Source organism: Canis lupus, chromosome 27 (assembly GCF_011100685.1).
Source record: "Canis lupus familiaris isolate Mischka breed German Shepherd chromosome 27, alternate assembly UU_Cfam_GSD_1.0, whole genome shotgun sequence".
Taxonomy (NCBI): Eukaryota; Metazoa; Chordata; class Mammalia; order Carnivora; family Canidae; genus Canis; species Canis lupus.
In genome coordinates, this window is record NC_049248.1 from 12,841,902 (window position 1) to 12,907,874 (window position 65,973).

The 65,973-nt window shown below is 43.3% G+C and overlaps 2 protein-coding genes and 1 long non-coding RNA gene across 5 annotated transcripts; 1 reads left to right on the plus strand and 2 right to left on the minus strand.

Moving 5' to 3' along the window:
• Window positions 1-308: 308 nt before the first annotated feature.
• Window positions 309-35,122, plus strand: FAM234B (family with sequence similarity 234 member B). Of its 2 annotated transcripts, none has more exons than XR_005379883.1 (13): window positions 309-436; window positions 10,481-10,879; window positions 13,942-14,040; window positions 16,586-16,774; window positions 17,802-17,932; window positions 21,878-22,025; window positions 22,390-22,531; window positions 24,276-24,419; window positions 24,594-24,675; window positions 27,587-27,742; window positions 30,050-30,167; window positions 31,751-31,928; window positions 32,702-35,122. XR_005379883.1 is itself a non-coding variant. In XM_038576853.1 (13 exons), exons 1-13 carry the CDS (start codon window positions 400-402, stop codon window positions 32,705-32,707), a joined length of 1,872 nt encoding a protein of 623 aa, XP_038432781.1. In that variant the 5' UTR covers window positions 309-399; the 3' UTR covers window positions 32,708-35,122. The 2 variants fall into 2 exon arrangements, 1 of the variants encoding a protein (XP_038432781.1); XM_038576853.1 differs by having other exon boundaries at window positions 31,708-31,928.
• Window positions 35,123-35,857: 735 nt separating this feature from the next.
• GSG1 (germ cell associated 1) lies at window positions 35,858-51,436 on the minus strand. 2 transcript variants are annotated; one of them, XM_038576855.1, is made up of 6 exons: window positions 51,196-51,436; window positions 41,367-41,685; window positions 40,143-40,190; window positions 38,979-39,131; window positions 38,227-38,338; window positions 35,858-36,278 (listed from the first exon to the last, which is right to left on the minus strand). In XM_038576855.1, exons 1-6 carry the CDS (start codon window positions 51,241-51,243, stop codon window positions 35,933-35,935), a joined length of 1,026 nt encoding a protein of 341 aa, XP_038432783.1. In that variant the 5' UTR covers window positions 51,244-51,436; the 3' UTR covers window positions 35,858-35,932. The 2 variants fall into 2 exon arrangements, with proteins under 2 accessions (XP_038432783.1, XP_038432782.1); XM_038576854.1 differs by having other exon boundaries at window positions 40,020-40,190; window positions 51,196-51,434.
• A 143-nt stretch (window positions 51,437-51,579) lies between these two features.
• Window positions 51,580-60,710, minus strand: LOC119866321. The gene is made up of 3 exons (XR_005379635.1): window positions 60,414-60,710; window positions 57,079-57,276; window positions 51,580-51,739 (listed from the first exon to the last, which is right to left on the minus strand). It is a non-coding gene; the product is annotated as an uncharacterized LOC119866321 (long non-coding RNA).
• Window positions 60,711-65,973: the final 5,263 nt, after the last annotated feature.

Consider the following 65,973-nt stretch of genomic DNA (forward strand, 5'->3'; position numbering starts at 1 on the left):
ATGCGGCTGAAGCTTAGTCATACCAAGGGACTCGCCCAGGACGGCCCAGCTAGGAAGGGATGCGGGCAGCATTCAAGTCCCGTCTGCCTGACTCCAAAGCCCACGCTCATTTCACAACCGGCGCCTCCTTTAATACCTGCGATCTCATTCCTTTCAAACGGCAAGCCTCCGGGGTAGTTCTTATTTCCCCATTTCGCTGAGCAGGAGCGTGAGAGTCAGAGCGGCGGGTCGGCCCCGAGGGGAGCGCGCACGTGGGCGCGGACGGCGCAGCGGGGGCCGCCCCCGGGCCGCTCCTGCCCGCAGCTCCCACCCGCCAGGTCGCAGCCCCGCGCACCGCCCGCGGCGAACTACACTTCCCGGCAGGACGCGCGCGCGCGCACGCGCACCGGGGCCTCCGCCATGGCGACTGTGCTGTCCAGGGCGCTCAAGCTCCCGGGTAAGGAGCCGCAGCCTCGCGACCCCCCCGCCCCCCGCGCGGGCCGGGGGAGCCTGCGAGGCCGGGCTCCGGGGCGCCGCGGGTCGGGGCCTGGCCGCGGCCTAGCGCAGCCTGCAGGCGCACGGAGGCGAGCCGGGGCAGCCCCGCGGGCTGGGGGTCCGTCGCCAGCAGGGGGCGAGAGGGGCGCGCGGCCGGTCGGGGGTCGCGGGCGCGGGGCGAGACTCCAGGGAGGGACCGCTGGAGGCGCGCGGGCCGGTGGCCGCGGGCGGGGGCGACCGTCGGAGCGCGCGTGGCCGCCATCCCCAGGGGAGGGCCGGTGAGCCGAGCATCCTTCGCTGAGGAGCGGCGGCCCGCGGGGGCCCGGGGCGGCAGGACAGCGGGCCACCCCCCGCGGAGCAGCCTCTCCGCTTAGAGACCTCACGTGAGGTAGGTGAGGCAGGTGCTTGCCCCTTCTGGTTTACAGAAGAGGAGAACGAGAGTTACTCGGCCGACTGCCCAGTCCAAGGTCGCGCAGACGGTATTGGAAAAGCCTGGACCAGAACGTCGCGGGGGGGTGGGGGGGGAGGGTGTCTTTTGAGTCTAGATCTTGGACTTTTAATTCCTCTTGGCCAGCCTCTGGCTATCGAGGCCGAGCATTTAGGAGGGAGATGATTTGGCACCTGCAAACTGCAGATAAATTGTGGAATATTCTTCTAGGAGGCACTGGTGGTGATGACGACTTCAGAGCTAATTCAGTACTTTGGGCGGCAGCTCCAAGTTTAAAAAAAAAATTTTTTTTTTTTTTTCCTCTTAAACCTCCGGAGTGAGACTGTGCTGCTACAAACTTGTTATTTTAATAAAAGTATATTTATTCTGCCCAAATAAAATTTAAAAGTAAAGGCTTTAAAAATGTTATGGTTCTTGGGGCACCTGGGTAGCCCAGTCTGTTAAAGGTCTGCCTTGGGCTCAGGTCGTGGTCCCAGCCTCCTGGGATCAAGCCACATGTCAGGCTCCCCCTGCTCAGCCGAGAGAGCCTGCTGCTTCCTCTCCCTTTCCTGCTCCCCTGCTTGTGTGCACGCGGGCTCTCCTCTCTCTGTCAAATAAATAAATAAGTCTTAAAAAAATAAAAATATTATGGTTCTACCTAAATAAATTTTAAACATTAAGCTATAAACATTTATTTGCTGATAGCTCCAGGTGATAGTGGGAAAAGCAGGTGTTAGTAGGAAAAGCAGTTGCTTTCACTGGCATCATTAGAAAGGGCTAGTTAGGTGTCTGGTGGATATGTAGCATGAGGCTGCAAGGGGATCATAGGGACCTTATTTGCAAGGAGCATCCAGTATGCTACATTGTGCCATGGATGACACTGGGTTGGATATGAATTTGCATTTCTGTCCCCAGACTTCATGACCTCAGACTTTTTTTCCCTCCCCACTAGGCTCATTAGAACTTTGGAAGAAACATTGATGATATCTATCTTGGAATACGTATGTAACATTGGGATGAAGTAGGGGATGTGTCCCTTTATCAGCAGGGTAAAGAGAGGACCTTTTATGTCCTTAGTGTAGGATGATGTTCTTCCCAAGGGGGTAATGAGATATCAGACAGATTTAGCTTTATTTATTTTTTCTTTTAGATTCATTTTTTTTTCTTGGCATAGATAATTGTTCTTCTCTAAGGATAGGAATGCAAGAAAACCACATTAGAAACTCTTGAGCTCTTTTTCGTTTTCACATCCTAAGGCTGTGGCATTATACCTCCCTGGAGTATTCAGTTGCAGTAACTTGGTCAGCTGACAGGGTAGGGAAAGTACAGTCTGGTCCTTGGGCCTGTGTTTGGACAGCATCTTGGGCCTGAACAGAGAGGTATGTTTGATACTTTTTAATGGCCATGTGTTCTTTTCTGTGATGTGGGTTGTATTTTTTTTATTTGTTTTTGTTTTACTTTTGTCTGCCTCCCCTTTGCCCTTTCTCCCCACTGCCCAAAATGCAATTTTTCACTTTTATATTGGGTAGAAGTTGCTTTCTTACAGCACTTTTTGGATACCCTGTAATTGAGACTGTGAGGCTGCTATCCTGTGTGGGCTACTGTGTTATGTTACTTCAGTTAACATCCTTTCTCTCTCTCTTTTTTTAATTGAAGGCTAGTTGATATATCCTATTAATTTTAGGTGTACAGTGTAATGATTCGATATTTGTATATATTGCAAAGTGCTCACCACTGTCATCATCACTATTTCTCTGTATGAGGAAGCAGACTAGAATGGAGTGGCTAAGAGCACGAGACAGCTTTGGGTTCAAGTCTAATCTTTACCAGATTAGTTACTTAATCTCTTTAAGTGTTAGTTTCTTCATGTGTAACAGTACTGTTATTATGGAACTTTCACTATATTCCACATGCTCTACTACATATTTACCTTATAGGCTTATTTGGCTCAGTGGAAGAAATGGATGTACTGAAGATATTTGTTTCCCTTTGACGCATGTTAATTATTCAGTGTTAGCAGTTATTATCATCTTCATTAGCACAATGCCCGTTTATGAACCTTGTACCCAAAGGAAGGCCTGATGTGATCATGAGCTGATGACAGATGTCATCAACCTTGTGAAGAAAGAGCAGTTTCTTGGAGTCTGTTTCGTGGTCTCATATGCTTCCACTAAGCTCAAGATGGAAAAATATTTGGTTCACATGCATACAATGAAGTTAATTAGTAACAGAAGGACAATGTGACATTCATAAAGCAGCCCTTGGAACAACTTATCTTAAGTATATATATATTTTTAGTCCATTTTAAAGTTTGAAGGTCAATCACTGAAGGGAACATCCGAGCACAATATTACTGTAATGATTTGTTTTATTATGTGTAATTTGGAAACATTATATGCTCTTGGATAATCTAATCCATGAGGTGAATTATTTATCTTTAGTTGCAGTAGAGAGTATGGTATAGTGTATGTATAGTGTGTATTATATAATAGTATATACTATAGCATATTTTCCTAAACATTGCATCTCTTTCCTGTTTTCCTCTGTACCATTGTGGGAATGTTATTTAGCAGGCATCCTCAGTCTTCCCAAGAGGAAAAGTGATAGCTATGGAAAGTTCCTTTATATTGATATGTTATGAAAGTGGTATCCTCTCCTTTATTTTTTGAAAACCTTTCACTGAGGGTCACCTGGGTGGCTCAGTTGGTTAGGCATCTGCTTTCAGCTCAGGTCTTGGTCCCAGAGTCCTGGGATCAAGCTCCTCATCGGGCTCCCTGCTCATCGCAGAGCCTGCTTCTCCCTCTCTCTCTGGCCCTCCCCCTGCTTGTGCTCTTGCTATCTCTCTTTCTCTCTCTCAGATAAATAAATACAGTCTTAAAAACAAAACAAAACAAAACCTTTCATTGATTAAAAATGTGGGTGGTGGCTGAAATCATTAAAGAGTGCTAAAGTGCCCAGGGCTTTGAAGTGTGGATTTGATGTCCAGCTCCTTAGCATGATCAAAGTTTTAGGCAAATTAGTATGCTTTGTACTTCACAATCACTTCTCTTTCTGTGAATAGATAGCAAAAATATTTGCTTAAGAGTTGTCTGATCAGATTTTGCAGTCTGAAATAATTAAGCTGACGTTTGTTTCTGTAATGTCTGGGAAAATATACTAATTTTTAATAATATATGTTACTGCAGGGAAGCTAGCCTGAGTTTTGTTCCCATCCTTAGTGACTTGACTTGATTTCTTTTTCCTTGGCTTGGGTGCTCATATGGTTCTTTTTTTTTTTTTTTGTCCTTGAAGTTCATTCAGTACCCTTACTGCAATGTGTTTCAATATTGATTGTTCTGTAGGAGTTGTTCTTGGGATTCCTTTGTACCCTTTATTTTACAATTTTAGGTCTTGCTATGTTATGGGAACTTTTTTGGTATAGCTTTTTTCTGTTCTCTTCTTCAGTTCTGCACATACTGGATCACCTTTGCTCTCTCTGTCCATGCCTCCCTAGTCTTTTTAAAAGCTTTGATCTTTTCAGTGGGTGACACACAGCACAGACTTCCCTCAAAGCCAGACTGCCTGGATTTGAATCCTTGCACTATGGCTTACTTGCTCTTAAGTAATTACTTAAACTGGGCCAGTTACTTAAACTTCCAAACCTCGTCTTGAAAATGGAGATAATAGTGTATCTAGAGTTGTTATGCAGATTTGTGGAGATAAGACAGTAAAAGGATTTGGAAGAGTGCATGCAGAGGAAGTGCTTGGAACTGTCAGCCCATGTCAGTTCCATTTTATTTTGCTTGATTTTTCACCAGCCTGTCCTTTCTGTCTCTGACTCTTTTTAGCCACATCTGCTCTCTGCTCATCCCGCTAAGAATATCTTTTCTAAAATTGTTTTATTATTTTCTTCCTTTGTTTTTCTGGGCCCTGCTTGTTTACTTCTGATCATCCCTACTGAGTTGTCATTTCTTCTTGGAAATATTGTATTTTTTCCGTGAGCTCTTATTTCAGAGAAAAACTGTTCTTTAATTTCTTGGATTCCATAGGGAAGCATCTGGTCATTATTTCTTCCATTTCATGGCATCATTTGCCCAGCATTGGTTCCTTGGCAGATTTTGTTTGCAATGTTTTGTTGTGACTTCCTTCTTGAATATTTGTAGAACTTTGTAGTATCTTATAGAATGAGTACTCATGGTGGCTTCTTTCTGATTATAAGTCATATTTAATGGTCAGTTGTTTTACAGCTAGCTCTTGGCTGACATATAGACAGAGGTTAGGGCCAGGAGAGTGAGTGAGGGCAGTTAGAAGCTAGAATTTAATCTAATGGGACCCAGCCTGTCAGAGAGAGAGAGAGATCCCTCTCTTCAGGACTGATTGTGCTACAGCTACTTTTTGTAAGTGCCATGCTGACAGCCTGCTTTTTATAAAGCCTTTCTCATTTAATCTTACCTCCCCTTTGACTCTGTGGTGTTGAGTTGGGCTCATTGATGCCTCTGGGATGCCAGACTTCTATTTCTAAGCAAGAGATAGTGGTTTGGCTATATATCCATGGAAGAAGGGATGGAGGTAGTATAATTTATTGGTTAGGACTGTGGACTGTAATCAAATTGCCTGAGTTTGAATCCTTGCTCTTTTTCTTCCTAGTTCTATGATCTTTTGCAACTTACTTCTCTATGTTTTCATTTTCTTGTTGATACAATGGAATAATAATAATAATACCTGCCTTCCAGGGGCACCTGGGTGGCTCAGTTGGTTAAGCGTCTGTCTTTGGCTTGGGTCATGACCCTGGGGTCCTGGGATCCAGCCCTACATTGAGCTCCCTGCTCAGCGGGGAGTCCGCTTCTCCCTCTGCCCCTTCTTTGCTCATGTTCTCTCTCTTAAATAAATAAAATCTTAAAAAAAAAAAAACAAAAAAAACTCCCTTCCAGGGTTGTCATGAGGATTAAATGAATTAACATGTAAGTGCTTAGACCAGTGCCCAGAATAGTAGGTAGAGTACTTTTCCGTTACCATCATTGCTATCATCATGGTTGTTGTCATTATTAACTCTGTGAACTGTGCTCATGGTTGGAGACTCAAGACAATGTGCCCACTCTTAACTGTGCTTCTTCAATTGGGTACAAGTTTTGCTGCATTTGACAGTAATTTTCCATTAATTGTAGTTTCAGAATGTGGCTCTTTTTCTTTTTTTTTCCTATTTTTATTACCTCCTCTCCCTAGTTTTTAGGAAAGACACTGACAGAAATGCCTTCCTTTGCCATCATCAACTGGAAGCAGATAATCTTTTTTTTTTTAAAAGCTTTATTTATTTTAGAGAAAGAGAGAAAGAGAGTGGGGGGTGGGCAAGGGGAGAGGGAGAGAACAGAATTTCAAGCAGCCTGCCTGCTGAGCATGGAACCCAGCCCGATGCAGGATTAGGTCACAGGACCCTAGGATCATGACCTGAGACAAAATCAGGAGTCAGATTCTTAATCAACTGAGCCACCCAGGCACCCCTACAAATTATTTTTAGTAAAGATTTTACCAAAAATTAGATTTAGTAAAGATTTTACTAGTTTCTGTAGCATATGCAGCCAAGTTCTCTGCCTGTGATCATGTGTGATATCATAAAAATGCATTTTCTTTAAACTTTTGTTAGCCAGTATTTTAGTAATTATTTTACTTTGTTTTAGACTGGTGTGGTTGTTGCAAGGTGGCAGCTGACTAGTAAGATTGAATTTAAAGTATCTATGCTAAATTTTTCACTTGATGCTAAAAATTCAATTGTACAGTTACATAAGATGGCTTGAGTGTGTGTAGAAAATACTTGGGAGTTCAAATTGAATCAGTTGTGTGGTGTGACTGCCAAGGAAGCTGGCAAGATATTGGGTCACAGATCTTGAATTGTAGTATACCCTCTGTTCTAGGGAGGGCACAGTTCTGCCCTCCCCTGCCCTGATCAGACTGCACCCTGGGGATTGTATCCAGTTCTAAGAACTATACTTTAAGAAGCAATGACATATCATATTGTGTCCAGAGAAGAGTGAACAGGATGTCGAGGATGTCTGTGAGGATGTCTGTCGAGAATATGTGAAAAAAATGCTTCTTCCAGTAATGAGTTGAAAGAGGTGGAAACATTTAACCTGGAGAAGAGAAGGATGGGTGGGCAATTGGGAGAAATAGTGCTAACAATAGTAACAGAAGCTGAAATTTATTTATTTTAGAGAGTGCAAGAGCAGGGGGTTAGGAGGGGCAGAAGGAGAGGGAGAGAGAGAATCCCAAGCAGGCTGCATGCCCATTGTGGAGCTGGACATGGGGCTCGAATTTACAACCCTGAGATCATGACCTGAGCTGAAATCAAAAGTCATTTGCTCAATTGACTGAACCACCCAGGCACTCCTAGAAGCTGAAATTTATTGAGTGCCTCTGTAAGCCAGAAACTAAAGACCATGCATGTTTTCTTATTTAATCCTCAAAAACAATCAGTGAGGTAGGAAAAATAATTATCCTATTTCAGAAATGGGAAGAATTAGGCTTACTAAAGCCAAATTTAATTGAGGTCACATGGTTAATAAGAGATGGAGCCAAGATTTGACTCTTTGTCTGCTTGTAAAGACTTAAATTCTTAAATACCATAGCATATGTTTCTTATGATTGGTATCTTCAAGTTTTGAAGGACTTGCATGTGGAGGAGAGATCCAGAAATTAGAACTAGGTAGAACAGATAATTGGCAAATGCCCAGAAATAGATTTTTTTAAGAAGATTTTATTTATTCATGAGAGAGACAGAGAGAAAGGCAGAGACATATGCAGAGGGAGAAGCAGGCTCCCTAAGGGGAGCCTGATGTGGGACTCGATTCCAGGACCCCAGGATCATGACCTGAGCTAAAGGCAGAGGCTCAACCACTGAGCCATCCAGGTGTCCTCCAGAAATAGTTTCTTAAATCAGTGTATGGGACTGCTTTCTGGATTGGAGAGCTGTGAATTCCCTCATTCTGCTTATGTTCAGGTGTATGCTAAGTGACTACTTGGTGGGTGTTTGATTATGTGATCTTCAGCCTCCTCATACCCAGAGATTTGGGGCAGCCATCTACGTTTTCCTCTTTCTCAGATATATTCTTTTTTTTTTTTAATGTAAAAATTTTAAAATTGTGGTAAAATACACATAAAATTTACCATCTTAATTATTTTTAAATGTACAGTTTAATATCGTTAAAGGTATTCACATTGTTGTGCAACCAGTTTCCAGTACTTTTTCATTTTGCAAAGTTGAAACTCTAAAAGATAGCCCCTGCCTTTTGATACTTTGCATTATGTCACTTCACTTGTATGAAAGACCTACATTAGGACCTGTTTTTGCTAACCTAAAGAAATCAGAAGAGGATTTTTGCTTTTATGAAAAATGGCAAAAAGCGAAAATAGCATTCAGCGTTTGTTTTGCATCAAGTCCTCCTACAGATAGTGCTCACCGCCTACCCCCCCAGGCCTCAGCAGTGAGGCCCTGCCCAGCTCCTGGCCCCGGAGCCACACTCAGCATCTCAGCTTCAAGCCGCCAGAGCCTCAAACTGTGTCTGTGAGCATCTGTGTTTTATCTCCATTTATTCTGTGCATCCATTAGCAAGATGTGTCCTGAGGTATCAGAAAGGCCTGGGAGAGGTTATTGCTTGGATCTGGGAAAGCTCAAAAATTTTTCCATGTAAATTAATTTGCTTCTTTGCTTTATAATACTATATTAGCTTAGGAGGAGTTTGATAGGAATGCCCTACTTTTGGATAGTGAGGGAAACCTGTACCTATTAAATAATAACAACTCTCCATTTACCCCTACCCTCAGGCTCCGGAAGCCACATTCTATTTTGTATCTATGATTTTGACTAGTCTGGATAAAAATGTTATATAAGAATCATGTAGTATTTTTCTTCTTGTGATTGGATTATTTCACTTAGCATAATATCTCGTGGCATGTAGTTAGAATTTCTTTACTTTTTAAGGCTGGATAATATTCCACTGGATGTATATACCACAGTTTTGATCCTATCAGTTAATCCTTTTAGTTAAAAAAACTTAAAAAAATGTTATGATTAATATTATTACAGCAGTCTGGGGTTGTGTTTGCAAATTATTATAACTAAAGTTATATGGGCAGTTAGAGAGCAGTGTATCCTAATTAATAAAATAATTTGGTTCATAGAGTAGATATATAAAATATAGGAGCTTAGCTTGAACCTGTACTGATTTTACGGCATATCCTGGAAGTACTATTTTGAATTAAATTCCTAATAATTGGACTACCTTCTTACAATTTGTGCCTTTAAAAATCAAATCCAATATTTTTTGAATAAAATGAATAGCTTTGAAAGGGAAAATACATAGAAATTTCTAGTTAATAGAATGCCAATTTTCTCAGTACCTTCTGTTTTTTTTTTGTAAAATACTTAATGTTATAAAATATTTCTGTGTAATATTTATTTTTAATTATGTATCTATTGACTTTCTATGTACCCAGCATGAAGCTTTACACTAAAGATTTTACTTCCCATATTAGTTTCCATATAGTGTTTTATTGCTTCATTTTATGTCTTGAGTAAACAAGGCATAATATATGAAGTGATATCACCAAGATAACAGTGACTAGAGGCAGAGATTGACATCAAGAATTCTTCTTTTTTCCTTTTTAATTAGTTGGGTTGTGCTTTATTTTTTATATTTCTGCATAATAAAAGATTTAATAATATAGTTTATATTAGTATTGCTTACCATATAATTTCCAAAACCAGAAATTTTTTCTTGGTTTTTGCTTGGTTATAGCATGAACAAAAGGCACAAGATTATTCAGTCACTGGCAGAGAGAGCCAAGGATAGGCTTGGGAGGAGGTGTGCTTAAGTTCTCCTGTAATCTTCACTTCTTAGCCACCCTAAATAAGTGTGTTTAAGTAAAAACAGGGTGCTGGTTGTGTAAGCCAGCTTTGAGACAAGTCCTTTACCTCTGCCTTCCTGCTTGATCCCTCCCCTCCTAGAATACTTAGGATAGCATTTTTAAAGGTAAACACTGTTTACTGAAACATGTACTGACAGGGCATTAGAATCATAGGAAGCTCAGAAGTGAGTTTTTAGTAAGAAGTCTCCAGGTAATGTTTAGTGTTCAACTTTCTAAGTTATTTCCATGGAGACAATTGAGAAGCCACAAATATCCAACTGTGAGAAGCAGTGTATAGAGAACAACTATTCTAAGGTTTAGGCAAGTTCCAGGAAAGATTGGAACATCACAGATCTAAGAAAAATCAAAGGAAACATGCCCATTAGGCATATGGAAGGTTGATATAAGAGCCATGTCTTTTTCATTAGTGAGATTCACACAAATTAAGAGAGGCACTTTTTTTTTTTTCCAAACTAAAAAGGTATCTAATTTTCTTAAGCTCACGAAAGCAATAATTCTAGAACACTGATTTTGTTTTTCCTCTCACTCTTTTCCTTACCCATGGCCATCAAGATCTAAAACTTATAAAACGTAATTTGTTTTGTTTCTGTGTGTTCTTTTAGGTGTCCACAGTTGCCATGTAGTTGGTAATGGTTTCTCCTTCCTAGTTTGCCCTGACACTGTGTCTTTTCTGTGTTTCAGGGAAAAAGAGCCCAGACCTAGGGGAGTACGATCCCCTTACACAGGCTGATAGTGACGAGAGCGAGGATGATCTTGTGCTCAACTTGCAGCAGAAGAATGGAGGGGTTAAAAATGGAAAGAGCCCTCTGGGAGAAGTGCCAGAGCCTGACTCAGATGCTGAGGCCGTGGGGGCTGCAAAGCCACATCTTTCGGAGGTCACCACAGAGGGGTACCCCTCGGAGCCCCTTGGAGGCCTGGAGCAAAAGGCAACCTCTTCCATCGTGTCTTACGTGCGCACATCTGTCTTTCTGCTAACTTTGGTCATCTCCATGATCCTGGTGCTCGTATGTGCTTTCCTGATCCCCTGTCCCCCTAGAGATCTGCACAGCACTTGGAGCCACCACCTGAGCCCCCAGGGAGGTGAGTTGCAGGATTTCTCTCCCTAATTCTGTAAAAACCTTATGTTTACATGTAATCTTGTAAAACTTCTGATTATGTTGAAAATTCCCTCCAGGTTTTTACAAATATATGTGTGTTGTATAGCATCTCTTTCCTGTGTGTGGAGGTGGGTAGGAGGTTAAGATTGGAAATAAAACAAAAAGATAGATTGATACAGCTCCAGAAACTTGGGAAGATCACTGCTCTGTTGTGTTTCTATTGGCGTTGGGCTTAATTAGATGCAGGAAAGAAGGAACATTGGTTTGCTGGGTCCCTGCACTGCCGCCAACACTGTATTATGGGAGAGCAAAGCTGTGGGACAGGCTGTTTACTGAGAAAAGTAGGGCTCAAGTCCTGGCCAGACCAGAGGCCAGGGCTTTTGTAGGACCTTCAAGCATTTGTCGATTATAGGAGCCTGGCCAGTTTGAATTTTAAAATAATTTCTTTTCAAGTAAAAAAAAAATGACTTGCTTTCTTGCAGTAAGTTTTGTTTCTTGCTCCTAATGATTGGGGTGGTGCCACCCAAGTAGTTCTAACTATTTTGTCTCATTCTGGAGCAGGTTTCTTTAGAATGCTTGCTCTGGTCCAAGAATGGGGATTCCATCTCCGATGTCAGTGCCGACCAGTTTTGTTTTTTATAAACTTCATCGGGGTGAAGGGGTTCAGAACATAACACCTGAAAATATGTCACTTTGGCACATTGTTTGAGTCGAAGGCACATGAATAACAGCAGATTCAGGAAGGGCACTCTGACCTTGACCTTTAATTCTTCCTGGAAGCAGGAGATGAAACTCCCATGTGCAAGATGCCCTCCAATACCAGGAGGACAGAAACATTCTTATCAACAGAGACTGGGAGTTGAGGCCGAGGGGAATCTGTTAAAACAGACCTTGTTAAAATAACTCATCTTCCTGTAGTCTCCTTGCAACCCATTGGTTCACTTTTCAGGGCTGCCGCTCATCGTTCAACAGGTACAGAAGCACTGAGGCCTCACCACTTCTGCTCCAGGCCTTTATCTTTCTGTGGGGGCTCCTGTGGACTTAGGGAATCTCATTAAATAAACTTTGCATGCTTCCCTCTTGTTAATCTGTATTATTAATCAGTTATCTCGTTATCCGTCCTAGCTAGAAACCCGAAGGGGGTAGAGGAGAAATCGTCCCTCCCCTATAGTCCTCCCAGACCCCAACATCATCTTGATTTACCTCTGACGCTCCCCTGATCCTAGTTGATTTAGCTTCTGATGAGTTCTGGGTTCTCACTGTTAGTTTCTCTCAAGGTGAAACTAAGTAGATGTGACTTATGATATGTTCCCATGACATAGTATATGTCTCCCTCTCTTCCTTCCTTTTTTGATGGCTCTCAGTGAGCTCTTATATTTGTATATGATATAAAGACTAGGAACAAATTGTTAACATATCCACCACTTAGTTTAAGGAATAGGACATTGGGGTACTTGGGTAGCACAGTGGGTTAAGCATCAGGCTCTTGATTTCAGCTTAGGTCATGATCTCAGGGTCATGGGATTGAGCCCTGTGTTGGGCCCCATGCTCACTGGGGAGTCTGTTTCAGGACTTCTCTCTCCCTCTGTCCTTCCCTCTCACTCTCCCTCCCTCTCTCTCTCTCTCAAATAAATAAATCTTAAAGAAAAAAAAGAAATAGGCCATTATAAAGACCTTTGAAACCCCCATGTGTCCCTCCTCGCCAAAGCCACCTCTTCCTGCCAGAGTTCTACTGTCCTGAATTTTGTGTCATTATTTCTTTACTTTTTGTTGAAGTTTTACCATATGGTAAAATAATTTTGCCTGCTTTGAATTTTATATAAATTTAATTAAGCAGTCTTCTGTGACTTGCTTTTTGTTTAGCATGTTTTTAAAAGTATTTTTTGAGATTCGTCAAGATTGATGCACTGTGACTAGAGTTTATTCCTTTTTACCACTGTCTCATTTCCCATGATATGAATATCCCATGATTTATTGATCCATTTTACTGTTGATAAACATTTAGGTAGCTTCTGTTTTTAAAAAAATAAATAATACTGTTAAGGTTCTTATGATGCAGTGTATAAGAATTTCTCTAGGGCGTTAAATTACAACTGGTATTGCTAGGTCATAGCGTGTGTGTCATAGGTCCTAGTAGTTTATGTTAAATTATTGTCCATAGTGGTTATACCAGCTACTCCCACCAGCCTCTTATGAGTTCTCTCCAAATTTGGCAGGCATCCTCTGACTCTACACTGTTGAGGGGCAGGATAGCACTGTTTACCTTGTCACTGCCCAGGCTGGAAGTCTGGGCTCACTGCCAGGCCTCTGCTACCACTAGTCTAGTGGGGGTGGGGGCTGCATCATTACTGCTGGGTGGGGTGGAATTCTAGGCTCCCTTATGTGTAGAGGGCCCTAGGCGGGGATGAAAGTCCTGACTCCCCACCTGGCCTTCTCTGACATGACCTTGGTTGAGAGGTGGAGGGGTACCCTGTTTTATAGCTGGGCAAGGGTAGAAATCTAGGCTCCTATTTAGCCTTTGTTATGGGAGTAGGGGTGGGGCCATAGTTCTATCTGTGTGGTGTTTGGTTGGAGTAGAACATTTATCATCTAAAACCTTTCTGTCTTGCTGTAGTGTTCCTTTTTTGGACCTTTGGCTAGGGGAGTCAACTTTTCTTGGGCCTTTTTTGGGCTGTACCTGTTGGCATTTCTGGGTTGCCAGCTTCTGTAGCACCTTGTCTGGGACATAATGAGGCCAAAAGAAAACCCAGGGGAGTCATCACCTTGTCATCTTTAGGCTCTAATCCCTGGCCAGTCTACCTTCTCTCCACCTTCTAGAATAGTCTTAAGTTTTTTTTCTCTCTAATATGCAGGGAATTTACGTGTACTTAGAGGAACAGGCAGAGGAAATTGTGTATATGTTCTTATTTAGGAACTGGGAGTCTGCCTGGTTTTTATAGAGCTGCTAGCTGTGCTATGTGTCTCTTCCCTTTCTAACCCAGAGCAGAGAACTGGTTTGTGGTGACTTAATTCAAGCTTTTTTTTTTTTTTTTATGTGTTTATCAGGTGGGGACCTGTCTCCATTGGAATTGGCTGATGTGAATGGAGATGGCCTGCGTGATGTACTTCTCTCCTTTGTAGCTTCAAGGAATGGGAGTGCAATCGGTAAGAGACATACATGTCTTTTAGAGGCTGCTACAGGAGAAGCTTATTGATTGGAGGGGCTGTGAGCTAAGAGAAAACATCAGAGTTGTCTCTTGAAGGGCACTGTAGAAAGGGATCTGGAGTGAATAGTTATCATGGGTCTGTCATACGTGACAAACTTTATCAGTAAGCTCCTGCATGTAAGTAAAGTTCATTTGAAGAAATAATGGAGAGGGGCACTTGGATGGCTCAGTGGTTAAGTGTCTGCCTTTGGCTCAGGTCATGATCTCAAGTCCTACCTCTCCCCCTTGTGCTCTCTCACTCACTCTATTTCTCTCTCTGTCAAATAAAATATTTGAGATTTGTAGCTGGAAGGAACTTTTGTGGTTACCAGTCCTGTGAAGAAATAGAGATCCAGAGAAGTGACTCGTCCACACACTTGTTATGAATAGCATTGGTTCTTAGGGTTCTTGAGTTTTTCCCATCCAATTTTCCATTGCTTCTTCAATTATAGGAAGTGTTGACACAATCCTACCTTCCCATCCCCAGTAGAAAGCTTCATGTTCATGTTTTTAAATATTTTTATACATACTGGTGGCCAGGTACTTTCTTTTTACTCCTTCTGTTTACTCCTCTCTCTCTGTTCTCCATCCTCTGTCTGCTTTGGAAGGTTGGCCAGTATTCATTTTGTCAACAGTCTCCCTTACCTCCAACTTCCAGTTAGGTTTGGCCAGTAGGGAGCACAGGCAAGAAATTGGAGGAAAGGAAGAGAGTGAGGAGAGGGTTTTTATTCCCTTGGCTACCTCCCCACTAGTGACCTCAGGCTGGCTACATCCTTGATCATAGTCACATCCTCTCTTAAGGTGGTCTTATTAGGACTTTCTTTTTCTAGATTCCAAAAATTGGTTCCTCTCCTATCTCTTTGGGCCTAGGAGTGATTACAGTTCTCACAGACTATACTATCCTCATGATTTTTCTACACCCTGACCACATCTTTATAAATTATCTCTTATTAGACCTATATAACTTAACCTAATTGAGTGTGTTGATATACATCAACTGCAAAAAAAAAAAAGGTTGCATTTTCAACATAGGTACATGGGGTCTTCCAGTTTGTCATGCTGCATCCATTAAAGTAGATTCAACCTTACAATCTGTAAACTGATACAGTAACTCTGGTTTGAGGCTGAGGATACCCTCATCACAACTTTTTTTTTTTTTTTCCAATCACAACTTTTTAATCCTCCAGGCCCTGGGATAAACATCTAGGTATGTTTCAGAGAATTCTAGGCTGCCTGCTTCTCTGATGTTATTAGAAATACCTTTCTGAGTCTTGTGTAATATGTGGAAGCAATTTAGAAATGGATACAGAGAGGCCTTCAGCTTAGAAGGTTGGTTTTTGACTTTAATTAGTTTTATATGATTGAAAATTAATTACATTTTTTTTTCTGCCTTTGATTAGCCTTTGAAGTAAAAAATTTCCCCATCCACTTTTAGATTTGGAGGTTTTTTGTTTTTTTTTTAGTCATTTAGTATTTGACACAGTTTGCTATGTATGAGAACTCATAGGACAAGGCCATGATTTTGGACACAATATGGACCAGCCTGATTTGGTTACAGATTATAAAAATAATAGAGCTAGCATATGGTACTTCCTGTATGCTATGCACTAGTGTAAGTACATATGTTACAAATGAATTTATACCTCAACATAATCCTGTGGGGTAGACTAATTTTATTATCCTTCATTTGCAGATGAGGAAACTGAGACATAGGGAGGTTAAGGAACTTGCTCAAAGTTCCACACCTGATAAGTGGTAGAACTGGGATCCAAATGGTGTAGCTGATAGACTGTCTCTGGAGTTCGTGTCCTTGGTCTTCCCAGACATTCTTGGAAAAATACTGAGGCTGTATTACCTGATTCCATGGGACTCTAGACCTACTGATCACTGCTAAGTTGTAATCCTCAGGTTTATTTTCAAAATATTTATTTTTTCTGCTTTCAGGGAGCACTTGCTAGCAATGATTAGAATTCAGGTATTTCTTTGCTCCCTGCTCTGTAGATGTTCTAGATCAGTTTCACTTTTCTGAGCATGCCTCTCTTGATTTTTTTTTTTTTTTTTGGTTCTCAACAGTGACTTTCCCATATTCTGGATTTTGCTCCTGTCTTTTTTTCAGCAAATGATTGGTTGCTGAATATGCTAGGTGCTTTGTTTGCACTAGGATACAGAAATCAGTGTGATAGTCTTTATCCTTTAGGACAGGACTATTTAGTGGGAGCCGAGGTGACAGGTAACCAAGTGTGCTGGGAAAGATGTGTAAGATGCACACAAGGTGGCATTCAGGACATCCACAGCATCTCCTCTAACCTGAGAAATGTGTTGAGCAGGTATGATAGGTACTCCGTTGTTCAGACTTGGTATCAGGAATATGGGAGGCTGTGGAATACACAGGTGCGACTTGCTGCCTTAGCACCATTTACTTTTGGTTTTCTGGCCTCCTGCTCACCTGTACTGTGTATCTTCTCTGCCTCTTTTCCTTTCTTGTGTCTCTTGTGTGCTTTTAGGTGTCTCAAAGCCAGCTGCCATTCTTGTGTGCCTTTCGGGGATGAATGGCAGCACACTCTGGTCGAGTCCCCTCCCCGAGGAGGCCCGAGATATTACATGTTTGGATCTGATGCCAGGAAACGTGGCTGAAACCATCTGCCTTGTGACAGGGACGCATAAGATGTTCAGTGCATTCAATGCGACATCAGGTAAAGATCATTACATGAAAGTCTCTGCTCCAGTGAGCCATAGTCTTGGATCAGAGCAATCTTATATGGAAGGGACCTTTCCACTCTCACATGGTGGAAAATCTGATTTTACTGTTTTGGAAGGTGGATATTAAGGTAAACAGAGAGGATTTGAATAGGTTGAGTAATAGATCTACAGTTAAACCTGTTTGGTGATAGGATGGGGCTAAACTGAGTTACCCAAACAGAAACTACCCTGAAGCTTTTGGTTTCTAAGTAGTCCTCTCACTCTGTACAAAAGAAGCAGAGCTTTGGTTCTTCATATTTGATATAAATGGGGTTCATGTGTAAACTTGGTGATTAACCACTTAAAAAGGGTCCGGGAAGAAACTAAGATTTGTTGATATGTGTTGACTTGGCCTTTTAACTTCTTATTATATATAGACATCCATGATATGAGGAATGAAAAAGAATCAAATATAATGAAGGCCCCTGACAACACCATAAATGTACTGCTTGTTAACACTTTGGACTTGACCGGAGCTGAATACATAATAACCTTCCCAGTTTTAGAGATTGGAGTTTGGTAGTGGGGTAATTCTGAGTGAAAAAAAAAATTGAAATGTGAGTTAACTCCAGAACTGAAGTCATTTTAAAGACTTCCTATGATTTTCCTGCTTATATAAACATGTAGAAGGAGAGAGAGTTGGTCTGGTTGGCTCCCCTGGCTGGTTCCTTCATAATTGTAATAATCTCTAACAAATCAGTTCCTCTGCCCCAGACAAGTGGGCTCCTCATTCTTGGAGAGACTTCAGCACCTCCATTTTATTTAAAAAACTTAGGTGTGAAGTTACCACATGGGTTTATTAATTAGACACTTGAGGATTTCAGCTCCCTTCGTCCCCAGTAAGTTAAAAACTAAAAGAAAAGGTAAGGAGTTATTGTCATTTGTCCATTGAGTTTCTCTTTTCTGAACTAGGAGCATTGCATCTACCTTTTCCAGAGGCCGAAAACTGTAATTGTTATCAGCCTATTTGTCCTTCCCTAGGGAAAGCCATTTGGACTTTAAACCCAAACTATTTATCCAATGGTACCCTGGCTGCCCCAGGGGTGGTGCTGCCGGACTTGGATGAAGATGGCGTTAGAGATCTTGTCATTCTGGCCATTGGGGAATTGCAGGTATGCTCCATGTTAAATGGTCTCTGTTTCTCATAGGAATTGCTTCAACTTCAGTCAGTTCCTAGTTATTATTATAGATGCTGCTTGAAACCTTTTTACAAGGGCTTAGGTTTAAGCAAATTCTCTTTTGGAGATTATTTTTTTAATACTTTATTTACTTATTAGAGAGCAAGCATGAGACAGAGACAGACAAATAGGGAGGGGTAGAGGGAGAAGCAAACTCCCCGCTGAGCAGGGAGCCCGATGCAGAACTTGATCCTAGGACCCTGAGAGTATGACCTGAGCTGAAGGAAGATGCGCAACCAACTGAGCCATTCAGGCGCCCAACTGAGCCACCCAGGCGCCTCTTTGGGAGATTTAATGAATAAATTGCCATCATGAACTCATTTTCCTGGCAGTCTCATTATGTTCCCATTGATTATGGCATAGTGGAGCTTTGGAGCCAGATAGGTCTGTGTTTAAATTCCTGCTCTACTGTAGCTCTGTGGCCTTGGGCAAGCCATGGAATCCATCCAAGCCCTGGACATGGGAATGTTATATCTACTTACAGGGTTGTTGTTAAAGTTGGAGCTAACATATTTGAAGTGCCTTATTTTATTTTTTTACTATGTGTGTATTGTTATGTATACTTGACTTTTATATAGAACAATAAAGACAGTTCATAAAATATATATATAGACAACATTACAAGCTGAATAGGTAATAACAACAATGACCTAAGAAAGACTAATTCTAACACAGGCTGTGACAGTACAGTCTTTGAACCTAGTACGCTGGTCCTTAAATTATGGTCCTTGATTATGCTTTCTGGAGCTCCAGTGTACTGGAACTTGTTATTCTGTGCATGGATAAAATAATAGTAATTTTCCTTCCTGAATCACAGGAAAGAATATATTAGTGACCAGATTTATCTCAGTTTTAAGTTTTTACTCCTAACACTTTTCTTTGAGCTTGTGTCAAAGTTCCCTTAAGACTTTTTCTTAGACTTCCTATGTGAGTTTGCTTGTGGATGAAAGAATTGAATAATCAGCAAATAATATTTGTGGAAAAATGTGGATGTAGATCATTTTGCTTTATTTGATAACTTATTTAAGAGACCTTGTGTTTGCTGTTGTGATTTTTGCAATCCATGTACATGGGGTAGAGTTTTAAAAGCTGCAAGTAAAATTATTTAGAATAGAACGAAATCAGTGTTTTATAATTTTCTGCCAAGAGCACCATAAATGAACTGAAAGTGCTTCCCCAATCATAGGTTTTGAGGTGCACTGCTCTAGTACATCTGGTGATATACTTTATAAGATGAGAACAAAGAAGGAAGGTACATTTCTGAAGTCTAGTTAGTGTTAAGGTGTTTTCTGTTAGTTTTCCTTCCACTAGCTAGTTGATCTCAAAGTAGATTGAACCAAAAACCTTTATTTATATAATCCTTTTTTATTCCAGTCATTGTGAATAAAGAGACCAGGTCTAGGGAAAATTTCAGTAACTATGTCCATCAGGGAGTGATTATCTGAAGGTCCCAAAGTGGAAAATATGGGGAGTTTGTTTTTAAGAGTTTAATGAAGTATGGTTAGCAGAGGCATAATAAGAAATTGAACAAGTTTATATATCCTGAGCAAGTTTAAAAATCTTGGTCTTCATACTCTAGTTGGCTTCTTAGCCAGTGGTGGTTGATAGACTAGAGGTTCAGGCTTTTATGGACCCTCCACAATGAGGCAGCCTCTGTGGAGGAATTGGCTTATTGCCTACTCCATGCCTTTTTTTTTTTTTTTTTTTTTGGTCCTAACTAAACAGCAAAAAAGTATACTATCCAACTTGCCTCACAGAATTTACTTATTTTCACATAGTATAGAGAAATGAATAGTCCCCTTTCTGTCTGAAAAGTGGTAGTACTAGAAAAATCTTAGAGAAGCGATGGGTTTAGAGCAGTAGCCTCACCTTTATACTGACCTTTTTGACCTCTAATGCTAACAACAAAGAACTTGGGGAACCTAGCTCTGGTTTACTCTAAGCTACAGTATGGAAGGCTATCTCTTCTGAAGGAATAGAACATATTAGGTCTATAACTTAGAGTAATTACATTCTTAGATCTGAGTTTTAAGTGAGGTGGGCTTGGGACAGCCAGACCTGGTTTGAGGTTAGAGAAACTGATCTGGTCTAGAACATTAGTGAGAAGGACCTCAAAAACCATGTGGTTAACACTCTCACACTGTTATAATCTCTGGTACAGTATTCCAGACACATTGGCAACCGTACTCTCCTTGAGTACTCAGGCTAATGGGAATGTCACTGATTTGTAAGATAGTTCATTTTATTTTTGGTCAGGTCTAGAATTTTCTGTCATTGGTGAGAATTCTGCTTTCTCATAGCTTCTACTCACTGTTTCCACTTCAGCTACTTTGAATGAATCTAATCCTCTTTTTACATAAAAGTCCATTAGCCTTAGCCTCATCCCACTAAACCTGCTACTCGCAAGGCTAAATACTCCCAATTTCTTATACTGTCCCCTATGTAGCATGAAGTCTAGATCTCTCTTGCTCTTTTTCCCCTTTGCACTCCGTTTTTATCCAGATCTCTTTTAAAATGTACCCATTATCTGAAAACAGTATTCTATTTGTGATATAACTAGTTATATCAATGTAAGGAAATTGTTACTTTGACATAGGCTTTATATTTCTGTTAATGCCGTGGAAGATTGTGATAGCCTTTCTAAGATTTAGTTTTTGTTTATAATCATTTAAAGCACCCACACCTTTTAATTAATTAATTAATGGCCCCATTTCTTCTTTCAGATTTTGACTCCTCTTCCAAGCCTAAAACTTCTTTGAATTTTGAGATTGTCATACAGCATATTAGCTATCCCTTTCAGCTTTGTGATAAGCTTGAGATAAGCTATTCATTCAAGTCTTTGTTAAGAATGATTAGTAGGAATGAGACAATAGTAGAGTGTTGTGATATTCCACAAAAACCTCCCTCTGAATTGGTATTGACTTTCACTCTGGGTACACTGGAAAATGTATCTTTTTATCTTGTCCAAAAGAATTCATGATGGTAAACTTTGTCGAAAGCTTTACTGAAATCAGGATGTTACCACAGTTCTTATATTTCCCAACTAATGACTCTATTTCTAAAAGAAAACCCTCTAGAGCAGAGGTTGGCAAACTGACCTGTAGGCCAAATTTGGGCCACTGCTTGTTTTTGTAAATAAAGCTTTTTTGGAGCACAGTCATGCCTATTCATTTATTATTATCCATGGCTGCTTTCACACTATGGCGGTCGACTAGTTGCTTCAGAAATCATCTGGCTTGCAAAACCTACAGTGTTTACCATTTGACTCTTCACAGGACAGGTTTGCTGATCTCTGCTTGAGAGTAAGGTTGATAGTGGTCAGGCTAAACATGTTATGTTATGATGGGAAAGACTGCCTGTATTTATTTTATTTTATTTTATTTTTTTATTTTATTTTATTTTATTTTATTTTTTTATTTTATTTTATTTTATTTTATATTTTATTTTATTTTATTTTATTTTATTTTATTTTATTTTATTTTATTTTATTTTATTTTATTTTATTTTATTTTATTTTATTTTATTCTGTATTGATTTTAGTTGGGACTGAATATAACTGGGGATTTCTGGGTATGAGAGTAGAGACCAGGGAGTCAGCGGTTCTGTAGTTAGCTCTCAGCTAGAGTTCTGTGTGCTTCAGAGAAATTGCCTGGGTTACCAAAAAGATGCTTTTTGCACATATCTGCCAAGGGATTAGGAATGTTGGCTTCATTTTCTTCCATTTTCCAGGGAAAAAATTGAAGCAGGTTTAGCTTTGTGCTTTCCAACTTTGAGAAGTGTTCCTGAACCCTTAACTAATCAGAAAGCAGTGACTTCTGGAGAAACTTACTTGATTAGGAAACGATATGGCATCTGTTGACTCTCTTTTCACTTCTTCAGCCAGATCTGTGCTTTCTGCTGGTGTCTGGCCGGACAGGGAGTCCAGTGGGCCGACCTGTGAAGTACAACATCGTGGGAGTGGGGAATCTGATTGGACCTCAGGTTTATGTCACCACAAATGGGGCTGTCTACATCCTGTTTGGCTTTGGTAAGAAGCAAAGCTAGTTTTGCTGCTGTTCTTCATCTGTGTGTGTGGTAGGCCTCTCTTTTGAGACAGAGTGAAAGCTTGGGAATTGCTGACACCAGCTCTTTTGCCACCTCCTGTCCCAGGGGCCCCTCACTCTCCCCTACCCATTGCCAGTTATTAACTCTGCTTTCTCCAGCTACCTTCTACAAGGAGAAGCCTCTTTGTCCAGCATCTGCTTCATCCCTTCCCCAGTCCGTATTGGATCAGTCTGAATGGACTCTATGATACCCATCTGATCAGGCTCTGTGTCTCTCACTCAGATCCTCACCTTGGGAGATTTCTAGTAAATTCAGCTTCTCAGTGTTGGTTCTTCCTGTGGTGCTAGGAAATATCCAAGCTGTCGCCCTGCGGGACATTTTTGTTCAGGCCCAAAACCGAGACAGCTTACCACCTTCTCTGCAGATAGAAGAGCCAGAATGGGAGAAGCGAAGATCCATCAACCTGTCTGAGCTCATTGACATTTACAGGTAGGGCAGATGTCTGACCTTGTCACACAATTCAGTCTCCTGAAATCTTACGTGCCGTAGAGTCTCCAAGTTTGATTGGGCTGGTGAATAAGGGAGCGGAGGAGGTTTGGGGGGAAACAGTACTAGCCTTAATATACCAACTTCTTTTTTTTTTTTAATATAATGAAATCTATTTATTCAATCTAGAAAGTTGAAACTTGGGAAGAATAGTTATTTTCATATCCAGTCAGCAAACATTATCTTAAAATGGTTACATTTTTCTATCATAGTTTCTCACAGATTTTAATATTCTTTTTTTAAATAAATTAATTTTTTATTGGTGTTCAATTTACCAACATACAGAATAACACCCAGTGCTCATCCCGTCAAGTGCCCCCCTCAGTGCCTGTCACCCATTCACCCCCACCCCCCGGCCTCCTCCCCTTCCACCACCCCTAGTTCGTTTCCCCGAGTTAGGAGTCTTTTTCTTCTCCCTTCCCGTATATTCCCTTTCACTGTTATTTATATTCCCCAAATGAATGAGAACATACACCGTTTGTCCTTCTCCGATTGACTTACTTTACTCAGCATAATACCCTCCAGTTCCATCCACGTTGAAGCAAATGGTGGGTATTTGTCCTTTCTAATGGCTGAGTAATATTCCATTGAATATACCAACTTCTGATCTGGTGAATTAGAAACATTGTTTTCTTGGTAACATAATGTGCTGATAGCTGTGTGTTGGTGATCAAGATTTGTGATCACTCTGCACATGGATTGCAAAGAAGGATATTTGTTTTGCGTTCTGAGTCAGAGCAGGACAGGCTGAGATGGGGAGACCTTCAGGCAGGGAGAGAGATTTATGTAAAATACCTGCTTGTAAAAGCAGGCAGAAGTATCTGCCCTACTCTTTTTCTGTGTTTTTCTCTTATTTGAAGAATCATTTTGGCAGGAACAGGGCTAGCATCCATGAAATCTTATTTTTTATTCTTGTTTATTTTATTTTGTTGTTTTTTAAGATTTTATTTCTTTATTCATGAGAGACATGGAGAGAGACACAGGCAGAGAAAGAAGCAGGCTCCCTGTGGGGAGCCTGGTGTGGAACTCAATTCTGGGACCCTGGGATCATGCCCTGAGCCAAAGACAGACACTCAACCACTGAGCCACCCAGGCATCCCACTTGTTTATTTCTTAATCAAAAGCATGTCGTTTGTCACATGCAGTGGATTTTACCCATTTAACCCTAGGCTTATATAGTGATTGTCTTCATTCTTTTCTATCAGAAGTTTCAAATCATTTTCTAGCATTTTCTCAGACAGTATCACATTGTTTCAGTGAATTTGGCAGGTGTTAAATAGAATGGTCCCAGTTGTCCAGAAAAAGAATAATTGAATGCAGTGTAGAGCATGAGTTGCTGTCCCAGCTTAGCGACAGCTTCAGGCCTCCTGTCCAGGTCTCCACCCACCTTCCCTGTCGTTATCCTTGGCTCTGTTATCTTTCCCAGAGTATCCAGTGTGAGGGATATGGCTCTGCAGCACTTCTCTGGAGACTTTCTTTTGAACTTTCATGAATCTCATTTTAGAGAGCAGGTTTTCTTTCTTGCTTTACCGAGTGCCCCCCCCCCAATAAGATAATGGTGGGAGATGAATATGAGAGTATATACGAATATGTACCCCAAGAGAAAGAGCCCAAACCTTGGAGGTGGGTGTGGATCTGGAATCTCATCCAAACTGGAGACTAACCGTTGGGATCTTGTTTAATTCAGTGATGGTGTTGAGCTACTCCAGATGGTGAAGGCACCTGATTCCAACTGCAGCAACCTCCTGATTACAACCAGACAAGGGCTTGTCCTGCTTCGGGGGCAAAATCTTACACGTTCCTGGACATTAAGCCTGCATAGCCTGCACAGGTTTGCAGTGTGTTCCTTCTAACGGGTACTCTTTTGATCTGCTTTCCCATGTTTAAAAATTGCCCAGAAGAATTTCTTGATATTTAGGATAATGCAGGAAAAGAAAGAGAGATAGAATATCCTGTTTTCCTCTCCTTCTGCTTCGATACTGAGCACTTTTGTTCTCATTTGCAGCCAGCCTACTCCCGGATATTTCACTGATGATCAGACCTTAGACTTCTTCCTCCAGATACAGGATGGAGTTGGGATGAAAAAGGTAAAACTTTGGGACTCAAATCAATTAAAACACTTGTAAAGTGTCTTTGTTGTGTCTGCCACACACTAGGCACCATGAGAAACAAAAAGAACCTAAAATATCCCTTCCTTCAGAGAACTCAGAGTCTAGCTGATGGATAAAATGAGAACTCACCATTTAGTGCTAAAACCTATAGCATTGGAAGCTTTTCCAGCTAACCTTCCTGTATGTGCATTCACTCTTTTGAATTCTTAACTTACAGTTAGGCAATAGAAGCCTTCTGAAGTGTCCTGGTGGGGAAAGGCAGGCATAAATAAACTTAGTACTTCAGTACATATCTTCCTAAGATTTCAGAGAAGGCAGGATATCTGGGGTGGCTGGGTTGTTATGGAAGACTTAATAAAGGAGGGAAAGATGATGAGCAGGAACTCGAAAGCTGAATTATATTTATGTGAGGAGGAGTGAGTGGGAAGGCATGTTGGGTCAGGAACACTGACACCAGAGGCCCAGAGACAGAATGGTATTGTGTGTTCCAGGGACACAGAAGAAGTCTTTCTGATAGATAGAAGGTACGTATGTATGTATGTATGTATGTATTTATTTATTTTTCTGATTTTATGTGAGGTTGCATACTATGAAGATACAATGATTGGATACACAGTTTTCAGTCTTTTTTTTAATTTATTAATTTATTTTAGAGAGAGTGTGCATGCATGCACACGAGTAGCGGGGAGGGGCAAAGGGAGATGGGGAGGGAGGATCTTAAGCAGACTGTATCCAGTGTGGAGCTGAACTGGGGCTTGATCTCAGAACCCTGAGGTCACAGTCTGAGCCGAAATCAAGAGGTGGATGCTTAACTGACTGAGCCACCCAGGCATTCTTATTATAGGAAGAATTAGAGTTTTTAAAATTTCTTTTTTATAATTGACCTAGCTTTTTGGTTTATCTTCACTGTAAAATATGTATTGTATATTGCACACTGTTCCCTGTGAGCAAACTTGACAATCATTGCTTCTAACGTCTGCCAAGTTGCATGTCAGATGTACAGATGTCTTTGGAGACACAGCATTAGTGACGACAAGGTCCTGGTCTTGTATAGTTCACAGTCACTGGAGTGCCTTTATGCACACGGCTCTACCACGTCATGGTTAATGCTGTAAGGGAGGTCCACACAATGCCACAGGGGCAAGGAGAGCAGATAGAGTCAGGGGAGTCAAGAGGTGCTTCATGTTGCGGGCTACATGTTCAAATTATGAAAGCAGAGAAGTGGTTTGCTGGATTGATATATAAAAAGAAGCTGAGGGGTTTTCTGCCAGAGAGATCCAAGTGAGCTTAGCTTATGGAAGGCTCTGAAAGGAAGGCTGCAGAATTTAGGAGACATATTGGAGGCAGTAAGGTTATTTGGACATGAGCAGAGGACAGCTCCAATGATAAAAGCATCACTTCAGGGAGAGTCTCTCAGCAGTGCTGTAGAGGAAAGAAGCAATATCTGATTGTGTTTCAAAAGAATTTCAGATAGTGACTGGAATTCTCATTGGCATTCCCAGCAGGATTAAAGGGAGGGGGGTATATCTAGCTTGATTAAGAGCTGAGGTGCTGAGGGTTTGGACCTGGAATTTAATCTTGGCTCCACTCCTTATTGGTGACCTTGGCCAAATTACATAATTTCACCTAACTGCATATTTCTACATCTATAAAGCAGAGGTAATAATATCACTTGTCTTCATAGGGTTCTCATGACAGTTAAATATATGTGACTGGATGGTATTTTTTAGTGTGGTGCCTCAAGGCTTTTCTCCCAAGACCACCAAAGGGAATCTTGAACTGCTGGCTCAGGGGAGTTTGTCTCTCCAGGCGGTGCCAGGACCTTTTGTGCCAGTTGAGTCTAAGCATGGACGTAGAGGGGTGGGACCCAGAGGCTGGAAGAATAGGGAAGTGGTAGTCGACAGAGGTGCCGTCCTTCCTCTTTCCAAAGAACAGACACTAAGGAGAGGGGCCCTTAAGATGGGCTAGGGTGGGAGGGGAGTTTCTTGTGCATTTTGGCCAAGGAGAGGCTCTGTAAAACTGTGAGATACGATGTATTTGGGGTGAAAAGGAGACATGCTGCCAGGGATTATGAGCTCAGTCCCCTTCATAATCTGTGAGAGATGCATCTGAGGAGTAAATTTTCTCTTAGTTTGCCTGTTTCGATGTGCACTTTTGAATTTGAGACCACACTGGGGCTGAGCTCCATGTGTGTAACACCCAGGAGTCAAACCCATAAAGCTTGTAGCACAGCACATAGGACCTGCATCCATGGGGTCACTGTTCCCTTAGCAGGGGATGCATTGTGAGAGGGAAGGAGCAGGCCAGAGGCACTGCTGTGGGCAGCTAGTTACAGCTCCTGCCCTCCAAAGGGCTGCTCCCTCTGCACAACAACAGCCATAGACACTGAACAATATGACTTCCATCCTGTCCCTGAGCCGCCATTCTCTCCTCTGTGGAATGAGAACTGGATTGGATGATTTATAATGTTCCTTCCTGTTTGAGAAATTGGCAGTCCTTTAAACTCTATGAAATGGGGACAAGGGCCGCAGAAAACCAGATCTGGTCCCTCGTCACTATTTAATGCCCTCTGAATGCCCAGTTTGTTCACATGTAATAAGCTCAACCTATTAATATATGTGGGTTTTCATTCTTTTGTGTGTTTTCTTGGCCTGCTGCCTTTTTTTGTTTTTGTTTTTAAGAGACAGAGTTGGGGAGGGACAGATGGAGAGGGAGAGAGCAGGCTCCATGCCTGGTACAGAGCCCAATGTGGGGCTCCATCTCACAACCCTGAGGTTATGACCTAAGCCGAAATCAAGAGTCTGTCGCCGAACTGACTGAGCCACCCAGGCGCCCCAACCTGCTACCTTTCTTAAGGTGGGCTCTACTCACTGTCTCCTCTTTGCAGATGATGGTGGTGGACGGGGACTTGGGCTCCATTACCTGGAGTTACAGCGTTCCTTGTCACATGAAAGAGACGCCAACCACCTCAGCAGTTACTTCAGACCAGAAATCTGTCTTCCTCTTCTGGGCTGAAGGGATGTCCACTGTATCTCCCAGTTCTGTGAGTTAGCCTTGGGGGGCATGGGTGGTGTGGGGGTCCTTATGTCACTTGTTGAGATGACAACTGCTCTGCGGGACTGACGGAGGGGCTAGTAGAGCACCCACGCTTCCAAGTGGGTATGGGTGAAACCCAGTGACACCTGAGTAGGCGAGGCTGGAAGCTGCTTCCTCCTGAGCTCTGCTTGCCCTGGCCTTGCCTTTCAGCCCAGCATTGTGAAAGCTGACAGCAGCCCCTGGGTACTGGCTGCCAACAATGGGAGTCTAGATGAAAGATAAGCCCTCTCAAGATGTGAGGTACAATTTCCAGATGTGTGCTATAGTCAAAGAGAAGTAACTGACTGGTCTGGAATGGGCAGAGAAAGTTTCACAGTGGATAAGACTGGGCTTCAAGGTGAATAAATTGAGTCTATAGAAATGATGTGGGGCAGGCAGGGATGGTCAAGCAATTGGAGAGGACATTGACGAGGCTGAGGTTGAAAGTTCACCTGGGGGGAATTATGGGAAAGAAGGTCCAATGCCCAGAAGGTAGATTTTAGAAAGTCTTAAATGCTATACTGAAGTATTTTAATGGGGTTGATGAGGCAGGGCACCATCTATAATAGGTGCCTGGGAGTTTTTGGTAAGGCCTACCCTGAGTTGGTTCAATGAAACATATCTTAACCAGCACCTGCTATGAGCCAGGCACCATGTTCTCCGTAGGGACATAAGGATAGACTAGAAACGGTGCTTGTGCTCTAGAGGAGAAGCCAGATGGTCCCCCGATGCTGGGGGGACACAGAAGGACTTAGAATCCTGAATTCATCAACTATGCACTCTTGGACAAGCCACCTAACTTTTTTGAGCCTATGTTCCTTATCCATCATTGAAGATGCTAATCTGTTCCCTCATTTTGAGGACCAGATCAGAATCCAGATGATAGTCTTAATTTGGCCCATGCCCTAACATGTGCCCATGGACAGTTTACTTGACATTTTAACTTCCTGGTTTTCTCATTTAATAAAATGAGGGGATTGGAGCAGGTGACTCTCAAATGTAAATGTCTATAAATAACATAAAACAAAAGCATGCTACAAATGCACAAATAAGAGATTTAGGTGGAAACACAAAAGGAAGGGGATATTTTGTCTGGGGCAACTAGGGAACTTTTCATAAAAGAGGTGGCATTAGGTGGGGCATCTAAGGACGAGAATTATTTTAATGCATGGAAACAGGATCCAGAGGATCATTAGACAGTCTAAGGGGGAAACAGGATTGACAGAGGTTAACTAGAGTACAGGTAACAGTCAGACTTTCCTGAAATGTGGGTGGGCAGGTAAATAATTGTAGGAAGAGGCTGGAAAAGGCAGGTTTGGGTTAAATGGTGTAAGACCTTGGTATTCAGGCTAAGGAATTTGGGCTCCATTCCCTTGGCAGTGAGGAAGGAGTTTGACTCTTGTCATGTGCACAGAGCCAGAGATCTGTCCTGTTAGGTTTGGGGTCCTGGGTGTATGTGGAAAATGCCCTCTTGTGCTTTGTGGCATATGCTGGGAGTGTGGCTGCAAGCTTCCTGCCTGTGTTTCTCCTTACTCTGTGGACTTCTTATGCTAAGAATATGGGATTCCATTTCCTCCACTAGTGCGGGCCCAGGATGGTCCCAGGGGAGGGGCGGTATTCAAGTTTGGTAGAGCTCTTGTATGTGGTATTTTTGTGCTTTAACAACGATATGGCTGCACACGTGTGTGAAAGCCAAAGGTCATTCCTGCACAGAGGTCATTCAGGTAAAAGCAGCTCTAGTGTGCATTGCTTCCGCTGTAGGGACTTTAGAGACTGACACTTGGGCCTTGGAGTTTTTGTTTTATAATTAGTGATTCGCTTCTGTCTGGTCAAGGCTCTATTTATGTCAGGAACTGAGATTTTTGTGATTTTAGCTTGATACTTGCAATTGGCTTTAATACCCAGTGAAAGGAAATGTCAAAGCCCCACCTACTTCAAGAGATGACCCAATGTTCTAATATTCCCACAGGCAGAAGACTGGGAGCCTGCCCTTGGGGCATGCATATTTCTGTTCTTTTTTTTTTTTTCTCATAAGGGAGAAAGCATTTTCTAGCTCTAGTGGTTTGAAGAAATTAGTGATTAGTCTGTTTTGAGCTCTTTGGTATATATCTCGTTTATGGGAGTTTCTCTCAAACACAAGCTTATAGTTGAGGTCAAGTCATAGCATCTGAGAGGAATGAGTTATCACCACGGTCTCCTCTGCCCTCTTTATCTGAACTGTCACATGTGGGAATCTAGAGTTACTGTGTTTTACCCTTTTGCTTGTCATTGTCAGGATGTCATCCCAGGAACTGGGCCACCTAGCCTTCACCACCTTTACCTCCTGCATCCAGCATTCCCTTCTATTCTTCTGGACCTGGCCAATGCCACAGGCACAGTGACAGCTTCAGAAGGTAAATCCCCTTGATGGGGCTGTGTACACATATGAGGGAGATGTGCTGGCTGTGTGTGCGAGGATACCATTGTCTTACCAAGGGAGGGACATGTGCCTTTAAACAACAGTGGGAGTGGGGGGCCGTTGAGCCACTCCCATGCATCCCTGGTATCCAGGGCCATTGCCTTTGGGAGGAGCATCAGGCTCACAGACTGAGGAACCAACCCTCTGAATAGGCTGAAAGCGGAGGGCAAGTGTAGCCTCGTTCTCAAAGGATTCTTAAGAAGCAGCCACTCCTTCAGCAGACATTCACTGGGCATCATCTATATGTTGGGCACTGTGCCACGTTCTCAGAAAACCAGTAAGACTAGTTGCCTGACCCTCTAGGAGCTTAGGATTTAGAATTAACTGTGAGGAATATGATGGAGGTAGCATGTTGTCTCCAGGATGTTGGTTTAGGATCAATGGAGACTTTCTTTTAACTAGTACAAGTAAACATGCCCATTGCATAAAAATGGCTGCCAAGAGGAAAGTCAAGGAAAAAGAAAAATCACACAGAATCTGAGCACTCATTACCACTATTAACATTTTGGAAGTATTCTTCAACTTTATATACATATGTAAATAATACTATATAGCAAAATTTGGATCAAATATTAGAGACCTGTAATTCAGGCACTCAAAACTGGAAACTCAACCACTGCTACCTCCTAGTCTGGAACTGTCTGATGGTCTCCCCTGAGATCTTTTGCTTCACTCTGGCCTAAGGGAGTCTGTAATTCTTGCTGGGTGGATTATGTGGGGAAGAAGATAAGATTGGCCACTTTTCCTTGACTTCTTTCTGTGTTCTCTTGCCATTCAAAGATTTGCTCTCTGTGTACAAACTCATTTGCCTTGAAGTTAAAGCCAGTACTTGTGGCTCTCAATTTGCTGGGATATGTTGGGAAGAACATGTGATCTGGAACTTGCAAGCACAACTGCCCACTGGCTTTGTGTGTGGTGGGGGGCTGGGATGGGGGAAGTGTCATCCTATAGAATCCTGAGATTGAAGCTCCATGAGTTGTTTTTCAGTATTTTAGCATAAAATACTATTCAGTGAGCATTAAATAGTGGTAATAGGAATTGACACCATTTCTATTACACCACCTGGTTTAAGGATAAGGCAAACTAAGTACTGGCTGGGCAGATAGCTTCTTTGACCATGTCCAGACAGCCTGGGAATTCTCAGAAGTTCTAGCCTGTTTTACTCCCTTTTCTACCAGATTGAGTTGGTGTATCCTTATTTTCTGATCTGGGGCTTTTTAGAAACGGCTTCAGAAAAGGAAAGGTCTACATAGAGACTGAGAGGAATGTGCTGCTTTGCCGGCATCCTGTCATTGCCCACTGTGTACCCTTTGCCTAGCTCAGGGCCCTGCATGTGGTAGGTGCTCAATAAACTCCACATATGAATTAATGAAGGAGTAAATGAGGGAATGCATCTAGTTGCTGAACCAAGCCACTTTCCCATGAACAGAAGTTTTCTGTCTTTGTTAATTGCTCTTGTTTTTGTCCTTCCTCAGTTGGAATTAACGACCTCTGGAAAGATGCCTTTTATGTTACCAGGACAACAGGGCCGAGCTCCGAAGGCCATCCAGCACCTCTGGTGGTCAGCAAGCTTAGTCTACGGTGGGCGCTGATGGAAGGCCAGGTGGTCGAACTCGAGGACACCACCCCCAAAATTGGCCGTGGGGAGCTGCGAAGATTCCTCTCTAGGATAAAGTTTGTTGATCCTCCCCACCAGGTGAATCTCTTCGGAGAGATACCTGTGATTACTACTAAGGGTTTGGGGCAAATGCTACCAACTCCAGTTTTGTTCTCTAGAAAGTAGGGGGAGTAGGAGCCTTCTTGATTTCCTGAGTGTCAAGAGCCAGTTGTTCTTCAAGAACAGCACTATTTTCTTAGGTGCTTTTTGACCATTCAGAAGTGGTACTCAGTTTTTAGCTGGGAATGGTACCATCCACCTTAGGGAACATTTGGAAATGTGGGGTCATGGTTTTTATTGTCTCAGTGACTGGAGAGGGTAGATACTACTGGTATTTTCTGGATAGAGGCTAGCGATGTTAACATCATGCAGCACTTGTGGCAGTGATATACTCCAGAGAATGATCTTTCCAAAATGCTAACCTCCCAGCCCTCAAATACTATGGTCTAGTTCAGTGTTCCAAGAATTTATCATGGGATGCCTGGGTGGCTCAGTGATTGAACATCTGCCTTTGGTTCAGAGCATGATCCCGGAGTGCCAGGATCAAGTCCCACATCGGGCTTCCTGCATGGAGCCTACTTCTCCTTCTGCCTATGTCTCTGCCTCTCTCTCTCTCTCGTGAATAAATAAAAAATCTTAAAAAAAAAAAAAGTTTATCATGGAAAAAAACAAAGTCTCTGGATCTTTTTGGAAGGACTTAAGAACTATTGGGGCTAGACAAAGGACAGAAAAGTAGAGGAAAAGCCTGACCTTTGGGTTTCTTTATCATGAAAAAAGATGAAAGTTGCTGATGCTTGCACTCTTTCCCCTAGATATAGTCCGATGGAATCTTCAGTTTCAGAAGAAATGAACAGAGTGGTACTGTCTCTCTCCCATGAGTGTAACGTCAGTTCTTTGGAGAGAAGGAAGACTTCAACCTCATTTCACCACCTCTGCATTATTGTTGCAAAACACTTTGGAGGGCACATTGGGAGTTCTTTGATGACAGCACGATCCATTTGGCTGGGGTATCTGACCTACCTTTTCAGTCCCTACATAAACCCCTCTGGGCACTCCATGGATAGTTTGGAAATGTGAATATTATGTTTTATTTTTTGTATGTCTAATTTATAAGCTCTTACTAGGGAATTCTGGTGAAGGTCTTCCCTGGAACATTTTGTTTTGCGTTATGCCACATGTGTGTATGTATTGGTATTGTGATGACATTTTCCAGATGTTCTAAGCTCCAGGGGACCTGAACACCACCACCCCCACCCCATCCCCCACCCATTTCTTGTCCTCCTGAAATACATCTGGTTGGTTTGGTCGTCTTGAAACTTCCAGGTGCCCTGCCTCTGATATTCAGGGCCATTTGTCCTTTCCCTTCTGTGTTCTCTCACCACCTGTACCTTAGCTTTTTCCCCAGCCAGGCAGCACGGAGACAGACAGTGGGAGCCTCCCTCCTCACGAACTTTCCAACTCTACACACTTGACCATAACGACCACCACATTCCTGTCAGAAAGGGAGCTAGAGAAGCACAGTTTATGACCACCCTCTAACAAGGTCCCCGTTATTATGTGGTTTTGATTGGTCTACCCATCATGACCTTTTCCCTGAAGTAACTTCGGAAATGCTTGTGTGTGTGCTGTCCTTATGTCTGTGAAGTTGGGGACGATTCAGGCAGGTAGCCTTATCCCTGCCTCATTGCCACTCTGATTTCCTAGCAATCTTTAATTGGCCATCCTCTGTACTGCCTCCCATTTGCTCTATTTTATTCAGAGATATTTTTGCTTTGCTTGCACGAGAGCAGAGTGGTTTCTGGATTTTTATTCTTGCTCCTTGAGTCCCGTATGCAACCACTTTGCCTGCAACATCTCCTTGTAGAACCTTTGAAGTGCTATATTTTGAGAAAATTCCTACGTGTAAGTACTGTAACTTCTATCATTGGTTAAGTTCTTTAGAATTACCTCCACTGCTTACTTCTGCCTTCTTCCATAAATATTTTACTTCCATTAAGTTCCTTCCTAAACTTCTGGGTCATTGTTTATATACCAGAAAATGCCATGTTAGCCAGTAGAGAACTGCTTTTCTTCTTGAATAATTTTGATCATACCCGAGTACAACTCAGGTTTTGTCTTTACTTGGGCCAGTATCTTTTAGCTTGTATTAATAGAGGGAGTCCAGAAAAATTTAGGGAATATAGAAATTTAGGGATCCCAGATTTGAAGGGGTATGTATTACTTGCCCAGTGGTAGGCATTATAACATAACAGAACAGTGGTAGCAAACAGCAGATTGGCCTGCCAGGTTTCTGGACATCCCCTGGCCTCAAGCCCCTGAAAGCAAATTTGGTTTCAACACTTTGAGAAGCTTGTGTGGGTCTAGCTTTTGTAAACTTGGGGCAACAATTAGAGGAGACCCGAGAGGATGGGGATGATTCTAGATTCACTTCTAGAGTCTGAATCTCTTGGGTAGAAGAGTCTGGGATCTTGTTTGGCCCAGTAGAGGATTCTAAGGACTAATTTTTAGTCGACTGAATAGCTAAAACTTGACTTGTGCTCCTGTGGCCTGGGCTGAGCCATCTACACCTAATCTTCCTTCTTCCCCATGTTGAGGCTTTCTGGGAAAGCCACTTTAGGTAGAGGAATAAAATTCAAAGTCATTGACTGAGGACCTGGTCTGAGCTGGGGGGGATCCTTTTGGGTAGGAGATTGTGTTTATGCTGGATGAGTCCCAGAAATAAGATGAAGCTAGAAGAATGTCAGTCACTAAATTCTTCATGGTGTGTTAACAACCTAACTTCACATAGTTTGTTTTGAATCCCTTTTTGCTAGACATGGGACAGGCTCTGGGCTTCTCTTCCCTCCTGCAGCCAGGGCAGAGGGTTGAAATGGTGGCTGAGGACCAAGGAAGCTTCATCCGAGCAGTGTGGGTGCTAGTCTGTCACGTGTCCCTACACTTCCTTCTCCTTGTAGGCACCCACTCCACCAGACATCTAAGATAGGAAGAGCGCCTTCCTTCCCCCCACTCCAGCAAGGCCAGTGTGACTGCTCTATCCACCCTAGACAGCATCTTCCCCTCCCCTAGATGGTCTCTACTCCACTTTCCAGTGTGGTATGCTGATATCAACCCCTTTTGAATGTGAACTACTACTTTTATTGCCCAGACTACAGAAGAGCTAGCTGGTATATTGTCAGGAAGCACTATTTAAAATGTGAATTGTTGCAGAATAAATACTATGTATAGGAAACACATTTGTGTGTCATTCTCATTCTTCTTTGGCCATCATGATGGTTTTCTCTTATGGGAAAGAGGAAGGGCAAGTGGATGGATGAGTTGGGGATCCAGAGAGGAGATATGCCATGGCCTTGTTCATTGGGGAAGTGTCCTTTACCATAAATTCCATCTAAATAACTTCAGTGGACCATTTCTGGAAGTGGACCTGTCCCTGCATGCTATGGGAGGCTTCTTGTGTTTAATAGTCTCCTGGTAGCTTCTAGGTTAATACTTAAGCTCTCACTGGTATCTAGTCTGTGGGACACTGTGATAGGCAGTGTGGAGGACATCTGTCCTGCATGTCCAAGCTCCCAGGAGGGCTTTGGCTTTCCATTCTGTGACTTCTAGGAAAATTAAAGCACACCATGGAAGGTTGAGCCACAATGGATGACTATTGAGTTGCCCACCTGCATTCCTCCAAACCCCAGATAGAGGACCAGACTGATAAGCCCCTAAAAGGCAGGAACTCGATTTTACTTCTCTTTGTCTCCATTGTTTAGCCCAGAACCTGGCACATAACAAGCAACCAGTAGAGAAGAGGTGATTCTGAACGCGGGAGATAGGGGGGTGGTGAGATGGGACACAGGAAGGGAAAAGAAGGAAAGAGCTGGGAAGGAAGAGGGAATGATGGCCTCTGGGCACGCACCCCTTTGGACTTGTATTTTCAGAGACGCTTGCTCTTACCCTCTGAAAACCATGCTCAAGACACAGACTTTGGCTTCAGTACATGTTGATAACAAGTGAACATGTAAGATTGGGTTCAGCCTGCCCTCTAAACCCGACTACTGCTAACACAATTCTTCCTCTACAGATGACCCTGCCACCTCTTCCTTTAGTCCCCGGCTAAGTCCTTGTTGGAATCCCTTGCGGTGTAGCTCTGAGTAGAAGTCAACTCCTTCAGAGACAGAGCGGATGGGCTGATTGTGGTACTGGTGGTAGCTGGTCAAAGTACCCCCCGTGTGGGCCGCGCATGACAGATGCTGAAGGGAACACTGGTGGTGGTGCGGCGGGAAGCTCAGCTTTCCTTTGAAGCTCTTACTGTGCTTACACTTGAACTCCAGCACCAGCTTGGTGTATGTGTTGAAGGTGGTGACTGCTGATGCCATGCAGCAGGTGAAGGAAACCCAGGCCACGCTAGGGAAGAACAAAAACACTAGACAGTCAGAATCTGACCTACTTATAGGTCTGAGAGAAAAACACCACAATCCCTCACTAGTAAACCAGTAAACTAGGCCGATGTCCCTTATGGATTCGGGGACCTGAGTGTGCTCCCTTCTACCATGTTGCAGGTAAAGAGCTATGCTTAAGAGGCCTGAATTTGGTCTGCCTTAGTAGGATATGTTCTGAATATTTTCTAATCAAAGAGAATGATTCTTGTAGTATTACATGTCTGACTAGGAGTTTAACAGATTCGTTTTCACTGGATTGCTTAGCTATCAGCACTGTGCTCTTTTATTCCTGATGTGCTTGTTCAGGCACACACACGCACACAGTTTTCTGGACTATGGTTTCCCAAGCTGTGGTTATCCTTGTAATCCCCCAAGATTCATAGACCTATAGCTCAGTCATATAGAGTAGCCCAGTGAAGCACCCCACACCTACCTGAGACACACACACACACACACACACACATTCTGCCCAAGATTTTCCTTCTCTCAGATCAGACACTGGGAGTGAACATTCCTCTTCCATCTTCTTTTGTTTTGAGTTGGTCTTAGGGGCCACAAAGTTGAGCCTCTATCTTGCAGGCAACATTCACTACAAATCTGGAGGTATTATATGTTGTACTGGTAGAATTTGCCTATTACAAAAACAATGTGGTTCTTGGCTTGAGGAAGTTTAGAATGGCTGGAAGAGAAGCTGGAGATTTAAGAGAAGCTGGATGGATTCAACAAAGAAAAAAAACCACCAGGGAACTATATCAGACACATTCCTAAAAACTTGGAAAGTCAACCCCTAAATCTCTCACCATGATTCTGGGAAGCCCAGGAAACAGGAAGTTGTGTGAGGTTAGTGAGGAATTTCATGAGGTCAAGTGATGGGTAAAGCCAGGCCACACGCTGGCACTGCATGTTCCCGTGTGCCGCCTCTGACAGCCTGAGCAGACCGGGCTGGGGATGCTTCTGATGAGTGTGCTGTAGTCTGAGCTCTGCAGGTGTAATGCCAAGAACAGCGAACGAAAGGTGCAAAACGATGGGTCTGGAAAATAAGTTCTGGCGCCTGGTAAATAGCCCAGAGACGCCTGAATCAAACAGCACATATTCTATCATGAGAAAAGGGGATAGGATCTCATGACAGACATGGGTAGTCGTCCATATTGCCTCCGTTAGCTTGGAAACTCCAGCTGGAGGCATTGTCTTCTCAGCACTGTTAAAGTACTTAGCACTTTGTCCAGACAGCAGTGCAGGTCCAAGCTGGCACCGTGAATAGGATGTGTTGCTCAAGGGAGAGAGTGAGGAACTCTGAGACAAAGGGGATATTTGCTTCGAATATGTTTATTTTCTCATGGTTGCTGCTTCTCTCTTTTTAAGAGAAACCGAAAGTAATTGCTTCCTTCGTTCTTTCAGGGTTAGAGAATGACTGGTGGGGGAGGGGTGGTTATTTCTCACAGTTTGGTGGAGTAAGAATGGAAGTAGGAAGAAGTTACTCTTCATTATAGAAGAGTCAGCCATTCACAGGGAATGGAATTCAAATCTCAAGGCTAATTCTTCGTTTCTCTGTCCTCCAATACCTTGAACCATAAAATGTATAGAATACAGAGAGAGCATCACTTGCACAAGCCACGCAGAATCAGTCTTATTTCCCACGGCAAGATATATATCAGGTGAGGGAGCAGCTACTACAGTTGTTGCTTTGGAAAGACTGGACAAAACAAGCCAGAAGGATCTTCTCTGTACCTTCACAGGAGGTGGGGAAAGAACAGGTGTGGCCTGATGGGCCAGCCATTGGGTCGACAGATTCCTGGGCTGAGCGACGAAGAGAAGACAGAAGGACACTGAGCAAGCATCTAGTCAAGGGCAGAACATCTAATGCAGGGTGGCTGGGGAGGGGCTAGAAGGTTCAGGAGATGGTGAGCACTTACTAGAAGGCCCAGCCATAATTCCAAGCATGTGGCCTCCAGTCTTCTGGACCCAAGTTGGCAGTTGCCTGGAACACTTGTGAATACATCATATGGGCCACCATCCCCAGAAGGCCTACAGAGGGAACAGGAAGGCAGCACCCTCAGACGCTGGCATTGCCCTCTCTGGGGAATGTGAGTTTGGAGCAACTTTCCTCATTTTGCATCGGGTACAGCCTATGTTGAGATGCTCCGTTTCCCATCTGCCACCACACGTCCAGGGAGACTAATCTGCAAAGGGGGCTTCTCCTTGAATGCATAGCCTTGCAGTAGGTTGCCCCAGGCTTTAGGTGGAGAGCTAAGGGGAAAGTTTCTGAGTCAATGCTCACTTAGGGCCTTTTGACTTCTTCCCACCCATGCCCTCAGCATGAGATTTATTTTTGATCTATCTTTATATCTGCATCTCTTGCTCTTACTTGATCCCATGGAATCTTAAAAAGCTCTGGGTATGTACAATGGAAAAAAGTAAACCAAACTGTATTTCACCTACTGAGAAACCTTGCAAAGAAGATGAACCTATAGAGAAATCATTTTGCCAAGTACATGATGATCTAATATAAAATTTCATTCCAACTCCGATGTACCTGCAACATGTCTCCTCCATCCGTTCCTTATCCTGCCTCCTCCTTCCTGCCCTCCCGATAGACACACGAGCCTAGCAGAGGTGCCTCAAAGGTGATGAGGCACCCACTCTCTCCTGTCTGGGAGGCACCCACCTGACAAGACAGAGGAAATTGCCGCGAAGGCACTCAGCTTGAGCCCGTAGCCCGGGTTCCCAGTGAACAGCAGGTCCATTAGCAGCAGGAGGAAGCTGACGAATTCAAGTCCGATGGAGAAGAACTGGGCTCCCAGTGATAACCATAGGATCTCTGTCAGAAACCAGAGGAAGAAGAGCCCTCACCCTGACAGTTGGATGACTGAACACTGAGCAACCAGTGCCTGTCAGGAGGGAAAGCCTTGCAGAGTCAGAGAAGAGGAGAATGGGACAGAGCTGGCACCAGAGGGGGGCTTTCCCTAATGTGGGTCCTTTGCTGTCACCCCCAGGGCTCTCTGCTCTGCTCAGTACCTGATAGAGAATCAAGGAAACTTGGCTGACTGGAAATAGGTGAGGAGATTCGAGAGGAAATCTTCTAATTGTCACAAAATCTTGGGGCGCCTGGTGGCTCAGTGGTTGAGCGTCTGCCTTTGCCTCAAGGTCCTGGGATCGAGTCCTGCATCGGGCTCCTGGGGATCCTGCTTCCAACCTCTGCCTATTTCTCTGCCTCTCTCTCTCTGTGTCTCTCATGGATTAAAAAAAAAAAAAATCTTAAAAAAAAATCTTGCAGGGGCATGACTTTGCTGTGGGTCATTTTTGCTCTCTTTTTTCCTGATTGATTAGAGCAATCACTTCTGTTTCTCCCTTTCCTTTTATCACTCCCTCTGTTAAAATGTATATATATTTTATTTAAAAGATATGTGAGGAAAAAAAGCTTTCTAAGCTTTTCAACATGGTTACTTGGCAACATGAGGAGGTTAGAGCTGTTGGTGTTTTTTTTTTTTTTTTTTTTTTTCTATTTGGGAACTTTATTTGTTCCTGCTGTTCCCTTATTTTTTTTTCTTTTGCATTCCTGCATATAAATGAGAACTGGCTCTGGAAGGAATGTGTCACCCCTGGGACTCAGAAGAAGAGAAAAAGAGAGGACAGTACAATATAGAGCACTGTTGGGCCAGAGGGGCCCAATTCAATGGCAACTAAATTTGTTACCAAACCCACATACTTGCCACAAGCCCCAAGGGAGGGTGGGGGAGGAAAGCCTTCTCCATCAACTGCTTCCCTCCAAATCGGAGAGTGGGGTGACATGGGCCTTGCAACGTGGCAAACTCCAGTAGTCCTTTCTCACCTCTCTCGGTTGGTGGTGTGAGTTCATTGAAAGTTCGGCACCTCTCCCCTGAAACACAGACAAGGTATAACCTCAGGGAGGGATGAAAACTTCCCCAGTCCCACACCTGGCACCACTTCAGTGGCTCAGACCAGACATCTCTCTTTGAAAGCAGGAAAGAATGCATCGTGGATGGATGGATGGATGACATAGGCAAGAATCACTCAGGATTAATTTCTCTGTCCCCGGTTCCTGACAGTGAGGAAGAGGACATTACCCCGAGAGGGCTTCTGCAGGGAAATGTTCCCGTTTCTCATGTCAGGAGGGTTAGCAGTCCTAATGTTAACCAACACCTTTTGCTGCCACCTACCACTGGTCTGAATGGCTCTCAATTGTCTCTAGGACTGAGGTGGGAGCTGCACTAAATGGCACATTATTAACACATAGAAATACACACACACACACACACACACACACACACACACACACACACAATTTATATTCCTCTTCGTCTCCTTTTTCCCTTAGCCCAAATAGGGAGAAATAGGCTAATTGTACTCAATTCTGGGCTTCAGGAAAACTTCACTACCTGGTGATCTCTGAATGCTCAGAGCAAGGAGGCGAGGGTGTCCTTAGGCTAAAAACCCTAGGAATGCAAGTTAAGGAAGGCACAGTGACACAGCCCCCACTTTGTCAGTAAAGCATTGAGCTGCAGGAGACCTGAGAGGTCAAGCGTGTCTTTACTTGATCTAGTTACCTTCCTGGGGCTTCGGTTCCCCTACGCTGGAAATATAATGGTGATACTTAGAACAAGAAAATCCTTTGGGTGGGATGGGGGAGGAAGGGGCTTTATAGGTGATCTACTCTGATCCTTCCATCTCACCGACAAAAAAATCAAGGTCTCTAGAGAGGATGCTGCTCATATATGGTCGCAGCTGGGCAGAGCCAGGGTTTTTCCTGTAAGAATCATCTCTCCTCATTTGGTCTCCAAAGTCACCAGAGTGGGAATTCTCATGATGTTACAAGTCTAAATGAAACCATCTAAGGACAGTGCTATTTAAAAAGCAGCATGTCTACTAGACGGTCAGGAGGGTCAAAGCAGGTGGACTGTTGGTCTTATTTACTGGGAGCCCTAGGCCGAAGGGATGGGATACAGAGGTGGGAGATGCTGAGCCTTCCCACTGGTTCTTGTCCTTGTTAGGTCCTCTGGGGAAAGAAATCAGGCATCTGGGCTGAGGAACCCACCTGGTTCTTCCACAATTTCCTCACAGGATAGCCACATGCCGCTCCAGAAGGCATGGAAGGAGAAGCGGTCATCCCCAGCCTCCCAGCTGTATTGCACCACCTCCTGGGATGATGCGTCGGTGCTGCTCCCATCCAAGGGCACCGGCACGTCAAAGCACTCGGTTGCCAGACCTTTTCCGCACACGGGCTTGGGCACCTTCTGTGTGCCCACAAACCAGGAGTTGCTGAGCAGGGATGTTGTGGAGAGGCTGAGTGATAGCATGTTGAGGATGGCAGATAGGAGTGTCCGTTGACCAGAGGAGCCCTTCGAGAACTCCATCTGTAAGACAGAGAGCTTGATTTCAGAGCCTCCTTGGAGGGCTGGAAATCCTTCCCTGCGGCTCCCTGAGCACAAGCCACGCTCCTCCACCGCGATGGGCCTACCCCCGGAACTTTCTCCAAGGAGTCCTGTGGAGGCTTAGCTTCAGGAATGGCCTGGAGTAGGCACCATGGTGTTTATTTAACTGGACCTCATTATACTAAAATGCTTATTGAGGGTGATCTGAATAAGTATCAGAAAATAGCCTGAGTCAGAATGTGATTAAACCACTGAGCTAGTGTCTATCAAGTTGAGGGAAGGAATTGGGGCCACTCTAATGCGCTTACTGATAATTCTTTTTGGCTTTGTCTCAATGAGAGGTAGTAGCACTGACTTGCTGAGGTACTTTTTAATCGTAACAATGGAAGTTTGGGGTGTCCTCTCCTCTGTATTACGGAGTCCTCTGAGAGAAGAGTAAAGGAGGATGTGGCCTATCAACCAAAGTTAAGCTGGGTCACCCCAGGTAGGGAGCAGCAAGGATTAGGGCTTTCAGGATTGAAGAAGGCAGTGGACCAACTGGGCTATGGGGTGGCTGAAACCCCTGGAGAGGAGGTGAGGCTATAGGTTCTGAGAGAGGTTGTGATGTGGGTTGAGGTTTCATACACAGCCACAGAGATGACTGAATCTCAAAGAGGAGGTGGCTACATGGCGTCCATGGAGACTGGAAACCCAGAGTCATGGTCATGGAGCCCCCCAGGGAGGGTGCCCTTGGTCAATGAAGAGGCGCTTAGAGGGGCATCTCCATGGCTTGATGTCACAGTGGTGCCTGGCTCTCAGAGGGGACAGTGTGTGGCAGCAGAAAGATCTGTGGCCCCATGGCTCTGGCTGGAGTCTCTGACCCCCCTATCATTTTAGCCTAAGAGAAGAGGAAAGTCAGTTGAAAAATGACCACTGTTAGATGTTTGGACCTTGGTGAGTGGTGACTTGGAGCCAGATGGAACTTTAGAAAAATCAAGTAATCTGACAGGTCTTGCACTTTGTGTAATGGAGCAGTTTATACTGTTATATTAATACACACTGAAGGGAAAAAAGAAGCCCATATTTAGTTGCTGACAGATGCTTCTTAAAGTAAACCATCTTGAGCTTTCCAGGGGATCTCTCATATCAGAATTAATCAGACCTAAATCTGCTTAGCTTAAGAAACGTAAATAAAACCATAGCTAAATGGGACAGGCCCATAAATCTGCCTCATAATCTCCAGCTTAACATTGTCTGCATTTAACAGGGAACTTTATCTTAGAAATATAACAGTTTGTTTTTCAGAATTTCCAGGACTGAAACAGTGCATACCACAGACAAAGTGCAGATTATTTATGGCAAAAAGAAATATACAAAGTTCATATGCATGTAAAAATCAATATATAAGACACATGATAAAACAACTTTGGGAAAGTAATCTGCTAATATGATTTTTTAAAAAGCACTCAACGAATTAAATCCACCAAGAATTGTCGGTCTGTGCAGGACCTAGGTGACCTTGGTAAAGAAAACCTTAGCATCTGGAGGGAAGAAGATCTCCTATTAGCCCGTATGGAAGTCACACGTTGCCCCTGTTCCCCCCACCCCCAAAAGAATGTTTCTATCTTGCTTTTAACTGTGAAAATCCTATTGGTTTTAGCCACAGTTCCATTACTGTAAGTTATTCTTTCTAATTTTTTTTGTATCTATTGCTTGAACAGGAAATGGACTTCCAGATAAAGCATCATTAATCATTCTGTATCAAGACTGACCTAATGATTTAGGCAATTCTACATTTTAAACAACTTCCTTTTCAATCTAACATGGCTTAGAAATTTGTCTACTATCACATCAGATTTTTACTCTACCCTCAATTTGTTTCAAGTTACGCATATTTGTAAATTGGTCTGCAGATTATTCACAGATAAGAATAATGAACCCTGGACCACAGTACAACCACTTTGTGGCACCAAAGTGATAACCAATTTAAGGAAGAAGTGATCTGAGAAACAAAGGATGAAAAAAAGCTTGAAATAAAGATCAAAGAGGCTGCTTCCAGAAGAAATGTCCAACCAAGGACACAGGGAGCCTTATTCAAGAATTATCTTGACAATTGAATGGGAATTAATTCAAGAGCCTTTTCAACACTTATAGTTCCTTGCTCTTCATCATGTTTTATTTCTCCCTAAACGTGTCCTTTCTCTCTGGGATCCAGATAACCTCTTGAATTGGAAGATCAAGTCTAATTTTGCAATGATCTCTTTAAGGTGATCATGAAGCAGCAGCAGCTATAAGAAAGGTTGTATCTTTGCATATGCTGACAAGCCCAATGCCAAAGTGACTCTTTACTCTCTAGAAAAGGGACAGAGAGTGGCTTCCCAGACACTCTGGCTCAGATCAATAGGAAATGAATGCATAGGTGCCAAAATGTCACTAATTCTCCCATCAACATAGGTTAACAGAAAAACTCAGAATTAACATAGATGACAAATTGATGAGACAGTCACAACTCTTAATCAGGTGCAAAATAGCTATGGAACGTGTGTTCTGAGCAATAAGAGGGGGAAGCTGGTTACCTTGGCCATGGTCAGTGTCTTGCAGCTTGTCTGGAAGGATCGTAGGATGTCATCTGCGCCCCAAATCCCTTTGGTTTAATGTTGACAGAATGAGACTGCCTTCCCACCCTCCCTTCTGATCCCTCCTCTTCTATCGCCTATTTTTTTGGAGTGTCTCATGATTAAATGCTGCCTTGCAGGGAACTTGGGCATTTAATAATTGACGATGCAATCATGGCCCAGCTGTTCTGGAAGATTACACAGGAGAGCTTGCCAGTGGGGATCTGGGATTAAGCAAAAGCAGCAAGGACCTGCATTCACCGAAGGAAGTTTCTTTAAAAAGTTAAGATTCAGTTTCCACCAAACTGCCATTCCCTAGGAAGCTGGTGGGAAGGGCTTGGGGTTGATTTGAAGGCAGATACAGAAACTATTACAGGGGCGCCATTACTACAAAAGTTCCCATTCCTTCGTGTAGGGTTTTCCATCCTTTTAATAAGCTCTGTCATCTGCAATGTCAGGGTTTCGGAAAGCCATGGATATGAAACAGCTTCCTTGTGTCACGGGTGATCTTCACCGTCCAGTTAACATCGTTAGTGGGGGTTATTAACAACGTCCCTCCAATGGAATCCAATGGGATACTGAGACAGTCAGAGAGTGTTGGGTGGGGTTGGGGGCGAGGATGCAGATGGACTAGAACTGGAGAGAACTCTGTGTCTCTCATGAATAAATAAAATCTTCCAAAAAAAAAAAAAAAAGAACTGGAAAGAAATGATCTCCAGGGTCAGCAATGCTAGATTTTATCTGCCATTTCTCTCCCAATCTTCAGGCAGAGGAATAAAAATGTTTGTTTCTAAAACTCAAAAAAAAAAAAAAAAGTAATCTGACAAATGAATAAGGGACATATCTTCTTGCTGCCAGTCACCTAGAAGTACAAGCTGTTCTTATGTCCTCAAAAATCGTACTGATTAACCGGATGACAAGACTGGAACACATTCTGCAGCTTCTTTTGATTCTCTGAATACCCCATGGGTTTTTGTCCTCTGTGCCTTTGCAGATGCTCTTCCTTCTTTCTGGAATGTCTTCAGTCTCCTTTTTATCTGGAGATCTGCCTCTCATCAAGATTAGTGTAAAAGTCACTCCTTCTCTGAAAATGTCTCTTTTCTCCCAAAGAACAGTTTCCTCCTCTCCGTCCTTCCATACTGTAACCCTCTTGTAATACTTCCCATGTTTCATGATACTTGTGTCTCAATCATAAAGTCCTGAAAGGCCACTCCTTTACTGGAGCAGCAGATCAGTTCTCAGATCTGACTGAGCACCAGAACTGTCTTTGAAACTTAGGAAAATATTCAGATTCCCGGGCCCCTGTCCTGAGATTTCACAGTAGGGATGAGGCCCAGGACTCCTTCATTTTAGAAATTAAAGTGCCATCAAGGAACACCCGCTGTTTGGCTCATTTGGGGCTTACGTTTAATGAAACCCTCACATTCGGCCCGGTCCTCCCCTACCTCTCCCAGACTGACCACCAACCAAGTCATGGTTTTCCCATTCTGTATTTGTGCAGTTAGTTGGTGGAATCAAAGGCAGGCTCCCCTCCGAGTGAATGAGCCCACATTCTAGCCAGATGAGTCTCCTCTGGATCTTGCTCCCTACAAGATCTAGGGGTCTCGTCCTCTTCTAGCGCTGATATAACAGCACATTTGATGCACGTGTGCTTATGCACAGTCACAGGTGTGACTCCTATATCACCCCAATGACTCCATTCATCGTGACAAAGCTCCCCCTCCTTTGGGAGAAGGGAGAAGGATTTTGTGGTCACTTTTCACATTTGACTTGGCTGTCACTTGCCTGACTATACAGCTTTTGTCCTGACGCTGGGTGGCGCTCTCTCCTTATATTTTTCTCTCTCTGGTCACAGGCTGCCCCCAGGAGTCCGCAAATGTGAGTGTAGGTGGCGGCTCCTCCCTGTGGGATGGCTTTTTTTTTTTTTTCTTCCTTTGGCTTCTTCCCCACTCACACATCTATAGAATGCCTTGTGTCAGCCGTAGGGAATTCAGGGCTTGGAATGAACCCTGGGAGCATCTAGTCACTCCCTCGAGGACATCTCGTAGGATTATTTCCTGTAGCACATTTTTTTTTGTGACCAGTTCCAGCTTTCAGTGACTCAGAGAACCTCAAATACTTCCCCTGGGAAATGCAACTCTATGATATCAGAAAATAGAGTTAGCCAATGCTTCCTGAGGAGTTTGGTGCACATTTTTCTTTACTGAATTGTTATCCTCATTCCCTTTCCACCCCACAATAGTGAACAATTCTTTTCCCTTCTCCGCGCTTACACCCCTCAAATACTTGCAAACACTTCTCATATCCCGCTTGAGTCACCGTTTGGCACAGTGTGATGTCTTTGGTTTTTATTGCCTCTGCTCATAAACCACACCCCTGTGCCTTAGTAGGTTGAAATTCGCCTTCTCCAGGGAAAAGGGGATGTGAGTGGCAGAGTCTTGAGGTTATGTGAGGGGGCCTGGAGGTAGACTGCAAGTAAAGCAAGCTAGTGTCACTTCAGTCTCTCAATGACTCGGACCCCTTCCAAGAAGACCTGCACATACTCATCCCTTTGTATTATTTTCCTTAAAGAGAGCCTCCAAAGTTATATTATTTTAGGCCTCCCCAAAGCTTGAATCTATCTCTTAGGAGGCTGTGCGTTCTGGATGCCTGGGCTGTGGCTGGTGGACTACTTAGCTGTGATCTATCTTGAGGACATGTCCCCTCCCCATGGACTCTGTGCCACAATGTCTAATTTCCTTTTTTTTGACGAAACATGAGTTTCTCTGCCTGGCATCCCACTCACTTCCTTTCATTATAATTTAGGCATGTTAAATATTTTTTCTTCTCCTTCCTCTCTTCAACAGAAAAAGTAATTGCTCGTCAATGCAACATGAGTATAATTAGCTTGGGCTCAGAAAGCTCATGACTCAGGACAGACACAAAGATTCCATATTTCAAAACAGTATTTAACTTTGGTATGTTGGACTGTTACCATGTCAGGATGATCCCCGCGGGGACCTATACGTGACTCAGCACTTATGACATCACAAAGCCAAGGTTTGGGACTAACCTATACTTGCTAGGCCCTCAGTGACTGTACCCCCGCACTGTAAAAACCATATTTACTAAGTACACACAGAGAGAAACAATGGTCTTGAGACACCCACATAAACTTCGTAAACAGGAATCCAATTTATTGTTTTGTGAATACACTGTAGATTAGAGGTGATTAAAGCAATGGGTAAGAAAGCTGAGCCAGAGCAGATTGCAAAGCATATCACTCGCCTAATGGCAAAGCCTGGGGCTAAATGATCTAGGGGTTTGTTTCTTCCCCATCATCAATAGTGCCATCTCCCAAAATAGGTTCATTTGCTGCCTCTCACCCTCCCACCCCTATGGGGCAGTAGTATCTCCCTCCTCTGCCCAGGAGTCAGATTTCTGACCCATGCCTCATTAACTAATTCCTTTCTGTTACTCAGCAGTCAAAAACCTGGAGTGGAATGTAAATGTTTCTGCTGTCTCGGGCTCTCATCTACATGCCCCCTGTTCTTTGTTTCTGCATGTTCCACCGTGAGCCTTTCTCATGCAGCTCCAATGACAGGCAGGCTTGACTTGGGAGTTGCTTGCAGCTGTGTCTTATTCATTGCTGATGCTCAGAACCTAGCACTTTCTAACACGCAGGAATGAATGAATGAAGTTTGTAATGGAAACCAGGCTCAGAATACAATTAAGCAGCCTATGAGTGAAGAGAAGATACGAATAGAGAAAAGTGTCCAGTCTTCTATTGTCAAAGGACACACGAATCCTCCTGATTCACACACATAGGAGCAGCGAGAAGGTAGGAGGAGGTTCACAGGTCCACAGACACACCCTGTGCCTTTCTACACAGATGTGCATCGAACAGATCCTCTGCCAATACATTTCCTCCCACCTGTGGAAACATTCCTGCTTTTCGATGAGCAAACCCCAGAAAACAGCAATGATCTCATGAACAAGTATTATCTTTGGTTCACAGAGACCAGGGTACAAAACAGATTGCTTAAAAGCCAGTGACCGATTGAAAATGCCATGTCCTTTCCCAAGCTCCGTGATTCCCTACTGATTAGAACCCTTTCGGATGACATATCCCCAACCCATTTGGGATTTCCCAGCTCCACAATTTTTGCTTCAGTGCCTCATGTTTGTCTCATTCACTGATGAAGATAAGGAAGGTCTTCTACAGGACATTTGGTTTTCCTGCCAGCCTGGAAGGGCAGAACAATGCCACCAAAATGCTCATGCTGAGTGTCCAAAATATTAACATTAGGACACTTAGCTGTGGGATCTCTCGGTTTCAGGTTAAGCTCCTCTGCAAGTGTTTTTTTTTTTTAAGATTTTATTTATTTATTCATAAGAGACCAGAGAGAGGCAGAAACACAGGCAGAGGGAGAAGCAGCTCCCTGTGGGGAGCCCGATGTGGGACTCCATCCCAGACCCTGGGATCACGCCCTGAGCCCAAGGCCGATGCTCAAGCGCATCTGAGCTCCCGCAGGCGCCCCTGCAACAGTGTGGAGTCCCCTCGTGGCCCCCCACAGGGGCGTGGAGAACCAGAAGGGCTCTTTCTGTCTAACATGGGTCCAGAGTTCTGGGAACACTTCGACTTCTGTTCAGTTGGAAGCCCTGAAGAAAAGCGCTTTGGGGCCTCTCCTCTCGGTCGCCTTTCCCTTTCCGTTGTTAGTGGAATTGTTAGAGGGCTTTTGCTAATGCAGTCATTTCCAGGAGAGGAAGCCGCCTTTTCTTCCCTGCCCCGAGCAGCTGGAGTGAATCACAGGGGCAGCCACATCTGCGCATCCTGTGGGGCAATCGCTCACGCGCGGGTGACCGAGCCCTGGGGCCTGCCGGGGCCGAGGGGTCCCGGGGGCCGGGGCGGGGTCTCCTGGGTGCTCGGGGCACGGAGCTGGGCTGCCCCCGTCCACTCAGCCCGCGCTCCCTCCGCCCCTCCCGCGGCCGCGTCCCTGCGGGCTCCCCTCGCCCCCCTCCCTGGCTGAGTAACACGCCCGCCCCCGGGTTACTACGGCGCCCGGTCGCCTAGCAGCGGGCGCGCGTTGCCATGGCGACCCGAGCGCAGCGCGTCTGGAATCGCTCGGCGCGGCCCCGCCTCCGGCCCGAGCGCGCGCCGCCTGGGCCCCAGGGCTGCGCTGGCCAGGCTGGGGGGGGGACGCTGCCCCTCGGCTCAGCCTCGAGGCCTGAGGCCCAGGAGTGCGGCTGCAGGGGAACCCCAAGGCGGCATTTCCCAGCCCCGCCCTTCCCCTAAAGGCCCAGCAGACCCTGGTTGCCGGGCTCTGAAGGAAGACTGCGTTTGCCTCCTTTCGTGGATCGGAGACGGACACCCAGAGACCACGAATCCTCGAGCAGATCTGGGTTCTAGTCTCTGCTCCACCCGCGACCGCACTGATGATTTTGGCCACGTTGCATAACCCATCGGGGTGATTCAGAAGCAGGGAGAAAGGGTGGTCCTTCACGGCTGTGCTGCGAAGCGCCGAGAGGCAGCGGGGAAAGTGTAGAGGAAGGGGGAGGCACTCGGCCAGCTCCAGACCCCTTGCTGGACTCCCCCGGTAGTCGTCACCATCAGCCTGAAGGAGAGGTGGCCGCTTCCTTCTAGGAGGGAGCATTTGCCTTGCCCAAGGCCACAGCGCTAGTAAATGGGAGTCAATATTCAAAACCTCTTGGTTCATCCTCAGGCTGCCAGGCAGGAAAGGGGAAGTGCAGCCACTTGAACAAAAGGCAGGGATCGCACGACAGATTATGGAAACACACAGAATGAGGCAATGGATTAAGTGTTTCATACTTCAGATATATACTGAAAAATACTCCCTCATTCTCTCAGTCTCTCCTAAATAGATAATAGAATTTACTACACTTGGCTGTTTCTATCACGTTCTTACCCATTTCTGTGGGTTCTCCTATGTATGCTCTCTTCACTTTGGGTGCTGTCCTTCTGGATCCCTAACTACCAGACAATGAACAGCACACCGCAGTGCTCTGTGTGCGTGTCTGTGTGTTATTTCCCTGTCTGATTGTAAGCTTCATTTTTCTCTCCTGAGAAAGGCAGGAAGTATGAGAGTGAACAATATTTTCTTTTTCCGTAACTCTCTGAGCTGAAAGTTGGCCGTTCCCAACTATCTCAGATGGGAGGCAAGTCGTTTCCAGATGTGGGTTCTCCTACACAAGCCAAGACACATCTTTTGCTGCCTGAGGGTCTCTCTGGATCTGGAAGGATACTTGAAGATTCTCTGAGACCAGAAAGAAGCAACTAGCACAACTAAGGATGTGTTCTCCTTAGTTCCAGTAGATTTTAGACCATAGCTGGCTATCAGCAGGACCATGGAGGGGGGCCTGCCTCACCATTCCCTGGCAGAGAACTTAATATCTGCTCTTACTGTCGTGGTTGCCACCACCACTGGGCCTTTTACCAGGAACCAGATTTTGGCAACAGGAATCATACAGAGGGGAGGGAGAAAGGAGAGCTAGAGGGTTCTAAGCAGTCTTGGGAACAGTGAGGAAAAGTCTGATGAAGAAGGCAAAGGAAGAGGAAACAAAAATTTAGCAGAAGAAGATGAAAAACCAAAGGCCGAGGTATGACATCACCAGGTTGATCAATAAAAATGGGGCTTGAGGAACAGATTTCTATTCCCATTTGTATAATCTTACAGTGTGTTCTCCAGTTGGTGACTTTGTATAACCCGTATTACAAATCCAACATAAAGGATACGATACAGGAAATAGTTACGAGAGTCCAAAAATCTTGCTGTGAGGAGCATCGGGTATTTGTTGTATGAAAGTGTCCAGTCACTATCTTGTACTCTGAAACTAGTATTACACTGTATGTTCATTGGAATTTCAATAAAAACTTAAAGAAAAAAAGTGGAGTACCTACCTTCTGGGTGAGACAAACATTTTGAGTCAGTTGAGAGGGATTGCTCATTCACTTTTGAAGCTCTGAGGCAAAGGTGTTTCAGTTTCTCTTCTGCTTGGCCTTGATCGGTTGCGTGGAATGAATATCTAGTGGGGAGATGAATCAGGCCCCTCCTGCCAGCAGAGGGGTGAGGTGGTGTGAGGTGGGCTGGAGAAGGTGTGAAAGGTTATGCTGCAGCCAGGACATCAGTTTGGGAGGGGCTGGCTGACACAAGAGATTTTCTCTGTGACATCACAGTGGCAGGTAGGGCTCTCACTGCTGCCCCCACCCCCGCTGCCTCTCGCCCTCCTCAAAAGAACAGGGGTGGGGGTGTGGGGGTGGGGGATGCCCTCTGGGGTACCTGTCAGAGGCCTGGATGTCTTCTGAGTCATCCAAATCATAGCTTCTGTTACTGTGTGTAAGAATCACCAGGGGATCCTTGTAAGCTAGCAGATTCTGAGGGTTTGTGATGGTTCCTATGTGATGCTGCCCAGACCACACTGAGTTGTGAGACTCTAGACCAGTGCTGCCAAAGAGAAATAGAATATAAGCCATACGTGTGATTTAAAGTCTTCTAGTAACCAAAAAAAAAAAAAAAAAAGTCTTCTAGTAGCCACATTAAAAAAAGTAAAATGGACCACGTGTTGCAGCACAGCCATGATATCTTCTGTAGTGGTATAATTAAAGTAAAATGTAGTCCTCCTCAAAAGTTCAATGGAAAAAGAGTTGACACTGCTTCCACTTTTAAAATTTAAATTAAAGTGAAATAAAATTAGAAATTCAGTTCCTTTGTTGCATTAGCCACCTATGTGGCTCAATAGTCACATGAGGCCATTGGCTACTGTATTGTATGACATAGCTCTAGAGCATTCCCAGAAAAGGCAATAATGTACAGAAATTGCTTTTGGAAACCTAGTCAATGTTCACTAACACAATTTTAATAGTACATAATGAAGATTTTTTTAAAAAGATTTTATTTATTTACTCATAAAAGACACACAGAGAGAGGCAGAGACATAGGCAGAGGGAGAAGCAGACTTCCTGTGGGGAGCACGATGCGGGACCCAATCCCAAAACCCTGGGATTGCCACCTGAGCCAAAGGCAGATGCTCAACCATTGAGCCACACAGGTGCCCCCATAATGAGGATTTGGGAGCTATTTACACTGAGACATATAACTCTGAGGCTTGAAGAGAGGGGTAGTGTCTTCTCCAGTATTCCAGCTAAGAGGCTGGCTGGGGGCTTTCTGTCCTGTGAGACATGTCACTCAGATGCACCCCTGAGCTTTGCCTGGGTGTCCCTCACTGGGATTCCTTACCCTTCTTTGACACCTGACCTAAATCCTATACAACCTTCAGGATACATGATTCCAGTTTCAATTCAGTTCAGAGTCTTCTCCTGTTATTCTAGCTCTCACCTCTTTTTCTTCCCTTTGATCTTGCATAGCGTGTATGGTCTGGCTGCATGACGGGGAGCTTCTTACTAGCTAAGATACATAAGGAAAAGTCTAAGAGAGGACATCAGATCTAAAATTATCTATCACTAGGGACACCTGGGTGGCTCAGTGGTTGAGCGCTGCCTTTGGCTCAGGGCATGATCCTCAGGTCCTGGGATCGAGTTCTGCATCGAGTTCCCCACAGGGAGCCTCTTCAACCCTCTGCCTATGATTCTGCCTCTCTCTCTGTGTTTCTCATGAATAAATAAATAAATAATCTTAAAAAATAAATGAAATTATCTATCACTAACTTGAACAGAGGGAATTTACATGTCTTGTGCTTGCATGTTTCAACTTGATCTGATGTCAGTTCTCTGTAATTTACAAATTTAACGTGACCATAATACAAATACCAGTGAACCGTTTTAAAGAGCAGGACAAGCTGATACTAAAGTTCATTTCGGAAAACATGCACAAGACTAGCTAGGAAATACTGGAGAGAGGGAGCTCTGAGTAAAGCAGGCTATATGCCTCTACAGGGAAGACAGTGTGGCACTGCGGAAGTCCAGAAATAAACATAGCTAAGTAGAGACATCTAAGATATGACAAAGGTGGTATCTATAATTCCTGGGGCAAAGATGGTCTTTTTTAACAAATGGCAGTGGGTCAGACTGGATAACTATTTAGAAAAATTTAAATTGTACCCACTTTTTACACCATATACAAGAATAAGCTCCAAATGGACTGTAGATGTGAATGTAGAAAATGAAATTATAAAAGTGCTAGAAGAAAGCATGAGCAAAGTATAATCTGGGTGGCAATAGAGGCTTTCTGATGATGGCTAAAAATCCAGATACTAGATAAGAAAAGATAAATTTGACTATGTCAATAGACAAACAAACAAAAACCTTCTCCATAGCAAAAAGTCACCATAAGCAAAATAAAAAACAAATCATAAACTGGGAGAAAATATGACCCATACATATGACAGATAAAAGGCTACTAACTCTACTATATAAAGAACTTTTTAAACTTTAAGGGAGAAAAGAGATAAAAATTACTATAGAAAAAGAGCCAAAATTAAGGAAGAGGTGATTCATGAAAAGAGACATATAAATGGCCCTAAATATATGAAAAGGTGTTCAACTTCATCTATAGTCAGAGTAATGCAGGTTAAAACAGCAATGAGGGGGCACCTGAGTGGCTCAGTGAGTTAAGTGTTTGTCTTTGGCTCAGGTCTTTGGCTCAGGTCATAATCCCAGGGTTTGGGGATTGAGCTCATCGGGGAATCTGCTTCTCCCTCTCTCTCTGCCCTTCCCTACTCCCCCTACACCACTCTGCTCGTGCTCAAATAAATAAATAAATAAAATCTTTAAAAAATAGAACAGCAATGAGATATCATTTTCTATCTGTCAAGTTAGCAAAATTAAAAAGCTGGACAATATATTCTGTTGATAAAGCTCTGGGGAAATGGCACTTTTTATTCATTGTTGGTGTGAATCCAGAATGGTACCAGCCACAAGGAAAATTGGCAACATTAAAAAAAATTATTTATTTCATAAGAGATACACATACCGACACAGAGGCAGAGACATAGGTAAAGGGAGAAGCAGGCTCCCTGTGGGGAGCCCGATGTGGATCCCAGGACCCCGTGATCATGACATGAGCCAAAGACAGATGCTGGAACCACTGAGCCACCAGGTGCCCCAGAATTGGCAATATCTAATGTTAACAAAACTATGTGTGCATTTATCCCTTGACCACAGAAATCCTACTTCTAGGAATTTACCCTGAAGATGCGCCTCCAACAATATGGAAATATATATGTACAAAGTTATTCACTGCAGTGCTCTTTGTCATCATGAAATCCTGGAAACTACCTGAATCTCCAAGTGGAGTATTTGACTTAAATATGGCACATACAATGGGGTACTGTGCTGATGTATAAAAATAAAAAACACCAAATGAGGGAGATTTCCATGAACTGGTATAGAATAATTTCCAGGAAATATTAACTGAGACAATGGCAAGCACAAGAGAGGATATATACTATGCTATCTTTTGTGTAAGAAAGAAGGGCAAATAAAACATACAAATATTTGCTTATTGTTACCAAAGAAACACAGAAAAGATAAACCAAAAAATAATGAAGTTGATTACTTACTGGAGGGAGGGGATGGAAGTGATTCAGGAGGGAGTGACACTTCTCTGAGAACAGTGTTTTTTGTATAGTTTTGACTTTTGGAAGCATGTTAATAAATGTCATACACATTCAAAAATAAAATTAAAACAAGATGGGGAAGGAAAGAAAAATCTAAGATGGAAAACAAACTGAAACAAATGAAGGCAATTGTATTTCATATAAACACTACAACCACACTGAAGGGGGAAAAGGAATAGAAAGATCAAATGCAAGTAACTCATGGCACAATGTTTGGCTACTTACCTTCTGTTTTGGATGAGGTTGAGTTGGGGGAGAATTGCAACCACTCCTGAACTCCTTTTAGTAAATATTACTTAATTCATCTTGTGGTGCATGTGTCAGGCAGTTTTGAAACATTTTGGATATACTGGGACACTGGGCAAATGGAAATGTGTTAACGCTGTTGGGAGCTGAATTCCCAAATGAGAAAGTGACATCAAAATGTAGAATGGGAGAAGGCAAGAAGGAACCTTATTGGTGTAGACTGGACTTAGAGGCATCAGTGGAAATATACGCACATACACACATATATCTATATAAATACATATGAATATATATGTACATATTTGTGTGCATGTGTGTATAATATGTATGTGTGTGTTACACTTGTATGTATATATGGAAATACATGTATATTTTTTCTAGTTTTGTCTACTTGAAAGGGCCTAGAAGTAAAGGCTACCCACTAGCAGTGAGCACCTAACACTCAAATCTTGGCCTCTAATATCAAAAGGTCCTCAAAGAAATAGCCAATCCCAGAGATGGGACAAGGTAGTTACAAGATGAACTTTGAACATTAGTCCAGAAAGTAAAGTAATGCTTGAAAAAAAAAATGATGAGGGGCATTTCACAAGGGCATAGCAGCCACCCTGAAAGGATCTCTACTGGTTAAATCTGGTACAATTTTTTTTGAGCACCAAAACAATTAACTACAGTACTGAATGATAAACCATTGGAAGAAAACGGGAATCAGTGGGTCTATACTGATAGGGATAGGTACACATACAAATAAGGAACAAGGGAAGGCTCTTGCTTACTGAACAATGCAAGGAGCTGACTAGTAAATGTGGAGAGCATGCTGGAATTGAAAAAAATCATCATTTTGCAATTATTATGGAGCCCGTGGATGTTAATTTATGTGCCAAAAGCAAAACAAAACAGGTTTCAACCCAATCATTAATGCATGCTCAATATAGGGGAAAATTTTGATGAGAAATAGGCTATATTCATGGTCGTAAAGTGCCTCCCTACACATTGCTCATTAATTGCAAGGGAAAAAGTAACTGTACAGTAGAGAAATTAGATAACCCTTTGGCCAGGTGATTAAAATTGACGACCAACAACAGGCAGATGGATATCATGCACTTCTAGAGGTGAGACCCTGAGAAGAATATTGCATCGCTTATGTAAGATTTGGGTGGCAACTGTATGAGATGAGCCTAAGCATGAGAAAACATTGAACAGATCCAAAATGAGTAGCAGTCTATTAAAAAAGTTGGACTGTATTCTTTAAAAATGTCAATGTCACGAAAGGCAAAGAAAAGCTAGGGAAATAGTCCAGATAAAGGAAATTAAAGAGGCATGACAATGAAGGTCAATACCTGATCCTGGCCTGGATTCTGTCCTAGAGGAAGAAAAACTTAAAATAAAGGACTTTATGGAGTCAACAGACATAATTGGAAATCTGATGGTTGATTAAAGTATTATATCATTGCCAAATTTATAAAAGTTGATAGCTGCATTACCCTTATGTAAAAAAAAATTTCCATTCTTACAAAATACACAATAAAGTAGGAGCAAAAGATTGTGATGTAAGGAATTTGTTATTGGGATGTTTAGAAAAATTTAAGTATAAGAGAATAAATGATAAAGCAAATGAGGTAAAATTGTAACTATAGGTAAATTTGGGAAAAGGGTAAATGACTTTTTTGTATTATACTTATTTGTGCAATTTTCCCATAAATTTAAATTATTCCTACCTTCTCCCCAAATAATTACTAAAAGTGTCTAGAGATCCCTAAACAATTCTCAACTATGTTTTGGGAGTAGATATGAATATATCCAGAGCTGGTGTTAGATCCTTTTGTGACCAGGGCTTTTGTCCAGATGTGACTCTCAGTCTTAATTTCTATTCATGCTTTGTTTATTCTGTTATTGCTCATTAAGGAAAGTGGAACGACTGTTTCTCTAGTTCCACCTGGTTCATTTATGGGGGCAGCGAATATACCTTACTCATCTCTGAAACTCCCGCGGTGCCAGAAACACAGATGCTTGCTCAGTTCTCATTTGCTGACTTGAAATGAGTTGAATAAGACCAGATTGTTCTGGTATCTGAAGCATCTGTGGGCAGATCTGGAGAAAAACCTCTTCAAAGTCCAAGAGAGTAGCCTAGGTAGCAACAGCTCCAAGATCTTCCCCTTTGGATCTGGTGACAGGGGTATAAACAGAACTGAGTGCAGAGTTTAATAGAAAAAGTCCTTGTAGCAGGCTCAACACACACTCCTCCACCCACACCTCCCCAAATACTCCCATCCTAATCTCTGGGGCCTGTGAATGTTAATTTATATGCCAAAACCAAACCAAAACAATACCAAAAAAGGACTTTGCAGGAATGATGAATTTAAGGACCTTGAGATGGGAAGATGGTCCCAGCTATCAAGATGGACCCTAAATGTAATCACATGTATCCTTATAAGAAGGAGGCAGAGGGGAGTCTAGACACACAGAAGAGGACAAGGCAACGTGGCCGTGGAGGTGGAGACTGGCATGATGTGGCCACAAGCCAAGGAATCCAGCAGCCACTGGGAACCGGAAGAGGCAAGAAGGATGCTCTCTTGAGCCCTCAGAAGGAATGCAGCCCTACTGACACCTTGCTTTCGGCTTTAGTGGAACAGCTTTCAGACTTTTGGCCTCCAGAAATCTGAGGTAGTAAATTTCTGCTGTTTTAAGGCAGCCACAGGAAACGAATGCAGTGGTAGAAAAGGAAATTACTTTGACTTTCATCCTCACCCCCACCTTATACACAAGACTCATGGGAAGGCATATCTTCTCTGAGCCTTGTTGCTTTTAATTTATAAGAGAGACATTGAATACGTAGGGGTTCTGTGAGTAAGGAGCAAAGGTCCAAAAGATACCACCTCTTCCTGCAAGCCTCTGTTGCCTGTGATACATAGAGATAGGTGGTTCTCAACCTTGCCTTCCTCCCCTGATCCATTCAGACATCACAGGCATGACATGATCCAAGCCAACTAGATGAATAATTCTGCCTTTTGTCTTTTTCTTTCTTAATCCATTGTTTGGCTGAGAAAGAATCCAATTCAATGTTTTTTTTTGTTTTTTTTGTTTTTTTAAATTTTTTATTTATTTATGATAGTCACAGAGAGAGAGAGAGAGAGAGGCAGAGACATAGGCAGAGGGAGAAGCAGGCTCCATGCACTGGGAGCCCGACGTGGGATTCGATCCCGAGTCTCCAGGATCGCGCCCTGGGCCAAAGGCAGGCGCCAAACCGCTGCGCCACCCAGGGATCCCCAATTCAATGTTTTAAAGAAAAAAATCCAGTTGCATATACCAATTAGTCATATTCTCCTTGATTAAATTCAATATGTTCAAACTCCTCATGAGTTATAATAATAATATAATATTCTGTCATTATTAATAACATAATGCAGTACAGTATAATGTGATGTAATACACTATAATATTGCCTACCTAGTATCTATGGACTACTTACAATGTTCTGTGCTATGGGCTTTTTTGTCATTGTCTCAATGAACAGTGAGGTGGGTTTATTAACATTATTTTATCCACAAGGAACCTGAGGAGATGACTATACAGATTGCTGACCCTTGACCTTCTGATAAGTTACAGCAGGACTGCAGTTCTCAGGGGGAGTTCTGTGCAAGTAGAAGTACCGTGGCCCGGACACAAATTCTGTTCAACTTACTAGGATGACTGAAAAACATGGCAGGAGTTCAGAGAAGGTGACTCTCCATGGAGGCAAACTGAGAGTGGACAGGCTTGCAAGGGAGGGATTCCAGGGGAGTTTGGGGTCTGAGTCACCAGTGACTCCAAAATAACTGCTAGTTTTGAGTGGTAAGTGCTCAAGCATGTCTGTTCAAGGTTACAACCATCTCTGGCACAGTGTGGCTTTGAGACAGCCCAGGAATAGGAGTTTTCTCTAATGTAGGTCATTTCCAGCTTGGCTTTGAAGAGTCCAAACCATCTGCCTTCTCTACTGGGTGAATGATAGAATTTTTAACATTTGGATGTGATGTTACTCACGTGGCAAATAATTTAAACATGCATGGATTGCATTCCTACTTGTACTCAAGACTGTTTATAATATTCTGGTTTTCCCTCTTGATCCAAGAAGTTGCTGGTACTATGGGGAAGAATAATGGGCTAGATTGCTCTAAGTGAAATGGAGTTGCAGGGTTAGCGCCAAAACTCTTAGATAAGTCATTGAAACTCTGGACAAATCTCTTTCTTCATCTTTAAATTTGTTAACTTAAAAAAATTTTTTTTTTATTTGAGAGAGAGAACTAGAGTAAGCATAAGCAGGGTAAGAGGCAGAGGGAGACACAGACTCCTCATTGAGCAAGGGAGTCTGACGTGGGACTCCATCCCAGGATGCTTGGGGGTGAATAAAACCTTCTTTCTTGCATCATAAGACTGTCATCAAGCTAAAATGAAAAAAAAATAAGCTTAGGAACTTTGGATTTAGACAGATCTTGGTTCAAATCTATTTCTTCCTTACAAGTTGTGTATGACTTTAAGCAGGTTTATTCAAAATCTCTCTGGCCCTGAGTTTCTATATCTGAAGAGTAGAGTTAATAACACCTCCCTCATAGGGTCTTAGAAAGGATTAAAGGAGGTAACAAATACAAAGCATTTAACAGTGCCTGGCACAGAGTCAACATCTAATTATTGGAAGCTATTATTATTAATAGTCCCAATTGACATAAAAGGAATTTCAAAGGGTAAAAGAAAGTGTGCCATATATTAGCTAAAGTAATAGTGAATGCAAGGCTGTGAAACCTAAAAATGCCTTTGAAAATATGCAAGTATGTTTTTATTTCCTAATGACAGTGAGCAAGGCAAATATGCTGGTTCAAACCATTAGCTGTAGACATAGAAGTATGACCAAGCCCTGATGATGCGCCCCCCCCCAACCCCCAGACATTGTCCACCTCTACATAGACTTCATGTACTCCCATTAACCTTGGCATTTTGTGAAGCATTTTATACCATGAGTAATTTGATATGCATTTTCTCCTATTTCCTCTTAAGACTATAAATTCCTTGAGACTAAAGACAGCATTTTCTCTGTGACCATAAAGACCTGCAGGGCTTGGTGAGGATTGCGTGGGTGTTCAATATATAAGGTACTAATTGGTGCCCGAGTGCGGCAAGGATTGTTATGAACTTTTCCACCCAGTGTGATTCTGAGGAGTTGTGGATAGTGTGTGTGTGTGTGTGTGTGTGTGTGTGTGTGTGTGTGGCGGGGGTTGGGGGGGTAGTATTCAGGGAGAGGCTAATGATTTGCCAGGAAAGCACACATACTTCTCTCTTTTGGGCCTTACATCCACAGTGGCACGAATTAAAGTAAATTCCAAAGCAAAGCAAAGAGGATTGGTTATGCGTCCTTTCTTTCTTGTTCCAAGTACTGCCTTTCGTTAGTTTAGACGGAGGTCTGTGTGAGCTCTGACACTCCCCAGCCGTGGGAGCTTGGCTATGTCATTAGGTTCCTTTGAGCTTTAGTTTTCTTACTCTTAAAATAGGGGTGACGATATCAGTTGTATTTACTTCCCAGGGTTGTTATAGCATCTGATGAGATAGCACACATAAAAGCTATGCACACTGTAGAGCCTGATCCACAAGCTTTGGGACACACAGGTACTATTATGATGTCACTCACCTAGGGGCATGGGTCCTTATTGGTGGCTCTTTGCCGAGAGATGACAGCTATATTCAAAGTATCACATGCTTCCTCAGCTTTCAGGAGGCACTGCTGTACAGAGCAATTCAGGGGATGTACTCTCCCCTCCAAGTGGTCCTAGTTCTGTTCACAACCTGGGCTGTCCATTGCTCCAAAACAACCCAGACCCAGACCTGGCTCTCCAGAAGCAGACAGGGATGTGCTCAGATATGTTCCTCTCACTCCAACACTCGTGTGTGTGCACTGACTCGTCCCTGTTTTGTCCAGGGCCCATGTGGCTATGGGCGGGCATCTAGGTGGCAACTGGTTGTGTTTGGGATGTGTTGAGGACCAGAACAGAATTTCCAGGTGGGAAGGTGACTAGTCCCTAGCTGTTCTGGCTTCCTGGGGGCCTTCAGGGTCTCCCAAAAATATATCTACCCTGATGCTTCCCCTCTCATTCCACATTTTTGCCAGATTTTTCCTTCTAGGTTCTTTGATTTAACTCACCATGCGGGTGACCCACTTGTACACCTGGTCCATGGAATTTGAAGTGTGAACTAACTTATGATAAAATAAGCTGCTGATGCCACACAGGCCTCCTGTCTGTGCCTTTTCAGACCCCTCAGGAGAAGGGACACTATCAGTTGTCACCTTGCTTCTCCAGGAGATTTCCAGAAGAGGGAGGTCAGTCTGAGGTTGGTTTTGCCTGTCCCCCCTGGCAAACAATAGGCATGGAGTGTCTTAGGAAACATCTAGGGGCTTCCCTGCTTATGTTTCTCATGACTTGATTCCTTTTCACCAGCCCGTCACCCTCATGGGTAAATTTCCTTCCTGCCCCTCTCTCCATCTCCTTTCTTTACCTGGAGGACATTCCCTGGGCAATAACCAGAAGGGCCTTGGGACCATGGTGCCCTAGAGGTTTCATGTGGACAGTTGTGCACCCTGAAGCTTAAAATGGTGAGGCGATTTTGTTTAAGCCCCGGAGCCAAGCAGGGGACAAGGTGACCCCAGCCCAGGATTCCCTGTTTTCCTACACTGCACGGAACAGAAGCTCCTCTTTGTGAGCATCAACATGTCACAAACCAGAAAGAACTTGAGAGAGAGCTTTTGGCCTTGGTCTTCGGATGGAGGCAGCATCTGCCTGGCACCTAGACTGCGTGAGGCTTTATTTACTTCTCTTTTTCAGATGACTCTCTTTTCTGAGATCTCTTTCCCTCCCTCCTTCTCTCTTTTTTTCCTCTTAATCCCTCCCTCCCTCTAAACTGTAATTCAAATAATTACTTTAGTCCCTAGCTTGCCGATGGTGATGCATTTTCTTTAAAAAAGATGTATTGTGTTGTATTTTCTTTCTTTTTTTTTTAAAGGTTTTATTTATTCATGAGACACACACACACACACACACACACACACACACAGAGGCAGAGACAGGCAGAGGGAGAAGCAGGCTCCCCATAGGGAGCCTGATGCAAGACTTGATCTCAGGACCGCAGGATCATGCCCTGAGCTGAAGGCAGATGCTCAACCGCTGAGCCCCCCTCCCACCCCCCCGGTGCCCATGTTGTATTTTCTTTAAAAAAAGTAAAAACACAAAACAAATAGAGCAGCAGTGCAACACCAAAGGACAACACATCCCCAACCAACACTATTTCCCCCAGGCACATAGGGACCCGGGGCCAGGTCCCTGCCTGTCCCTTCCACCCTTCCAGTCCTCTGTTTATTTTGAACTTAGATTCCTTCACCAAGTCTTCTGGGCCCCACAGAACACCCTGTTCAGAGAGCTCAGTCACTTCTCCACCCTGCTGCCACAGGCCCTGGAATTCCAAGTCAAACAGAACTTTCCTGCCTTTTCCATTCAGCGTGACATTCCTGGGCTCATTTCCTTTGCTGGTTGGAGCTCACAGACAGGAAAGTGGGGCAGTCCTGGGAAAGAACAGGCTCAATCACCACAATGGAAATGATGGAAAAGTAGATACAAAGTGTAATCCTTGTAGTTACAAATCATTACTAGGATTACTGTCTCAAAAAAAATCTTGTCTATGCAAATTTAAAAATAACATGCTTGGAAATGTTTTAAAACCTACACAAGTCATCTGGAAGCTTAGGGGCTGTGTTCCCTCTTTCTGGTGACCAGTAATTTAGACCCGAAGCAGGATTCTTGAGAGTGAGAGGATGTGTTATTAATAAGGACACCAGTGGTCTTCTAGCTTGTACTCAAACTCCTTTGCTGGGACTAGGTAATGCGTTTGTCTTTGCAGAGCTCTGAGCATTAGCTAAAATAAGCTTCATTGCCCTTATGTAAATTCTTCCCTTGGGAACATCAGGCAAGGTCTCATCCGTCTTCCCAGGAGAACAGATCAGGTATCTGAGGATAGCTCTTCTGTTTTCTGAGTCTGTTCTCTAGGCTAAATATGTCCAGTTCCTTGAGCAATTCCTTATTTGGTATAGTCTCCTGTTCTTTCAGCATCCTGCCTGTTCTGAATGAGTTCCACATGGTCTGTATTTGAAAGTGTCTGCCCAGAGCTAGCTCAGTGTGGTCCTCCTTCCGCCTCCAGCAATGAGAGCTCTCCATCTATCCTTACACAGCAGCTTCTTAGACTCGAGGAGCAAAGGCTCAGCAGATACCCCCTTATTTTCTTGAGGTTTCTTTTTACGTACTTTCCTGGGCACTGTGGATAGGCTTGGTGTTCACCAACATTGAGACCAGAGGTACAGAACGCAGGAGTATGGGGGCTCTATTCCCACCTGAGCTGGTCTTTTATGAAATGGACAGGATTACGTATGTCACCTTGTCTCTCTTTCTGGCAAGAGCTTAGTTTCCAGAATTAGACTACTTGGATTCAAATTCTGTTGTATCACTTACAAGATCTTCACATTTGAGCAAGCTACTTAATCACTCTCTTGTCCCAGCTTCCCCATCTGGAAAATGTAAAATAAAACTGTTGTCATCAGGATTAAATGGAAGGTACTGAGAACAGCATTTAGCCACGTGGTAAGTCTCACCCATGCTGTTATTATTATGAGAGTTTTTGCTCTTCAGCCCTCCTTTCCACCCCCCCCCCCCCCTTGGAGCTGTTGGTCACTCTTGGGGAGGTTTTCTGCAGCAGCAAAAACTGCATGTCAACTGAGTGCTTCAGGCTGAAAACTCACCTTCTGCCCTCGAGATTGTAGGTGTCTCTGTGGGAGGATAATGACACCCAAAGCCTGTCATTAATCCCTTTCAGGTTCCCAGGACCTTTCATCCTAAAGGATTCCAAGGCCCTTGACTAGAAGAAGCAAAAGCACTCATTAAAACATTAACATTTGTGTGGCAGGTACAACAAGTGATTCGGATACAGCACTGCATAAAATTGCTTGTTATCTGAAAGCTTGGTTTTAAGAGGTGAGTTATTTCAAGTAATCTCTAAATTTCAGTGTATTTAATTCAGAACTTCACCCTGAGTTCCCCCAACGTTTCTTTTCCCTCCAGCAAACTGGAGATAAGGCTCTGAACATCCCCTCGAGCTCTGTGTCCTCAGAGAGGGCAAGTAGAAGGCACAGGGCAAAAGAAGAAAAATGCAATAACAAAGGATTCTTGTGAATAATAGAATAAATCACACAGGGTGAAGAGAATCGGACCTTTCATCTTCAGATCACAAAGCTATTTCTCCTTGACATATCTGATATCTGCTGCCTGGTATAATTGTACTTAATTTATAGAGAGAGTATTTTGACTTGCCCAAGGTTAGAATTTCACCTCTTGGGCAGAAACAAACAACAATCATATGTTGGTTCGTGCAACCAGTCCTATCGTTCCTGATTTTTAATTAACACTGTGGTGTTCATTGATCATGGGTGTGCTGGAGGTCTGCTCTGGTGCCTTCTCTGGACAGTGTGGTTGGCACGGGAGTGACCTGGTAGCAAGGAATGTGGGGGTTTGTCACATGCACAATCATGAAGGGCAGAAGGCTGGCTCGAAGTCTAGCTGGGTGGCATAACAAATCCTTCACGTACTGGTGAGCGAAAGTGATGGCAAAATCTGTTTCTGATGTCCCATGCGAACACTCTCAGGTGTGTCATCTGCTGGAAATAACCTGAACCTATCTGCACGGATCTCATCACAGTGCAAGCTTTTAGAGGCAAGTGTTTCCATCTCCAGTGGCAGCAGATGGCTTGGGTTTTCCTCTTGCCCTTCCCCCCATGCATGGCTGGCCAGTTTGGAGGTGGCAATGGACCAAGCCGGCTGTGGTGTCTCACTGTCTCTGACTTCTTGGGTTTGGTGGCACATTCTTAGCTTTAATTTCCGGTTCGTTTAGGGAGAAGGGAAAAAGAAGTGAATGGACATTCAATGAATGCTTATGTTGAATCAAAAACATTACAAACGTGATTTCACTTAATATATGGGGTTGTAACGTTACCTGAAAGCCCTGTTTTGTTTTTTGAAAATCCAAGTGAAAGAACATGGTGGGTCATGAGTACTTCAGACCAGAACAGAAAAGGACAGAAGATTCTCTTTGTAGGGCCTCTGCTATTCTCTTTACTCATAGGAGATGAAAATACTGAGATGTCAGATTCTAACATTGATAGACTTGCACATGTGGGTGCTTTTTGAGAGTGCCAATCCTCACTTGCACGTTTGTGAAGTGATAGATTCATATTACTTGGTGGGCTATCATATCCAATGACAGTAGCAGTTTGGATTTGTACTGGGGACTCTGTAGAAACAACTTAGTGTATTTAGCATAACTAATTGAGAGAGCCTTCTCAATTCTTTACTAACCATGTGTCTGAGATATGTAACCACTGGACAAGGAGGCCATGACCAAGGTACCTCTACCACCCTGTATGATAACAATCTTGGAGAAAATAAACTGCCTGATACCACAAATGTGTATAATGATGGCAATAGCATAACAACTATTTGTAGTATTGACTTGATTTTGGTTCTTATTGCTTTAGTTTTGCTTGTGCTCAGAAGAGTTATTGCTTGCTAGACATAATAGCTCAGAATTTAATTTCATTAACATCTTTTTGAAATAGAGGCCATGCTTTGTGGCCCAGAGATCCCAGGAGCAGGGCAAAGATTTGACTATTTCCTGTGGGTGGGCAGACGATTTGTTCCACATGACAAGTTGCTGGAAAAAACTTGTATGAATTATTGCAATTTGCTTTGTATGTATACATAGTTAAGTCTGTGTTTAATAATACACTTGATGCAAATATCTT

Excerpts from the sequence above, each read along its gene's own strand:
- GSG1 (XM_038576854.1), bottom strand. The coding sequence starts at position 51,243 with ATGAGCAATCCCTCTCAACTGACTCAAAATGTTTGTCTCACCCAGAAG. Across the intron at positions 40,191-41,366 it reads GGAAATTGTGGAAGAACCAG|GGGAGAGGTGCCGAACTTTC; the intron begins GTGGGTTCCTCA and ends TCTGTGTTTCAG. Across the intron at positions 38,339-38,978 it reads AATTTCCTCTGTCTTGTCAG|GCCTTCTGGGGATGGTGGCC; the intron begins GTGGGTGCCTCC and ends TTCCCTCTGTAG.
- FAM234B (XM_038576853.1), top strand. The coding sequence starts at position 400 with ATGGCGACTGTGCTGTCCAGGGCGCTCAAGCTCCCGG. Across the intron at positions 24,420-24,593 it reads AGCCTGCATAGCCTGCACAG|CCAGCCTACTCCCGGATATT; the intron begins GTTTGCAGTGTG and ends TCTCATTTGCAG. Across the intron at positions 30,168-31,707 it reads CACAGTGACAGCTTCAGAAG|TTGGAATTAACGACCTCTGG; the intron begins GTAAATCCCCTT and ends GTCCTTCCTCAG.